Source organism: Martes martes (genome assembly GCF_963455335.1).
Source record: "Martes martes genome assembly, contig: scaffold_298, whole genome shotgun sequence".
Lineage (NCBI taxonomy): Eukaryota > Metazoa > Chordata > Mammalia > Carnivora > Mustelidae > Martes > Martes martes.
In genome coordinates, this window is record NW_027666624.1 from 843 (window position 1) to 62,729 (window position 61,887).

The 61,887-nt window shown below is 38.9% G+C and overlaps 2 protein-coding genes and 1 pseudogene across 3 annotated transcripts; 1 reads left to right on the top strand and 2 right to left on the bottom strand.

Annotated features, from left to right (window-relative positions):
• Nucleotides 1–28,713: 28,713 nt before the first annotated feature.
• MS4A2 (membrane spanning 4-domains A2) lies at nt 28,714–35,301 on the bottom strand (the record flags this gene model as incomplete). The annotated part of the gene is made up of 7 exons (XM_080831430.1): nt 28,714–29,181; nt 30,064–30,162; nt 30,521–30,676; nt 31,226–31,282; nt 33,436–33,570; nt 34,108–34,231; nt 35,240–35,301. 7 exons carry the CDS (start codon nt 35,299–35,301, stop codon nt 29,083–29,085), a joined length of 732 nt encoding a protein of 243 aa, XP_080687556.1. The 3' UTR covers nt 28,714–29,082.
• A 9,510-nt stretch (nt 35,302–44,811) lies between these two features.
• On the top strand, nt 44,812–45,253 carry LOC308337888 (large ribosomal subunit protein eL32-like; annotated as a pseudogene). Its single transcript has one exon. The product of its transcript is annotated as a large ribosomal subunit protein eL32-like (transcript).
• A 5,863-nt stretch (nt 45,254–51,116) lies between these two features.
• Nucleotides 51,117–57,180, bottom strand: MS4A3 (membrane spanning 4-domains A3; the record flags this gene model as incomplete). The annotated part of the gene is made up of 5 exons (XM_080831429.1): nt 51,117–51,236; nt 52,468–52,626; nt 53,941–53,997; nt 56,251–56,385; nt 57,034–57,180. 5 exons carry the CDS (start codon nt 57,178–57,180, stop codon nt 51,117–51,119), a joined length of 618 nt encoding a protein of 205 aa, XP_080687555.1.
• Between the last annotated feature and the right edge of the window lie 4,707 nt (nt 57,181–61,887).

Genomic DNA, 61,887 nt, shown 5'->3' on the forward strand with positions numbered 1-61,887 from the left:
GGTTAAGCAAGTCTGAATGCCTCAGGGCAGTCCGTCAGGAAAGGAAGACCATGGGTGGGATGGACCCATGGGCATGGCAAAAGGTGTCACCCATGGGTAGAATTTCTTCTCTTCCACCTTTTAATTGTAAGCAAGAAGAAACGAGGCTTTACCTTCACTGCTTTGGAAATCTCTTCAGTTTGTTATCCAAGTTTACCATTTACTAGTTATGCTTTCCACATAACTGTCAGAGAACATTCTGTTAGGCTTCTGCTGCTGCACCACAGGACATTCTCTCCAGTTTCCACTAATGTGTTCCTCACTTCTTTCTGAGCCACACTGACAGTCTTTATTTCGAAAAACAAACATTTGAGGTATTTTAGGCTTTCTCTATACTGTTCCTCAAAATTTTGTTCCTCAAAGTTTTGTTATTGAAAATTTTTCTCCTCAAAATTTTCCGCAAACTTGCTTCATCCTACTGCCTAATTCCAAAGCCACTCCTGTATGCTAGGTTTTTGCTTACAAATCCTAGATATACTTACAGTAATAATATTGTATTGTTCCCCCATTTCCAGTACCAAAATACATAATTTTGCATTGTGGCCTGACAAATTGGATTATATTATTCTTAATGGCTTATTTTATAGAGTTTACAGATTATTCTTTGGCCTTTTTTTTTTTTTTTTACAGATTTCTATATTGTTTCGCTGGAAAACACCTTCTGAAAGTATTTACGAAGAAGTGTTCCCTCAAACTTCAATCCATCAAGAACTTCAACATAAGAAAGAAACAACTTCACGTTATCCTGCAGATACAAGCAAACAAACATGAGGCTGCACTTTTGTATTCTGGAACCACAGTGATAGCAAGAAGCTCATACTGGGACCACTGAGGCATAAATACACACATGTGGGGCTACAACTGTGTGGGTCAGAGCCATAAAGATAGCAAATGGCATTTATAATAATAAGAATTTGGTTGTCACCACCTTTTTTTGTTGTTGTTAGCCTGTTGTTAGCCTGTTGTCACAGGCTAGGTTTACACACTGTTAAAAAACTTAACCTAGAAATATTGATGGCTTCACACATCAGAAGTTCATTTACTTCCTATTTTACATGTTCATTATTAGTTGGCTATTTACTTTAGGCCCACACTAATATGGATTGTACCAAATAGAATAATATCTCAAAAGGTCTTTTTTTTTTAGTTTTGCCAAGGTAGGGAAAGAAAAAGTTAGAAATCAGACCCTTGACAATTAGATACTTTGGTCTGGAAGAAACATGTGTCACTTTTTGCCACAGCCCATTAAACAGTCATCTTCCCAGCACTGTATGGGAGACAGGAAATGTTAGGGTGATGTAAAGTTCCGAAGTTTAATGTTTGATGAAAACAATGAAGGAAACGTAGAGTTTCCTGAACTAATTGTGAAAATACTTTGCATGTTTGGTCCCTCACTTTTACACTCTGTGGCTTTGGGTCTGTATCTTCCATGACTAAACATCAGTTTCTTTATCTTTCAAATGGTCTAGCTTGAGCTGACTCAGTTTAGACTGGGATATCCATCAAAGAAAACAGTAAATATAGTCAAAAATACTTTTGACTGTATGAAACACTATAGATGATAGTATTTCATTAATATAGTGTTAGGTTAATTAATTATACTGCATCACTCTAAGTACATTAAGCTTTTTTGATGGTATTTTACATAAATAAGCTCATATATAAAAGCTTGTGTTGTTTAATTGGCCCGCTGACAAAGTGTTACCCCATTCCTCCTGAATAAAAGAACCAAAAGTTTTCAAAGTCCAGTAAAATTAATATTATGTCTCATGAGATCAAACAATTCCATTTCTGTTCTACACAATACAATAGCCACTAGACACATATGGCAATTTAAGTTTAAACTGTTTAAAATTAAAAAAAAAAAATCTTAAGTCTATTTTCTTAGTTTTAGTAACCATTTTCCAAGTGCTCAATGGTAATTTGTGGCTGGTCCAAAATATTTGAGGAGAAAGATGGAGAAAACTAAGAAGAAAAATGGACAAATATACTATTATATTTGGAGACCTCGACACTTCTTCTACAGAAACTAATATATCAACCTGGCAGAGAAGCAGTAAGGGTATGGGTGACCTGAGCAGCAGCATCAATCAGGTTGATCTAACTGACAGTTACAGACTTTTCCATCCAACAACAGCACATTTCTCTCAAAATTACAAGGAATATTTACCAGCTGGTTACTTCATGTGTTGAAACACAACTCAACAAATTTAAAAGAATATAAATCATACCATGATCCCAGATAATAACAGAATTGTGGTAAGTGAAAATTCAAAATATTTGGAAATTAAACAACATACTTCTAAATAGTCCACAGGGTCACAGAATAGTTTTTAAAATAAAATATTTAAAAATATTTATTTATATATATTTATTTATATATTATATATATAATATATTAATATTATATATTTATATATTATTAAATATAAATATTTAAAAATATTTAAAATAAAATATTTTTATTTTATTTAATTTAAAATTTAAAATTAATTTTAATTAATTAAGTAAAATTAATTAATATAATTTAATTTAAAATTAATTATTTTAATTTTTAATTTTATTTAAAATAAAATAAAATAGCTTTTAAAATGTGTAAAAATTGTGAGGTTTCTTTTGGAAAAAAAAAGAAAAAAAGGGTAAAAAGGAAAAAAAAAGGGGGTAAAGAAAAAAAAGGGGGTAAGCCTGGTGGTGGGTATTAAGGAGGGGATGTATTGCATAGAGCACAGGGTGTGGTTCATAAACAGTGAATCTTGGAACAGTGAAAAAAAATAAAATGAAATTACTTAAAATTTGTGGGGTTTCTTTTACCCTTTTTAAGCACTTCTTGTGATTTTTTTTTCCAAAGCCAGATGTAACATATAGTATCTGTATAATATCTGTTTCTATCTGTAGCCATCTATAGCAGAATGGCTACAGATAGAAACTTTCATGGAAGTATATAAACATGGTGCTATGGACTGGGTGTCTGTGTCCTCCCCATCTCAAATTCATATGTTGAAACTCTAATCCCCAACGTGATGGTTTTGGGAATTGGGGGCCTTAGTGAGGGAATGAGGTAAAAAGGGGGGATCTGTCATGATGGAATTAGTACCTTATAAGAAAAGACACAATGGAGCTTGCTTCCTTTCTTTGCTCTCTACTATTTGAACATACAATCAGAAAATGGCTATCTGGAAGCCAGGAAAAAACCTGACCATGCTGGTACCCTGATCTCAGACATCCAGCCTCCAGTACTGTGAGAAATAAATGCGTTTAAGCTACCCAGTCTATACTATTTTGTTATAGCAGCTCAACTAAGACACATGAGTTAGTAGATGTACATATATTTTTTTGCTCTGTTAGCTGAGACAACCTAAAAGAAATGACATCCCAATAGCAACAAGCACACCTAGAGCCCAGATCTGGATTTCTGATACCATTATCCACTAAAAAGAAACAGGGCTGGTTGATGAAATGGCTGATTCCAAGACTGGAGCAGGAACCACATAAGATGACCCTGAGAATATGGTAGTGCCATAAAACAAGGAAGTGCTTAAAATGAGACACAGTGGTGGCGTACACCAAAGGGACACAGGAGCCACTGTGATGAAAACAGAAATAACTTGAGCAATAAAATAAAGTAGCATTTGATTATAACCCAAAGTATATGTATGTATTCATGAATTCATACAAATGGATCATTGAATGCACAAGGAAGTGGGAAAAAATGGACAAAACACCAGTGCAGAATATCTAATAACTTATGTAGTTACTGCACATCCAAAGCAGTAGGTCATAACTCTTGACTCCTTGACTCTGGGCTGCACACAGTGGCTGTAAGTATCCTTCCAAAGAGTACAGAATAAAATTCAGGAAAAAGCTAACTTTAGGTGGAAAAAACTGAAAAACTGTGCTCAGGTGATTAAAGTCAACATCAACAGTGTGAGTCATGTTGATCATATGTACCCTTGATTGGATATAAGAATGATATTTTGCTTCTGATTTTTTCCTCCCCAAAACTCAAAACTCTAGTCTAATCCTGAGAAAAATACCAGACAAACTCCAGTTAAGGGACATTCTACAAAATACTTGACCAGTATTCCACAGAACTCTCAAGGCTATTGAAAACGAAGTCTCATGAATAGTCACAGCCAAGAGGAGCCTAAGGAAACATGAGAGCTGATAAATGTGGTGTCCTGGGTGGGATCTTAGAACAGGAAAAGGGCACTGGCTAAAAACTAAAGAAATCTGAATAATAATAATGCTTAAGGTAGTGATAGTGTATCATTAATTTAATGATAATGTATCAATATGGTTCATTCTATATTAATATAAGAAGTCAACTGATTTGGGAGGTATGGGAACTCTCTTTACTATCTTCTCGATTTTTTTTTTTTAATAAATCTAAAGCTGTTGGAACCAGAAAAGACCTCAAATAGCCAGAGGAATGTTGAAAAAGAAAGCCAAAGTTGGTGGCATCACAATTCCAGACTTCAAGCTCTATTACAAAGCTCTCATCATCAAGACAGGATGGTAATGGCACAAAAGCAGACACATAGATCAATGGAACAGAATAGAAAGCCCAGAAATAGACCCTCAACTCTATGGTCAACTAATCTTTGACAAAGCAGGGAAGAATGTCCAATGGAAAAAAGACAGTCTCTTCAACAAATGGTGTTGGGAAAATTGGACAGCCACATGCATAAAAATGAAACTGGACCATTTCCTTACACCAAACATGAAAATAGGCTCAAAATGGATGAAGGACCTCAATGTGAGAAAGGAATCCATCAAAACCCTTGAGGAGAACACAGGCAGCAACCTCTTCGACCTCAGCCACAGCAGCTTCTTCCTAGAAACATCGCCAAAGGCAAGGGAAGCAAGGGCAAAAATGAACTATTGGGACTTCATCAAGATCAAAAGCTTTTGCACAGCAAAGGAAACAGTTAACAAAACCAAAAGACAACTGACAGAATGGGAGAAGATATTTGCAAACGACATATCAGATAAAGGGCTAGTATCCAAAATCTATGAAGAACTCAACACCCAAAGAACAAATAATCCAATCAAGAAATGGGCAGAGGACATGAACAGATATTTCTGCAAAGAAGACATCTAGATGGCCAACAGACACATGAAAAAGTGCTCCACATCACTTGGCATCAGGGAAACACAAATCAGAACCAAAATGAGATACCACCTCACACCAGTCAGAAAGGCTAAAATTAACAAGTCAGGAAATGACAGATGCTGGTGAGGATGCAGAGAAAGAAGAACCTCCTACACTATTGGTGGGAATGCAAGCTGGTGCAACCACTCTGGAAAATAGCATGGAGGTTCCTCAAAAAGTTGAAAATAGAGCTACCCTATGACCCAGAAATCACACTACTGGGTATTTACCCTAAAGATACAAATGTAGTGATCCGAGGGGGCACATGCACCCGAATGTTTATAGCAGCAATGTCCACAATAGTCAAACTATGGAAAGAACCTAGATGTCCATCAACAGATGAATGGATAAAGAAGATGTGGTATATAATACAATGGAATACTATGCAGCCATCAAAAGAAACGAAATTTTGCCATTTGCAACGACGTGGATGGAACTAGAGGGTATTATGCTTAGCAAAATAAGTCAACCGGAGAAAGACAACTATCATATGATCTCCCTGATATGAGGAAGTGGAGAGGCAACATGGGGACTTTGGGGGGTAAGAAAGGAAAAAATGAAACAAGATGGGATCAGGAGGGAGACAAACCACAAGAGACTCTTAATATCACAAAACAAACTGAGGTTTGCCGGGGGGAGGAAGGTAGGGAGAGGGTGGTTGGGTTATGGACATTGGGGAGGGTATGTGCTATGGTGAGTGCTGTGAAGTATATAAACCCGGCGATTCACAGACCTGTACCCCTGGGGCTAATAATAGATTATATGTTAATAAAAAAATAAAAAATTATAAATAAAAAATAAAAAAAATCTAAAGCTGTTATAAAATAAATAGCATTAAAATTATTACAATGTGATACAACAACATCAAAATGATTAAAATGAAAATCACATTTGTCGAGGTGAAAACATTCAATGACTGGACTTCAGGCAATGCTAGAAGGCATATATGTGTTATATGCATTTTGGATATGACCTAGAAATTCTACTACTATGTCTATACACAATGGAATTTTACACATGCCTATACCAAAGTATATAGATACATTTTTCATGCACAGCACTATTCATCCCAAAGAGAAGCATCCCAAATATTCATAAATACTTAAATAGATAATAGATTGTTCTACAAATCTTACAATACACTATCTTGCAGCAGTAGAAGTAAAGAAATTTTGTCACTGGCAATAGCATGAATGAAGTTCACAAACATGTTAGAAGAAAGGAGCCATATCCTCGATACATACTCAGTTATATGTATTGCAAGATTCCATTTTATAAAATTCAAAGACAGATAAAACCCATATTAGTGGGAAAAGTCAAGATTGCCCTTATCCTGGGGAATCTTAGTGAATGAAAGAGGCATTCACAGTCTTCCAAAACTTTGGTAATGTTTACTCATTGATACAAGTGCTGGTTACATGAGGATGTTTACTTTCTATCCACCTAAACATTGGGGACGCCAGCCTAGCTCAATTGGTAGAGCATGTGACTCTTGATCTCTGGGTTGTAAGTTTGGGGCCTATGTTAGGTGTAGAGATTATTTAAAAATAAAAATTTTAAAAAATTGACCAGCTGTTACAATGATCTATTCCCTTTTCTGTATGTGTGGTATAGTTCCATTAAAAGTTATCATGAGAAATGATACTGTGCATCCCTGCCATATGATTGATTATGGGATGATGTGGGAGGATAGGATTCAAAAACCACAATCAGCATCAATAGAGGGAAAAATATATTTTATTTGGTTTTGTAATAACTATGTTCCCGTGCACAAATGTGACTGCTTTCTGGCAGGCAGGTTATTATTGACCTAGTGATACTCAATGAATAATTTTTCTAAAAGCAGGAACTATTCTGTTAAAACTCCAGGTCCTCATAAATATGTTCATAAGGGGCCATTACTGAGGGCACCTTGTCATTTTTTGGCTGAATAACCACCACCTGTGGAGATTGAGAAAAATATATAGTATTATTCACATACTCTTCCAGCTAGAGGGATTCAATTCATCCTGGGGACCCCTAATTCTTTTCTGTATCCTGGGACCTGAGAGTTCAATATCCCTTTTTCAGGGCCTTATACCCCCACTAGATAAAAATCAATATCCAGCAAGATCTATGAGGCTCGCAGAAACATCTGCCGTAGGTCCATCTCTGTGCTCTGTTGTCTCTTACAATTTCAGGAAGAAGTCACATACACAACAATCTTTCCTGCACTCTGCTTCTTTATCGTTCTCATTGGTTCAGAGAGAAGAGACACAATGAGAGGAACAGGAACACAGACTCAGCATCACATGACAAACGTGAACACTGCCTCAGGTCCGAACGCTTACCTGTGTGACAAAGCAGGTCACCTTGCACCCAAACACAGAGAGAGAGATAGCGATGCTGACTTCCAGCAAGGAGAGGACTAGTAGCCCAATCTCAAGTGCCCTCTAAAAAGAAGCCGTTTCCACGAGGGGAGAGAAGAGGAAAAAGAAAAGGAATATAATTAATAGATGGAAACTTCCCTTGGCCCTGGATTCTCTGATTCTAATCTGACTCACTCTCCGTTAAAGGATCAGGGACGTTCTGTCCCATAACAAACCCAAAGAAGAAAAATTGAAAAGAAAATCCTAAAATGGCTGAGAGGAGTCTGCTCTAGACCTTCATAAATGCAGGACCAATTTAGATTAAATCAGATGTGTTTCCTTAGTTTTCTTGGCTTAGAAATTCTCTCTGTTGCCCGCTTCAAGTTATTTTCCTTATAATAACTCCCTGTGTGAATTTGTACTTTTTTCTCATCTAAAGAGCAGAGAACCTCCACATCTATGAAAGTGATATCGTTGTTCTTTCCTTACACCACATACACCCCCGAGGCTCTGAGCATCTTGGTTTGGAGGCCCTGACTCTCCCCGCCCCAGCCGCATATGACAGAGAGCTTCCTGAGCCAACTCTGAACTCGAATCTGGAGGCTTTAAAAAAAGATCCTCATGATCAATCTTCTAACATGACTGTGTTCAATGAAGAATGCGAGAAAAAATCCTTGTAGGTCCCAGCCAAAAAGGGGCTGAAAATTCTCCCCATGAGATCAAAGTCCAGATCTTACTGCTTGTGGCGATAAGCCGGGATCAACTGAGAGACAGTCATCTCAGACTAATGTATATTTAGATAATAGAAAGATAACTTCAGGGAACCTGGGTGGCTCAGTGGGTTAAAGCCTCTGCCTTCGGCTCAGGTCATGATCCCAGGGTCCTGGGATCGAGCCCCACATCGGGCTCTCTGCTCAGCAGGGAGCCTGCTTCCTCCTCTCTCTCTGCCTGCCTCTCTGCCTACTTGTGATCTCTGTCTGTCAAATAAATAAATAAAATCTTTAAAAAAAAATAGAAAGATAACTTCAGAAAATAAAACCAGCTCAGAAACACTTACAAGAATAAGACAACTTTTTTCCAATCCATGTACCACAGTCAGTCCTACTGTTGACAAGATTATCCCTACTCCCCCGACCACAGCACTGAGTATGTTCACTCCCAGGCTGCCTTTGATCTGGAAGAGAATAATCAGTGTTGCCTACGTCCTTCTGTTCCATGCTCTTCCTCCCTTTGGGAAACACAAAAACATTCACTTATTTTGAAGGGGTTGAAGACACATTCTCAAATAATTTTCCTAAGTCTAAGAAAGATGGGCTGAAGCATTGGATTCTGTATTCACAAATAAATCGTAGGGATGGAGTATCAGACAATAGGGTTGAAAAAGTAAGTCAAACCTTAGTTTCCTCATGGAAGAATTTGCCATGACCCCCGTAGAGCCCAGATAATTCAGAGAATTGGAAATTATTTCCTTTGTCTTGAGATAGAGCACTTCGGATTCTGCTTGTTGCTTCGGGCCCAGGGAAATACTTACCAGGTTTAATGTCATGTTTCTTCCAGCAGCAATAGACACAGCTCCAGACACGAAGAACTAAAAATGGAAGAATCTACTCAACCTGGTGAGCCTGCACTTGTACTTCCCCCAAACCAAAGTTCAACAGAACCCCAAAACATTTAGGTCACATATTCTGCTCTAAGATGTAAAATCCCAGATCAAGTCATTGGTTTTTGAAAGAGAAGGCTGGAAGAAATATTCCCAGAATTCTACCACTGAGGAAGTTGAGATATTCCAACATACTCACAAATAAGGATCCCCATATAAGATATCCTGAGTCCATGGTTGGGGAATAACACCAATAGGAAAAGTCAGAAGAATGAAAACACAGACCTATAGCAAATATGCACACTTTCATCAAACCAATCAGGATCTGAGCCACCTGAGGAGTGGAAAAAAAAAGATGCTCAGAGTGGGAAGCACACAGGTTTCTAAGAGGATGATTTCGTGGTCTTTACACAAAGCTATTCCCCATCTCCTGGTTTTGAAAAGGGTCCCAGGATGAAACCCCTAGGAGTCCATGACCTTTTCTCAAGTTCAAGGTTGTTTAGAAAGGTTTTATGATAACTTTCTTTTTCCCTTCTCACTAAAGAAATGCATTTTCTTTTCAGATTACAGGACCTCTGATTTTTAAAAAATCCATTTCTTGCCACAGTGAGGTTTACGGAGGTCAGTTTATGACAGAGTTAATCATACCTCAGGAGCCACAAAGGACAACTGTTCTCCTCTCTGGAAACGGCTATCTTCCCAAATACTGTTTGGAGGTCAAGCTCACTTACCCCTAGTATTTGGGGCTCCCCCTTCAGGAAGTTCTTCAGATTGTCTGTTTGGTCTAGTGGGATGATGTTTTTCTGTGGATGATTCAGGTCAAACCATGCAGTTGCTCCTTCTGGTGTATTAACCCAATCTTTAGTGCTGTGAATGTAAATATTTTACAGAGGACAGATTCATTCTTCAACCCCTTTCTTGTAGACATGAAAAATGGCCTTTGGAAGAATGGTGTCATGAGGCAGTTTGGTATGATGGTAAATGAAATTGCCTGAGTTATAATTCCAGTCACACACTGTGTAACCATGGGTATATCTTTGTTACCATTTCCATGCCTTAGTTTTTAAAATTATAAAAACTGAAGTGGGAGGGCCTGGGTGGCTCAGTCTGTTGAGCATCCCCCTCCTGGTTCCAGCTCAAGTCACAATCTCAGGGTCAGGAGATGGAACTCTGTGTCTGACTCCATGCTTAGTGCAGAATCTGCTTGAGATTCTCTCCTTCTGCCCCTCCCCCCACTCTGTCTCTCTTTCTCTACAATAAATAAATAAACTCTTTTAATAAATAACAAAATTACAAAAGGAGGTGCTTGTGGTACTCACCTCCTGTTGCTTGTCATATGCCTGCATGATTTCAACAGCTTTGTACATATAAAACTTGGAACTAAGTGCTTGGTATAATTGAAATATTAATAGATAGCACATCATTATTATTTTTATTGTATTATTATTAAAATTTAATATGATAAATATGCATGAAGAATGCTTACATTTACATCTTCTAGGGAAAAAAATGACTGATGGAAAAAGAACAAATTATTCTAGTGAGTCCTGTAAGAGCCCTGTGTTATGGCTCTGGTTCACAAGAGTATTATCCATTCATTCATTCAGTCAGTCAACAAATATTGATTAAATGTCTACTATGTGCTAGGCCCTGTTATAAGTTTTGTTGCTAGGAATATAGCAATGAACAAAACATGCACAACTCCTGTCAACTGGAAGCCTACAATACAGTAAAAGAAAATAAATTTTTTTTTTTAAAGATTTTATTTATTTATTTGACAGAGAGATCACAAGTAGGCAGAGAGGCAGGCAGAGAGAGAAGGGAGGAAGCAGGCTCCCTGCTGAGCAGAGAGCCTGATGCGGGGCTTGATCCCAGGACGCAGGGATCATGACCTGAGCCGAAGGCAGCGGCTTTAACCCACTGAGCCACCCAGGTGCCCCAAAAGAAAATAAATTTTTAATTTATATCGTGAATTCATAAGTGCATGAGAGTAGAAACTACATAAAGTGAGAACCTTCAGTTTCCTTGAAAGAGAACTTAGTTTTCAAGGGATTCTATCACTTCTTCAATGTCAGTCAGCATTTCTGTGTTTGGACCCAATGAGAATTCAATTTCTCTAGCAAATTTGCCTCTGTTAATATTGTCCTACACCATAAGCATAGTGATGATTTGTTAAAAGCTCTGATGTGCCAGACCAACTCAAAATGGTTTTCAGAGATCTCTTTAATTGTTGTATACTACCCTTGCAAATAGATTTGTTGCATCGACTGCTTTTCTTCTTTACCCTTCCCTGCATTCACACCAGTGCCACATGACAAGCCGCTGCCCTGTTAAAAGATGGAATATATTTCCTTTCCTCCTCAATTTTGATTTCAGCCTTGTGACTCACTTTGGCCAATTGGATATAAGAAAATGCTTTAAAAGCATAGGCTCTTGAGCTCATGTCATGGCTGAGAAAACACAGCCGGGCCACCTTGGTTGAGGATACAAGATACCAGAAATGAGAAAAGTAGTAGCATTCACCCCAGCTTAAGTCATACCTAACCAGATAGCAATTATTGACCCTCATACGTGTGAGTGATCCCAGGGAATTTCAGAAGGGCCATGCACACCCATGTGCAGACTTGTCAGCCTGTGCATGTTTATTGCTTTAAGCCATTAAGTTTCAGGGGGTTGTTTGTTATGCATCATTACTGTGGCAAAAAGTCACTGACACACTCTTGTTCATTCTGCCTGATATGTCTGCTTTGGTTGTAATGTGACCTATAATAAGTCTGGTTTGTCTATATTTCCTAGTTTCTGTCTCATTCTTTATTCCTTTTTCTTTAAAGATTTTTTATTTTTATTTATTTGACACAGAAAGAGAGATCACAAGTAAGCACAGAGGCAAGCAGAGAGGGGGAAGCAGGCTCCCTGCTGAGCAGAGAGTCCGATGCAAGGCTCGATCCCAGGACCCTGAGATCAGGACCTGAGCCAAAGGCAGAGGCTTAACCCACTGAGCGACCCAGATGCCCCTCATTCTTTATTCCTAAAGGGAAAACAAGTGGTCATTCTTGCATATTTGCCCACACAGAGATAATTACAAATGGACTCAAACAGTAACAACACTACTTCTGTCTGGGAAAAACAACACTGACAGAACTATGACAACCATCTGTTCTGTGATCAGGATCCAGGTCTAAGCAAAACATCCTGAAGATAAAACCTAAACTTGTGACCTTAGCTTACATTGGGTCTCAGATCATTTTTGTGTGTGTTTAAGACACATATATATGGGACAATGTCAAAACATGTTTGTATATAATTTCATGTGTCTCAAGAAAGAGTAATATTTCTTTTCCTTTCTTTTTTTTTTAAGTACACTCCAACCCCAGCATGGATTGCCACAGGGCTTGAACTCACTACCTTGAAATCAAGACCTGATCTTAGATCAAGAGTCAGATGCTTAACTGAGTGAGTTCCCCAGGCACCCTGAAAGAATAATATTTCTATCATAAGACAGGAAACATAGGATGGACCAGAAAATTTTCCTTACATGATCAAGTTCCATAATTTCCCTCTCAAATCAGGTCAAGAATGAAACCAAGGTGCGTTGAGCCGCTTTCTCTGAGTGAATATACACAACAGGGCCATTTCCAGGAAAAGAGGTCTGTATCAGATACCTTTGGCCAGCCACTTCTTCCCTCTCCTTTCCTTCAATTTCTTTGGTTCACATTCCATATATTCTGGAAGTTAGTTAATGTCTTCCCATTGAAATAAATGTTGAAGGGGGCACAATTCCACAGCTTGAACATTTACTCCCACACAGATGAGAACCCATCCTTCAAAAGTAAGCTAACTCATCCCAAATTTCATTCTCACCTCAGCCTTTACTAGACACATTTGATCCATGTTCCTACACGTCACCCACCAATAGCTCAACCCAGAACTCTTCCTAGAAGCTGAGAATAGCAAATGAAATCTTCCTACCTTTGCATCCCTTTAGAACTGCACCAAATGGGAGGTGAGAGCTCCTTCTCACCATCATTCCTTAAAACCATGTTCACCAAAGAGTCTGACCTGATCTGAAGAGTAGTGGGACAATCAGTTTCAGCTCTGTGTAGTCACCATGACTTCCTGTGGGTCATCCTACCCTGCATACCACAGGGCAGCTGCAAGTGAAACTTCAGTGAGTAAACTACCGCTCGCATGAGATAGGGAAACCAAGGACCCAATAACAGAAACTTGCTTTTAGATCTTGGTTGCACTTCCAGGCTGTTCTCGTAAGTACGGTATTTAAGGCTTTTCATATCAAAACCTCAGTTACATGAGGATAAGTCATTCTCACTTTTATCCCAAAGACCAAACAGCAGCTAAGAATAAATTTGAATTCCTACAAGTTAATATTTTATTAACAAACATCATGACAAAAATCACTAACCACTACAACTGAGTATACTGAAAATAGTTAGTGGGGTGGTGGTGTGGCTCAGGAGGTTAAGCGTCCTCCTCTTGATCTCAGCCCAGGTATTGATCTCAAGGTCATGAGTTTAAGCCCTGCATTGGGCTCCACGCTGGGCATGGAGCCTACAAAAAAAAAAAAAAAAAGATATTAACCAATGATTTTGCTAGCCCTTTTCTCTTGGTTACATTGGAGAGCTCTTAAACCACTACCTTTATTGATTATGATTATAATTTTGCTTGAAATGTAACTACTTAATTTTTTATAGCAGAGAACCAATTGCTTCAGAAGATCTAGAGAGAGAAATCAGATCCAAACGTATGTTTTTTATTTTTTTTTACTGAACCCACTTATTTTCTGCAAAATATAACATTAAATAAAAATATAATTTTTCCCACATTGATTTTCAATGCTCTGCTCTCTACATTTTTCACTGGTTTTGGAAGTCTGTGGAAGGGAGAGCATTTTGTTAAGATATGGGCAGACAAAAGGAGAGTTATCCTTAATCAAGTTCACTAATATATTATGATTGTGCTTTAAAAATATATCATATTTACTTTAACTTCTTCAAAGAGTATTTTCCACCCACTGTCATAATTGTGTGGCTTTTATTCATTCAGTTCCATTATCTTACCATATTTAGCTATGTGAATACAAACATTTCCTTTCTTGCATGTTGATAAAATCTACAGTTCCTGCAATATTTTTTAGAAGAAACCCAACTCAGAACAGTCTGGTGCACGTCTCTTTGTATACTGGGAAATAATTTGCAAGGTCTATGTCTTAAATTGTGCACACCTCCTACTATAGGATATTGTTAAATTATTCTCTAAAGTCATATTTCAAATTATCTTACCCTAAGAAATGGTGACAAATGTTGTTAGTAGTGCATCATATCTTGTCCAGGTCTTTGTTTTATAAGATACTAAAAACCAGTAGTATACAAGAGATCAGTTTGTACCCATTTAATGGGCTTAAAATGGTCGTAAGCATTTTTTCATATGTTTATTGCTATTTCTATCAGGTCTTATAGGAATAGAATGTTGGTGTCTTCTATTCTTTGGTTGGTTGGTTTGAATTTGTTGTACTGATTTTAAAATCTTCTTTAAGTAATTCTGTGCTGCGTTAGTCTGTTTGGACCACCCTATATAACAGAGGACCACACACTGAGTTGCTTATGCACAACAGAAATTTATTTCTCCAGTTTGGGAGCCTTGGAAATCTAGGATCAGGGTGTAGGCAGATTTGGTGTCTGGCGGGGCCCCACTTCCTGGTTCATAGACAGCCAGCCCTCAGATGGCCCAAGGAGGTAAGGTGGCCCTCTGGGGTCTCTTTCATAAAAGGCACTCACTTTATTCACGTGGATTCTGCCATTATGATCTAATCACCTCCTACCGACAGACCAAATCTCCAAATACCATCACATTGCAGATTAGATTTTCAACTTATTTATGAATTTTGAGGGGACATAAACATTTAATCTACAGCATGCATTAATCTTGTCAGTCAAATCTGAACATCCTATGCACATATACTGGAATTGAAGCACTAAGTAAGTAGATGGTTGATTGTGGGAGCCATGTTTCTTGCTGTTGAAATGAGAGATCATAGACAAGCAAGGGGAGAAGTCTAGAATGATCCATATGACAACCTATTAGAGATGGAGAAATCAGTATGAGCTCATATTTCAGTTAACATAGATACATGTGTTTACAGGGGTCAACATGCACACATATTTCCTTGCTCTTTCCATTGAGAGAACCTTAAAAAAAAAACCCAGTAACAACAAGCACACTTAACTCGCAGATCTTTGCTTCAAATATTGTTCTCCAATAAAAGAAACCAAACCTTGGGTAAGGGGCAGATTTTAGGTCTTGGGTAAGAAATACACAAGATAAGTCTGAAGTGTATTTTCATGCCAAAAAAAAAAAAAAATGAAAGCCAGTGGTATTTTACTTAGTTTTTGTTTTGAATTTGAGGAGACCATTGAGGAGATTACATATAGATAGATAGGTTAGATAGATAAATTATAGATTACATATATAATTATATATGACTACTATATTTGTATAATTATATTTTATTTAAATATTATATTATATATTATATCTATATAAAATTATTGACAGAGTGTGTATTTCCTTTTGAGCTCATAAAATTTGATTATAAATGTTTGTTCTGTAAAATTGGCAATGAACACAAGGGAAAGAGATATACTCTCCACTTTTATTAACTCTGATAATATCCATCCATACTTTGGTTTTACTCTAGGATATAATTAAGAAAGATCTAAAACAAAGACATAAAGAAGAGGCAGAGAAGAAATGCACTATTCTCAGTATCTGCCCATTTCAATGGGAAAACACAAACTTCTAGAATAAGTGGCATCTCAGCCAGGAAAACAGGAGTGAAAATGGAAAGACGGAGTGGAATAAAGCTATCAGAGTCTACTTCTAGGCGACAGAGTTGAGTAATTATCTACTGTACTAGAAGTCTGGACACATCACAGCTGTATATCAGAGAGCACCATGGCCTAAAACAAAGATAAGGGAAAACCCACAGGAGCTCCTGCTAAAGATTTTTTGACCCAGATGTTCAGATTGTGACGAACACAGAGCAGTTTCAAAACTCAAGAAGGCTCCCTAGGTATGATACCAGCAGCATTGGAAAGGGCCCTGTTAGGCATAGCTTATTGCCAGGTCTTTATTCTTTGGCTGCCTCCAAACAAAGAGAATCTTTAAGCTAGAGAAATGTCATTTTCTAACTCAGATTTTTAGGAAGATGTTTTAAGTAAAAAACTTAAGAATACCTTTTGTATGTCACCTAGATTTTGGTTTATATTGGGGACTATGAGCTCTCATTTTCTGGACTGACTTCTCCTCTATTCCACTTTAAAATTTCATGTAATCAAAACTTGCAGATGAAATATCTTCTCTTTTCTCTTAAGCTCTTCCTTACCTAGATCACATCCAATTACATAAGCGTAAGTAGCATTTAGGCGCACGTGGCTTCTACTGTTTTATTCCCAACTCTAGACACCTACTCCAGGATGCAGACTCTACTCTGAAATGCTTACTCATCATTTTACACTCGTATCTGAAACCCTAAATGCCCAGTGAGAATCTCAGTTCCAAAAGTAGTCATTAGCCATATTTAAAATGTATGATTCAGAGGCATTTAATCCATTCACAGTGTTGTCCAGCCATTACCTCTGCCCGTTCCAGAAACTCTTCATCACCCCAAATGGAAACCCTGTATCCATTGCTCCCCTACCCGCTGTCCCTGGAAACCACTAATATGCTTTCTGCATGTAAAGGTGTGTCTATTTTAGAAGTTTCCTATAAATGGAATCACATAATATGTGACCTTAAGAACTACAAACAAATATTCAAACAAATACTTGTATACACATGTTCATAACAGTACTATTCACAATAGCCAACAGGTGGAAACAACCCAAGTATGGTGCATCTTTCTCTTTCTCTAATTTAAATAAATAAATAAATAAATAAATAAATGTGTATTTGTTTTTTTAAAACAGCATTTAGTACCTTAAAAAGAACCATGCAGATGGAAAATAAAGGTCATCAGCTTGGAGGTAATATTTGCAAGCACTATAAATTGCACAAGGTTATGTTTATAAAAAAATATTTTAAAAAGTTGCGCAAGGTTAGCATATGCTGCAGACTGAATGTTTGTATGCACTCAAAGAAAGACAGCTAAATGTCTCAGCCTCTTGCCCTTTAAGTTGACAGTTCTGGGAGGTGTTTTATACACTTCTTGAAGGTTCTTGGGTAATCAAATCTCAATTACCCAAAATGGTGAATTTAAACATCTTGTTGTGGCTTTCCTTCTTTCCCATCTAGTCTCTGCAGTCCTTCTCATAGCTTTCTAAGCTGACCACCCAATAAACCATCTGCACTCAAATCCTTATCTCACATGCTGCTTTTAGGGGAAGTGAGGAGAACAGCTCTACAAAGTAGACCTTCTTTATTAGATTTTGGAAGTGACTGTCTACACAATCAGATAATCATAAAGATTCCAGATTAGTGGAAATTTTGACCATGATCTCTAACATGCTATAATGTCACTACTGAGACTCCAGCCAGCAGTGGGTAGGAATGAGGCCTATGTAGAAGAGAAAGTTTTGAGTTAAGCAGTTTTAACTCTTTGACCAATATGGGAAGATAATAACAATAAGGATTATCATCTTGGCTGTAACTATATTAGAAACCTTAAAGAAAATGGATAAAATTCTTAGATTAGTTAAATATCAACCGGATGTACACCATGTAGGTCACAAGGCTTCCCGTAAAACACTTATAAACACATATATTCTGCAGACATAAAGCAGACTATGTTGAAAATCAAGAACAAATTTTAAAGTTTGAAGGTAATACAAATGCAGAAGACACTAGATATGCATTTTAATAAGTTTTTTATTGTATTTTCAGAGAACTTAGTAAAAAAACAATGGGATGGTGAGACTTGGGATGGAGATATGGTCATGAAAATGCCCACAAAACTTGAATTCCCCCAATTTCCTGTATCCTGTAAACCAGCAGAAGCTTTCTTATCTCCTAGAGAAAAATCTCTCTCTTGCTTTTGCTGACGAGCTTGGAGAAGTGCAAGCATGATCCACTTTAAAAAGTGTAAATTGGACTGAAAATTAAAACATCTGTTCTTTGAAAGATGTTGATGTAAAATAAAAAGAAAACACCAGGAGTAAAGAGTTTCAAATCATATTTCCAATAAAGGACTTGATTGAAGACTATACAAAGACCTCACAACTCAAAAATTAGAAAACAGGCAATTCAGTTTAAAAAGAGGCAAAAGATTTGAATAAACACTTGACCAAATAAACAAGTGATGGCATGAAAAGAGCTCAAAATACAAGTTAAAATCACAATGAGTCTACTTCACATCTATTAGCATGGTAAAATGAAAAAGACTGACCATACCAAGTGCTGGCATCAAGGTGGGGAAACCATGTCTTTCATATACTACTGGGAGGAATGTAAAATGGTACAATCACTTTGGAAGCTACTTGGCAGTCTCTTAAACGTAAAGCATGTTTCATAGGACTAACCCTCTCCCTTCTAGGTACTTACCTAAGAGAAATTAAAGCTTGTGTCCATATAAAGTCTTGAACATGAAGTTCATAGTAGCTTAATTTGTCAAAGACCAAACCTGGATACAGTCCAAATGCCCATCAATAGGCAAATTGATAAACACATTTTAGTAAATCCATACATTGTGATACTATTCGATACATGCAAAAACATGGATGACCTTCAATATAAGATTTCTAAGTGAAAGAAGCCCAACAAAAAGAGCACATAGTTGTCAAAAGAGATTACGCATCTTAATCTGAAAGGAAGAGAGGCGAGAAAGATAACGTTGTTTTGCAGAAAGGTTCCTCTTTCTGGAATAATCTACTAGGTCACCTTTTCCCACACAGGAAACAGAATTATCTTCAACACCATCACCAGGAACATTTAGAACCAATGTGTAACAAAACCACAAGGAAAGATTTTATAGTTAGTGAGTGAATCTACTCTCCAAGAGGCAAAGGTTGGGCCACACATTATGCATAGTACTATAGACCCACAAACACAGCTGAACATTTCAAGAAAGACTATCTTGAACCTATAGCCTACAGTTCCCACTTCCACACATGCCAAAACCCTCAACGTTTCAAAGTTAGTAATAGAGGGTCATCAGTGGCAACAGACATCTGCTTCCATCCTGGCATTCTGTTCCATCCTAAACTTCCCTGCTCCTGGTAGAAAAGAACATAAATTCATTCATAGAGGAAATGCAATATACATAGAGGTCAACACCAAGCACTTAGTAAAATTATCTTCAATATGCATGTTGGATTTTTTAATGGAAACCAGGGGGGTCCTTCTCATTCCATATCCCACTTTGTGTGAAAGGGGCTAGAAGACTGGGACCAATACTTTCCAGATCCTTTAGCTAATGTTCTAGAAGCAATTTATACTTTGCCAATGATAGGTGCTAGGAGACCTAGCAGAGGAACGAGACATATAAATAAGTTATATACGTTTTTCTACATTGGCAGGAAGAGACATAGACACGTGCTTCAGCAAGCATGAGGGTTAATGGCAACTTACTTTTCCCACTGGTCACTTGCCTCAGTGTTTGAGGGGAGTTGTGTGGCCTCCAGTGGGGGTTTCTGCAACTTCCTATCATGAGCAGCAGCAATCACATCTCGATTTACTGGAAACAGCTGTGACTGATAGGCAATGGCAGTGTCTTCCTGAATCTGGTTCCCCCACAGGGTCCAAAAATTATTTTTTAATTTTTAACCATAGTACAAAAAATATAACATAAAATTTACTACTTTAACCATTTGTAAGTATAGTTTTGGCACTGTTACATATATTCACATGGATGTGCAACAGCAGTTAGAACTATTTCTTGTTGCAAAACTGAAATTCTATTCCCACTGAACAACTCTTCATTTCCTACCCCTAGCCCCTGGCAGCCAACATTCTACCTTCTGTTTCTACGAATTCAACTTCTTTAGAACCTCATTAGTGTAGAATCATACAGCATTTGTCCTTGGTTTATGTTACTTAACATAATGTCCCCAGGGTTCATCCATGTTGTACATTTGACAGGATTTCCTTCTTTTTTAAGGCTTAATAATTTTCCATTATATATATATGATATATATGATATATATATCATATTTTATTTTACTTATTTTATTTTTATTTATTTATTTATTTATTTATTTATATCATATTTTATTTTATTTATATATATTATATATTATATAAATATCATATATATCATATTTTATTTATTCATTTGTCTATTGATGAACATTTGGATTATTTCCTCCTCTTGGATCTTGTGAATAATGCTGCAACAAGTATGGGCTTGCAAATATTTCTTCCAGATCCTGCTTTCAGTGTATACTCAGGAGTGGAATTGCTGGTTCAAACGGTAGTTCTACTTTTTTTTTTTTTTTTGAGTAATGTCCATACTGTTTTCCATAGTGGCTGCACCAGTTTACATTCCCACCAACAATGTAAAAAGGTGACCTTTGTTCCACATCTTTACCAACACTTACTATTTATTTATTTATTTATTTATTTTAATTTTGGAAGTGGCCATCCTTTTTTTTTCATGTAAATTCAATTATCCAACATATAGTACATCATTAGTTTTTGATATAATGTTCAATGATTCATTAGTTGCATGTAACACCCAGTGTTCGTCACATCACATGCCCTCCTTAATGCCCATCACCCAGGTACCCCATCTCCTCTCCCACCTCCCCTCCAGCAACCCGTAGTTTTTTTCCTGGAGTCAAGAGTCTCTCATGGTTTGTCTCTGACCATAATCTACTATAGGTTTTTGCTTTGAGGTTAACAATGAGGTTTACCTAAAACATCCTATAGGTAAAACAGGTCAATAAAGCTGACAGCAACTTAACTTCAATAGCAAAAAAAGCTCCATCCACTTTCTCCCCTTTATATTTTTGATGCCACAATTTCCCTCCTTTAGATGGTTTATTTGTTAATAAATTATAGTGGCTATAGTTATTTTTAATATCATTTTCCTTAACCTTTACACAATTGTTAGTTGTTAACATACTATTCTGTTACAAAATCAAGAGATTCCAAAACTGATGGCATAATGACCCTTATCAATGTGTGTTGTATACTTTCATGTCCTTAACTAACTTCTTATTCCAGCCTGGATGTCTGCTTTCAGCAATTCTTGCTAGGCAGACCTAGTGGTGATGAACTCCCTCAGCTTTTGTTTTTCTGGAAAATAATCTGTATTTCAACTTCATGTCTGCGTATCTGAAAGATGACTTTGCTGCATACAGTATTCTTGGCAGGCAAGTTTTTTCTTCCACTTCAGGGGACCAGTTGAAACAGTGTCTCCTACTTCTCCACCATCTTGCCCCCCTCTCCTCCTTTCAAAACTTTGAATATGTCATTCCACTCTCTCTTGGTCTGTAGGGTTTCTGCTGAGGAATCTGTTATTAGCCTAACGGTGGTTTCTTTGTAGTGTGGGCTTCCTGCTGGAGTCCTAAGAGCAGTCAGCAGGAACTAAGTCCCTTTCACGCCCTTTGATACTCTTATCTGTCTCTTTCTTGATCTCCTCCATACTCAGGGTGGTACAGGAAAGAAACAGTTTTCTCCAGCAGTGACCCGCACAGCTGTAATAGCTGGGAACTCACTCATTGTTCTCGCTTTTCCAAGAGACAGAGTGAGAGAGAGAGAGAGAGAGAGAGAATGCCACCAACTACTTCAGCCCCATGCTCTGCCTCCTCAAGGCAGGGGCGTCACTGGAAGCTCCTCTTTACCTCTCCAGTGTATCAAAAATTAGCATTTGTCTCAGTTTGGTTTTGCACAAACAGAGTGCTAGTATCTCTCCTCAGTGAGGCTGGACTTCTATTGAGTGTCTCTTGCCTATGAACGCCCAGATGAGCCCTCTCTTGGTTTTCCCCTACTGAGGCCAAGGGACATTGTGGTCAGTTAGCAAGCAGCCCCTACCCAGATCTGTCTGCCTGACACCAGATGCACAGGTCAGCAAGACTCCTCCTGGGTCCCTCGGTGTACGGTCTGAACCCCACAGCTCCTGCTTGTGCTCAGGGACAAATGCAGGATTATTTGCTTAAAAGGCGTAAATCAGGGGATCAGGGGACCTGGGTGGCTCAGTGGGTTAAGCCTCCAACTCTTGATCTCAGCTCAGGTCTTGATCTCACAGTTGTGAGTTTGGGCCCCACACTGGGTTCCTTGCTGGGCATGGCGCTTACATACATGTATATATGCCTATATACATAAATGGGACAAAGAGGGGTGACGTCTTATGCTTTATCATGCCGATGTCACTCCAATGCTCCAAGTTTTCCACATGACGAACAAATGACCAGTCACTTGGAAGATGACAGGACTCATTAATTCCACACCCCTCATAACCAAAAGAGGTAGTAGAGCCAAATGGAAACAACATAAATATTAAATGCAGCTGGCTTTAGCTTAAATTCCAGCTCTGGTATCTACTGGCTAAGTGACCTTGGGTGAATTGTTTTTATTCTTGTTGTATAAAGAAACTTACAGATTTCAAAGAGAGAAATTCCTTATCTCAAAGTTTGTTTTATGGATTAAAATGAACTAAGACAAGGTAGGCTTCCAGCAGAAGACCTTCCACTAGAGACCTAGTGGAAATTCAATTAACTTTAACTTTATTCTCTTTCTTATTCTCCCACAAGAGTTTGAATTCCAGCTCAGCTTTTTAAAATTTAATGGTCAGTTTCCTGTGGTACCTTCCCTGTTCCTCTGTGTTCTAACAGTATCTTCTGTTCACCCAAGTGAATCTTTCTTTCTTTTTCTCTCCTCCTATTTGAATATGAACTTCTTTTTTTTAAAAGATTTTATTTATTTATTTGACAGACAGAAATCACAAGTAGGCAGAGAGGCAGGCAGAGAGAGAGGAAGGGAAGCAGGCTCCCTGCTGAGCAGAGAGCCCGATGTGGGACTCGATTCCAGGACCCTGGGATCATGACCTGAGCCGAAGGCAGAGGCTTTAACCCACTGAGCCACCCAGGTGCCCCAAATATGAACTTCTGAAAGGCAGGATTCACAACATATTTCCCATCTTCTGTTCTGTGGAGGAGTGAAATGTCTGGAATTCCACAGGGGATCAACCCTTATTCTGTTCCACTGCCATATGCATAGAATCCTGTGAGATGAAATATTGGTTCATTTACAAGTGGCAAAAATGTGGCTAGAGGCTGGAAGTGACCGTTGTCTACCCTAGGATACTTGTCTCTGGAAAAGAAAGTACTGAAAACTGTTAACTATGTAGAAAGCCATTCTTTACTTTCTCGCACAGACCAATGGCCAGCTCTCCTGCCTGGCCTAAATCTATCCCAGGGACCAAGACCTCACAGAAGCACAGGTCAGAATCCAACCCAAAAATGTTAACTGGGGCCACCAGAGAATAAGAACAGGAAATGAGCTGTTCCGTCCAGGTACCTCTATGGCACAGCCTAACATTAGAGCCCAGAATCTCCCTTGATTCTCCATCCCTCTGTTCCTTGTGTTTGTTTCACACTGAGGCTCTTGCACTGTATTTTCCTAGCAGTTTGCTCTTAATAGGATGATAGTATGTGTTAAGAATTTCTCATCACCCAAAAGAAATGTTTTTAGACGTTTCCCAAAGCTCATCTGGTAGCTTGTTTCTCTAGGGCCTCTCCCCATCTACTTCTCTACCTGTTTAGGGCAAAGACAGTGCCATCCTCTAATGTGTATTTCATGCATTTCCATTTACCTAGAACTATTCTATGTGAAGGCTGCTAATAATTATCTTCCCTCATCCATTCCAGGGTCCCACACCCACTCTCTGCAGCTAGAAATGACAAGGTCTAGGTGAATTTTGTGAAAGGCTTCTGAGAAGTTGGGACAGTGTCTCTTTTCCTTAATTTCCTTGATTATGCATCAATATTCATGAATACAAAAACAGGTCCCATGCTCCATTCCAGGCACTTGGCACTAGGATCTTTGAAAATACACAATGAATTTGAAATAGTTGTGTTTAATACATCCATTCAAGAAATCAGAAAAATTAACGAAGATAAAATTGCCCAAGATGAGAGAGCTGGCATCTAATATAGCTACTACAATTTGCTTCTGAGTATATTATATTCCCAAGTTCACATTCAAAACAATCCCTGTTCTTCAATGTCATTCACCAAAACCCTGTGCAGGCGTCCCAGAGAGAAGCTGTTTGGGAGACATTAATTGAGCCCACTAATAGCACAGCGAGTAAGGTTTTCCAGGAGAGGAAAATACTCATGAAACACAGCAACTACCAATGGATTTACACACTCTTACATATATAAATTCACTTCAACACTCTACATCAAGCTGAAATGATGAATGCAGTATCCTATTTTATCACTGCTTTTTGTAGGTGGACCCAAACTTCATAGAATAGGAATTATTTGGGAAATTTTATCTCTAAGACAATTTTCAGAAAGAAGCTTTTGGTTAGCTTTTGCAAGAGGAGTTTAGAACGAATATTATCGTTCCAGGTGCCTCGTTAGGCCTACATCAACTCGCATCAAATAATTCGGATCGCTGTTGCTATCCCAGCCACACACTTAATCATTGTGATTACCAAAAGCACAGAATATGGAAACAGAAACATCAGTTGGAAATCCTCCGTTGCATTTTCAAAAAGTTTCTGCTTATTTTTAGACACAGAACCCAAGGTCTACAAAGGGAGAAGATTGTTCCAAGTTCACGTAAAACAGGAAATAAATTAGAGTCAGAACTTACTCGTAAAATGAGATTCATGATCACAGTTTCTTTTACACTTTATCCCACCGTTTCTTGGCAGACAAGTGCTCATACAGCTGTTTTCTGTCTAGAGGGTTATCTATGGATTGCTCCATTTGATAAAACACTGGTCAAAAAGGGGGACTGCATAAATGGTCCTTGGTCCCGGGTGTCACTGAACTGATGCTTTGATTCTCTGTTACTGTTGGTCAGACCCTTCTCCTCATACACAAATACAAACACAGACAAAAAATCAACTTAAAGTATTCCAGTTTATTGCACAAATACTAGTAACTGAGGATGCACCAAGAAGATCACAAGTACACTAACAGTAAATGATCATACACTGTGTCATGGGGTAGAGTAGTTAGGGAGCAAGAAATGGAGGCTGGATGAACAGGTGTGGTATCAGCGCCTCCGTGGAGAAAATGACCTTTAAGTGGAAACTTTTAAAGATAATTAGAAGCAGCAACGTATGAAGAACAGGCCAGCTGTGTGCTCTGTGTCTGCTGAAGTGGGCTCGTGACAAGAGGCTCTCCGGGAAAGACAAAGATTGTGTTGTGTACCCAGGAAAGATATAGTCAACAATTTGGCTAAAATAGGAGTTGAGTCGGGGAAAGAGTGCTACTGTATGGTACTATTGTAAAGATAAACTGGATGCATTTCTAGAGGTCCTGGTAGACCAGCCGTATGAGTTTGGATGGGAATGTATATGTCACAGAAGTGATGTGGTCCAGAATGGGAATACCGCTTAGCAAGCAGCACAGTGAAATGGTGTATTTTTATGCTGCTATCAAATTTTGAGAAACATAATTTTATTTCAGAAAAATGAAAGTAGAGGGGCTCCTAGGTGGCTCAGTCAGTTAAGCATATGCCTTCGGCTCAGGTCATGATCCCAGGGTCCTGGGTGTTGAGCTCTCTGCCAAGCAGGAGCCTGTTTCTCCCTCTCCCTCTGTCTGCCGCTCTCTCTGCGTGTGCTCTCTCTTCTCCCTCTCTGTCCCTATCAAATAAATAAATTTTTAAAAATCTAAAAAAAAAAAAAAAGGGGAAGGAAGGAAGGAAGGGAAAGATAAATGAAAGTAGCATACCATGCAACCATACTACCATGCTTACCATGTGTAAGCATACCAAGTGTGTGGTCATGTGATCACTTCTTTAGTCTGGGGAAGCTAATATCTTCCTGTCACTTTCAAATTTTGGCACTCTAAGTACATAAAACATAATTATTTTTTTTTAAAAGATTTTATTTATTTATTTGACAGAGAGAGATCACAAGCAGACAGAGAGGCAGGCAGGGAGAGAGGAGGAAGCAGGCTCCCCGCTGAGCAGAGAGCCCGATGCGGGGCTCGATCCCAGGACCCCGAGATCATGACCCGAGCCGAAAGCAGAGGCTTTAACCCGCTGAGCCACCCAGGCGCCCCAAAACATAATTATTTTATTAATGACTTGTGAATATTACCACAAGATGATTTTTCAGGACTCATCTGCTTAGCCTAAGATGTGAACTACTTTTTCCTCCTCTTAATAACAAAGACAGCAACAGCAACATAAATATTTTGCTTGCTTTTCTTCATAACTTGCTACTGGCCATTATTTGACAGACAGATCACAAGTAGGCAGAGGCAGGCAGAGAGAGAGGAAGGGAAACATGCTTCCTGATGAGCAGAGAGTCCAATATGGGGCTCGATCCCAGGACCCTGGGATCATGACCTGAGCCGAAGGCAGAGGCTTTAACCCACTGAGCCACTCAGGCGCCCCTGGCCATCTATTTTCTTACTGCTCATATCACATACTCTCTTTTTAAATGCCTCTGCAAATGTTTTATTCACTTATTTACCACCATGCTGTGGTTTGAATTTCTCTGTGACTCTGGCATTCATTCACCACTGCTATTGGCTCTGCCCTATCTTTGTGCCTCACCTGGAGGCAGACTTCTCTCTCACCCATGCTGGGGGCAAGATTTCTCTTGTAGACGTCTCTCTTGCCCAAACCAGCAGATACTGTCTATGATGGTGAGTTATTCTCTCTTTACTGGGCCTCTCTCTACTTTGAGCTGCCTGCTGCCTGCTGTTTCACAGTGCACTTTTCTGACTAATTCTTATAACTTCTACCCTAGATTTGTTTTTCCTTCTTTTTTTCCCCTGTGATTATCCATATTCAAAGGTTAACTTGGCTTCACTTTCATCTCAAAATAATTTTCTCAGAGTGTTAAACGGCTTCATTTAACGATGATCTCTCTCATAATGACACCAAATTTCATCTTTCCCCAAACTCTGTATTGGACAGTCAGACTCACTCCATGGCATTTCTCTTTAGTCTCCTAAAAATGAAAGTCTGAGACTGAGCTTAATTTGGGTCTATGTTCCTTCCTCGTCAATTCATATTTCTGACTTCCTATCAGTTCTTCCGACTTTGGCAGGTGGCCTCCTTTGACCTGAGACCCAATCAAAGAATGTGTTCATCAACTAATTGCTTGTCTAACTTTATCCTTTAATTCAACTCGTTAACAATATCTACCAATTTCTCTTTCACTCCATGTTTTAGGTATGACTGTTTCTCTCCATTCCCACTGACTCCATTTCAGTTCAGGTCTTCATTAATTTATTTTCATTTCACATTCTTCATTAAATGATCTTTCCATTTATGATTTTCCTGTTTTCACCCACCCACCTCACCAGATATTGAGTAACTTAGTGAAACTCCCCACTGCCCACTCATCAATCTGCAAACTTTATTGAACAAATTGTGTCAGTGAATGTGCTGGTGATTCAGGAAATAATACAGATTTTTATGAGACTTTGTGTCTTTGAAAAAATATGATATCATTAAGGGGATGTCAAAATATTTGCATGTGAAAAGTTACATACATGGTAAGGCATGTGTGTGTGTGTGTGTGTGTGTGTGTGTTCCCACAACAGATCCTGGCAGGTAAATTATTTCCAATATCCTGGCAGGTAAATTACTCCTAATATCTTAATTTTACAGGTGACAAAAGCCAGAACAAGCAAAAAAATTAAATAACTTGCCACAGCACACTCTAATAAGCTATAGGCCTGGGATTCCAAAGCATTTTATAAGATTGGTGATCCTTCTGCATTCCATGTTGGCTTGTCCATAGAAGATCACACATAAATAAGCAGGAAGCATCCATTGTTAAGTTGATATGATAAATATTCATCAAAATGATTAATACAAGCATACAGGATTCTATTCAAATCTCTATCTGACTATCCTCCTAATGCTAATTATCTGCTAGGTTGCTCTCCTCATCTCCAAATTCACTTCAGAGTACTCTCTTTCTCCTCGTCTACTCTACCTCTCACCTCACTTCATGGGATACTCTCCCAGAATGTTCATGCATTCACACCGTCAATACACCTTGAGCTCCCATGATGAGGGAAACTGGGAAGCACAAAGTGAAAGAAACAAATGTGGAAAATGTCAAACACTAAATTGGTCTTCAATGTAAGTTTCCTGCATGGGCTTTGCCCTCTAAGTGCTTATAGTGTAGTAGGGAGACATTTATCAAGCACATGTGTAGCTCTTGTGAACTCTGAAAAGGGCTAAGAGCCAAACATGATCAAACTGTCAAAAAGTTTTGTTTTTTTTTAAGATTTTATTTATTTATTTATTAATCAAGAGAGAGAAGGAGTGGGAGAAGGGACAGGGGGAGAGGGAGAGAGAGAATCACAAGCAGACTCCCCACTGAGCGAGAAGCCTGACATGGGACTCAATCTCACAACCCTGGAGATAATGACCTGAGCCAAAATCAAGAGTCTGACCCTTAACTGACTGAGTCACCCAGGTGTTCCAAAACTGTCAAAGTTTGACTCAGCTCTCAACCAGCCTTCCGCTTGTTTAGTGGATGTTACAGGCACACAGAAAATACTTGCTGATTACATGTTGACTTCCCACAAAAGTCCCTGTACAAGACAGCAGTAGGAAACAAGAAAAGTAGGAGCCTATCACATATCCACAAATGGGCGGGGTAGGAGGAAGTTCAGGTGAACAGAAACATCAGACAGAATATTACCATCTGGAGAATAAGTCCTAATGTAAACCTGGCAGACCATAGACAGAACTGAAATTTTGCCGGTAGCCCCTTAAACAAAGATCTTGGCTTATTCTACACCTTTGCCATGAGTCAGAATGTTCTGAAGACACGATTCTTATGAATCAGCGGGAGAAGAGGCCTCCACTTTGTCTTCCAACTCACTGTAAATCGGTGAATATATGTTTAATTCTTCATAAAGACGATCTTCTGCAATCTGATGAGGGAAAAATGATTTAATATCAGTCACCAGGAATTTTCCACCACGAGATGACAATTTTGGGCAACCTAGCTCATCTCTTTTTGCCTTTCTGAGTCTCATACTCTTCCTCATTACACCATAATTATTCCCTCCATCTCCAACAAATCAAGCCAGACTGGCTGGCCAGGTGGGCCCAGAAGAAATTAATGTCTGTCAATAACAAGTTGGCAAGGCTATTATGCATCTGAATTTGGGTATATTTGCTGTCTTATTTATCTTTGGAGGAAAGCAATCAAAAAAGGCCACCAGACTTGAGTGCTTCAGGCAAGTGGACAGACGGAGAGAGTGTGTATCATCTGAAGATTTGGGTAAGTGTATGCCCATCAAACATTAGTGATTCTTTTTCATACATCAGAGGTATAATGGATGGGTAAGGCAAGTGAAAATGCAGCTGGTAGCTATGAATAAGGAAGGAAAGAAAACTGAGGCTTCAGAGCATGTAGGAAGATGAAAGCCAAGAAAAAGGAGAGAGCAAAAACAAATACAAGGGAGCTATTCTGGAAGAGAAAATAAGCCCAGATACCTGAATATTTCCCTCATATGCGACCTGCATACTCGCCTCTCATGTTCCACACACTTAGAAGCATATCTGCAGTTTCTAAAATTATGAAGGTTCCACTTTCCTAACCCTCAGGCATGGGGCTATACCATGAGATTTATGCTCTTCCGAGTGGAAAATGTGATTTAAAATAAGAGATCTGGAAATCAAAATACTGAAACATGGACAGAACATTTTCTAAAAGAAATGTTGTAGGAAATCCAAGCCATATTTTTAAGCGATGAAGCTTAAATTCTTCAGCTTGTCATTCGGGATTGAGTAATCAGGCTTCTACCTACCTTGTTGCCTTGGACTACTTCTCCAACCCCATAGATTATGAGGGACACAGCACTGCAAAATCCCAGAACGGTGAGAAACAGGATCATCGCCACAATTTCCTGTTGAACAATAACCAAGACAAGTCGAGTCACAAGATAGGTACCCCGGAAGTGGACTCCTTTATAGCAGACCCTGATTTCATCACCATTTCCTCACAACAGCCCCCCTGCCACGTGATCAGTCCCAGTGAAGTGACACACACATGGGAAAGCCACAAAATGGTTCAATGCAGGTGACTCCAATGTCACAGAATTCAGCAGGAGAGGGGGCAGCAGCCAGCATCTCTGTGCATGAACCCCCAGAACAGCACATTATGGGAGAGATGTTACAGCAAAGGACAATGTTCACGGAAAAGGGAAAGAGGGATCTCACTTAGAGTGGGACCCAGATCTTTGCTCCCCCATAAGTAATACATACAGTGGAAAAACAAGCCATAATGCAGAAGTCCTCTCCGTAAACTTCCTGGCAGTTGTAGATAAAAGCAGAGCTCTTCTTCAGATTGACCGTCAGGATGAAGATTCCTATTCCGGCAGCTATGCTGCTGACAGTGTTGGCCCACAGGGTTCCCCACACCTGATGGTGAAGGACAGCACTTATACCTGAGCCTCCATCTGCCCGAGCATTCAGTAGGCCTGTCTGCATTTTTAGGGCTGGGTTGCCCACAATTAAAACCTTGCATTGGATCAAAATGTAAATTAAAAAAGAAAATCTTGGAAATATACTCATTATTTAATAAGGATCTGTAACCTTCTTCCCAAGACTGTGTTTAGAAAGACCACATGGACACACATCATCTCTCCTCAAACAATCTCCTTAATCAGAAACAGGTCACCTATCTGATCAGATGATTGTACTTACAAGGACAAGGCCCGGTGTGAGGATATTTTTTAATCAAGTGCCAAGGTAATTATACTCTATTGTCTTCTAAAAAAGACAACTGGTATTTTAATGATTATATTTTTAATGATTATATCCAACACAAAATAGATCGGGGGAAAAAAAAAACCTACATATCCACGTTCACTCATGATATGGGAGATGATGACACGTATCCCTCAAGACTCCTAAAATTCCATCTTTCTTGTCTTCTAAAGGATGGATAGAGACAGAATGGCAACTCACCAGACAGGTAGTGTGTTTCTTTTCAGACATAATTGGCAAAAATCCAGAAATAGCAAACTGTACAAAAGGAAAGGGGGGAAAGCCCAGTGAGTCTTAGACATTTATTTCCCCTATAGCCCCATCCTCCAAATATGACGTAAAGTTGTGGGTACTCTATAATAACTTTTTAAAAAAGATTTTATTCATTTATTTGACAGAGAGATAAAGAGAGAGCACAAGTAAGCAGAGCAGCAGGCAGAGGGAGAGAGAGAAGCAGGCTCTCCGCTGAGCAGGGAGCCGGATGCGGGGCTCAATCCCAGGACCCTGGAATCATGACCTGAGCCAAAGGCAGCTGCTTAACCAACTGAGCCCCCCAGGCACCCCATGTAGGTACTCTATAAAGCTATGTATTAATATTCCCCAGAAGCTCATTATATTCTTATTCTTATTTCCTATAGAGTGCTTCTCAATATTAAATGAGCATGTGAATCATGTGATAGCCTTGTTAAAATACAGATTCTGTTTTTTTAATTGAAGTGTACTTGACACACAATGTTACATTAGTTTCAGGTGTATCACATAGTGATTCCACAGCTCCATCTGTTCCGCCATGCTCACCACAAGTGTAGCTACCAACTGTCACCATATAACACTATTAGAACACCACTGACTATATTGCCTGCACTGTGCCTTTTATCATTGTAACTTACTTATTGTATGATGGAAAGGCTGTATCTCGCACTCCTCTCACCCATTTTACCCATCCCCCCTCCAATCTCTTCTCTTTTGGCAACCACCAGCTTGTTCTCTGTATTTATGGGTCTTTTTCAAAAGGCAGACTTTTATTTAATTGGTCCTGGAGGTTTCTTGAGTTTCTTCATTTCTACCAGCCTCCCATGTGATCCTGACCCTGACAATCCATCAGTTACTTTCAGAGTAGCAAGGTCCTGCAGACCTGGTACATGACTATTATGGAATGACTCTAATTTGTTGTAATTATTTGTTTGTATGAGCATCCTGTGTGTTAGAGTGTCAGCTCCTTTGGGCAAGAAACGTGTGTTTGTGACATGTATATCTCAAGTCTGACATATGTCATATAGACATATAGTAATTACAAAATGCACATGGGAGAAGATTCATTGAAAATGTAAATCAACAGCACAAATTCAAAACAATTTCAAAGTTTCAATTTCAAAATTTCATGTACGATGGGTTGAGAGACACCTAATAAGCTAAGCGTACAGAATGAAGGACAGTAGAGAGAAGAGTTAAATAAAATACAGCAGAAGTTCAAGGAGAGTTGTGAACAGGTAGGCGACCTCATACTTCCTAAGTATTTAGCAGAGTGCAAGCGAATGTGATATTTCTTAGAGTTAAAGTATGTCCTTGTGAATGAGATGTTGATACAAAACCCAGATGGATTAATTAAAAATTATTATGCTGAGTGAAGGAAGCCAGAGTGTAGAGAGAATATGCTGTGTAATTCTAGTGTAATTCTGTGTAATTAATTATATAAAATCCTAGAAAATCCAAACTAATCTAAAGTGACAGAAAGCAGATCAGTGATTGCTTAAGGATAGAAAGTCAAGAAACAGAGGGAGGGATTACTAAGGTGCGAGGAAGCTTTTGGAGGTGATGGATATGTTCATTATATTGATGTGTTAATGTTATCACATGTGTACACAGGTGTCAAAATGTATCCCACTGTAGACTTTAAATATGTGCAACTGATTGCATGTCATTTATACATCAATAAAGCCATATATTATTGTGATCTCATTGAATCATCTAGTTTAGAAACAGTACAATGATTAAAGGAGATACAATGAGAAAGCACCTAAATGAGTTGCTAGGACATAGTAGCAGTTCATCAGATGTCTTTGACCTCGTTTGACCTTGTTCTCCTCACCTCCTCAGTCTCTTCCCCCTGCCTTCATGAAGATAACTTGATTGACAAGTAGTATTAGGGATATTTTTCTGGAATTGGATTCTGAAACTTTAGATTCATTTTTTATTAGCTAAATGTCCCTTGGGTAATTCATTTAGATTTTATCAATCTCAGGTTTCTCATCTGACAAAAGTGTGCTAACATGTTTAACCCAAGTGCTTTGCAAACTACAGTATGTTTATACACTCTAAATACTGGAATAAATCGTTGGTTGGACCTGACCTAGACAAGAGAAAAGCTATGTGCAGTGTTATTTCAGAAGCAAATGTAGATATTTACTCACAAACGCAGCTCCCCAGAATGGGTAGCCTGCTTTAAATGATGAAAAAACGTCTTCCTTAAGTTCTGAAATATTGATCACGGAGCAGACAATTGTTCCAAAACAAAGACATATCAGGCCAACCAGAATTTGTGTTACCTGTAAAAAATGCATATGTTTTGTAGACTAAGAAGGATTTCTCCAAGACTCCCTTAACACATTCACATTCCTTATGATTGAAGCCCAAACATGAGAAATTGCTTTGGTGTTTCAGGCAATCCTGAGACAGAATTCAAATGCAGTATTTTCCAGTATCATCAGGTCGCTCTAAGAATGGATTCAGGCATGACCTAATGCAGGCATGGCCAATCATTTTTCATGTACCTTTATTTACATAGTCATGGTAGACATCAATAATTGTTCTTTCCATTGAAGTGTAGACAAAAATTATTAACTGGATATTAATGATATTAATCTACCAGCAACTGACCAGAGTTGGCAGATCCTATTTGCCATTCTTATCCTAGTCTTCATGAAGAAATGCTTCTCTCTATTCAACTGGGCCTAGTGTTACCTCTTCATCTACCAGGTTTCTCAAGCCTCATGAATCCGAGTGGAGAAACCATGTTTATGCGTGCAACTACTCTTTCCTAGAGCCAGTCCTACTCTGGTTAAGGTTGGAAGATGCTTACTTACCCCCAGAAATTCCAGTTCCCTCTTCAAAAATATCAGCCATGTGTGGCATGGTGGGGATGAGGCAGCCTTCTCCAGTAAGGGGTTTTCATGGAGAGATACTTCTGAAAGTTCAATTTCAGGTGCACTGTGACGTTTAAACAGAAATTCAGCTATGAGAAAATTCTCTCTCTCTGTGAAAAGTTCTCAACTGACAGAAAAGGAGGATTTTGATTGTTTATTTTTTCAAAAACAATCTTGCAATTAAAATCTTCATTGAAATGTGTGAGAAGCTGAGGCTCAGGGGGTCCAAGCTGCTGGCCAAGATCACTGTCCAGTCAGTGATGAGATGAACAAAATGGAACAGAAAATGAACTAAGTCCTAATCCAGGGTTACTACACCAAGTTCTTTCCCAGTGATCTATGCTAATGAGTAAAAATAAAAACAGGCACGTTTACCTATGTGTCTCTGTCTTTTTAACACAGAAATGGACCCGAATATATTTTGTCAAAGACACATTCACACTCAACTTCCTGTGCACAAAAGAACGGCTCTGAAGGGTTAGTTCAATCTCTATTCCCGCTTTCATCCTCAGAGGAGGCTAATTGCAAATACTGTCCCTTCTAAAACTTCGGGATATACTTAATATTTTACAGTGATATTCAATCCAATATTGATTCTCAAAGCTCTGTCATCAGCCTCTCCTAAAAACTTTAAAAGGAAAGTCTTAATAACATGTTCGTCTTCGGTATGTAAAGGAAAACGGAATCATGCTCCTCTACCAGCCTCACTCATGAATGCTTCCCTCTAAACAGTGGGACAGGATCCCCTTAGCCTGAGGTTCACAAAGAGTAACCAGTAAGGAGCCCCAGGTCATGTTGAAAAGTTTCCCTTCCTCAGTTGCTGAGGTAAGAAATCTCAACTGATAGTACAAACTCTCCTACCTCAATCCCAGAAAATGAGCCCCTGCTGCGAGAAAACTTATTTCCAGTTCACAAGCTAAGTTTAAACTTCCCTATCACCTAGAGAGAACTACTGGCAAAGTATAGCATATGTTATACTCCATATGTTAATTCAACCAGCTGGGTCTGTGCCTACATCCATGAACTGGCATCTCCCAGTGGGAATAGGAAAAAAAGAGTAGCTTGTACTTACCTGGAGGGCCCTTGTGGGTTTGGGAGAGCAAGACCTGCCCTGCCACTATTTTCTGGCTCCATTTTTTCATTAGCTGAGCTGTCCACTGGTGAAGAACGTTGTTACAATGAGCCTCAGTGGCCTTCCTCCTACAGTGTGCTCCAGATGGACAGTTAGCATGGGTTGGCTCATGACACTGATGACTATCTTTATACTTAAGACATTTGTCAGATAAGTTTCCCAGCTGATTAAGAGCAATAGGGTTTTTCATTTGTTAGAATGAAGAACAAAATTAAGGGACTGAAGAGAGAGTAGTGTGAAATGAGGACATTTGAGAGTCCTGGAGAATGAATCTGCCTGAGACCAGCACCATTTACAGAACCAACCAATGAAAGAGTTTAGTGGAGACTGAGAAGGTGAGAGAGAATTGCAGAACAGAAAGAGATGTTCTTCCCTTCTGGAGCTTTCTCTACTTGGCCATTTCCATGCCAGAACTTTCCCAAATGTACCTCTGAAAAGCCTGTCTTCCCTGTTTAAGGCATAGGTGGCTTTACACATAATCTAAGGCTGACGCATGCTCACAAGTGTGTCTTAGCCTCTGAATCCCGGATTTGCCTCTGAATCCGGTATTTGTTGTCTTTCTTTCTCTTCCTCTCTTTTGGGCATGACTCGTATAGCTCTGTGCAGCAGATGGGCTCTGCGACTGGACGGGAAGAATGCTCTGGGCCACTCCTGATAGGGTATGGGAGCTAAGTGTTCACCCAAAAGACTCTCTGGGCTGCTAAACATTAGACTGACTCTCTGCTATTTTGATTTTTTTGAGGGCAAGGATGCAGCCATGAAGCCTTGAGGGGCATGAACTTGATAAGTATTCCACAAGTATATCTAAGCAGCATTGGACGGAGCAATGTATCTAAATTAGGGTCAGAGCTTAACTGATGTGTTCATCTTAATAGCTAACTAGCTAAAAAAATAAATATGTGGTAAAATGAATCACAGATGTGGGATTCTTTTATTTCAGATTAATTATTGACATAACCCTAAGTGGCTCTTCCTTAAACTGTAAGATATTCCCGATTGCCCCTCTAGTCACCTGTATTGTCTCTCTGGGATGTGATGAAACTTCTCATTCTCCAGGAAACTAAGGTATGTGTGTGAATAGAGGACATTAAAAGATATATGACATACATTTCATGACAAAAATAGATGAAGCCATGCACCATCTTCCCACGGTGTCTTTGGGAATTTGTGGACTGAACCAATGTGTTACTGAAATTAAGGAATAAAACTTCTTTATGTACACATTCATCCAAAAAGGAGTTCAGGCTCTAGGTCAGGCATTGCTCTGTCACTGATGTCACTATGTCACCACCACACAGAGGCAGATACCATGGTATCAGCCCTTGTCCTGAGTTCTCTCAGAGGCTGTAAGAGTAGGTCACAGATAAATGAGTTCATGTTACTAGTATGTCAGATGTTGCTGGAACACACAGGAGGATGAAACAATTCTACCTGTCAAGGCATGTGCAGAATTCAAGGAAAACCTTTCCCTAAGAAAATACCGTGGGAGCCAGGACTTAAAAATCATGCCCTCAGGAATTTTCATCTGCAGAATGAGACCACATCTGCTGGCAAAATCCTAAAGAAATGCCTGTTGGTGGTGTTTTCTGGGAGCATGTAAGAGTGCATTATGTGTGCAGCAAATAATTAGAAGTCAGGCTTAAGGTTTAGACAGGAAACAAATTGTGGACAGTCTTTGGTATTTGGACATGATACTGTTTTTTTGTTTTGTTTTGTTTTTTAAAATTTGTCTTTTTCATTTCTTTTCAGTGTTCCAGAATTCATAGTTTATGTACCACACCCAGTGCTCCATGCAGTACGTGCCCTCTATAATACCCACCACCTGGCTCTCCCAACCTCCCACCCCCCACCCTTCCAAAACCCTCAGATTGTTTTTCAGAGTCCACAGTCTCTCATGTTTTGTCTCCCTGTACAATTTCCCCCAACTCCCTTCTCCTCTCCATCTCCTCATGTCCTCCGTGTTATTTCTTATGCTCCACAAATAAGTGAAACCATATGATAATTGACTCTCTCTGCTTGACTTATTTCACTCAGCAGAATCTCTTCCAGTTCTGTCCATGTTGATACAAAAGTTGGGTATTCATCCTTTCTGATGGAGGCATAATGATATTGTTTTGTGAGAATTTTAATAGAGACTTGCAAAATGCAAACCAGAAACTGAGACCTATCTTCTGGCCCCCCCACTTGCTTCATACCCTGGTTTCACCAGCATGTTCTTCTACCCCTCTGGAGATGCTTACCCAATCCTGTCCCCACATCTGAGTCCTTAGAACATGCAGTGTTGTCGTTCGTGATTGTGAACATTGAAGCATATGCCAATATGACTTTTTTTTTTGGTGGAGGCAAAGATGAGGTTTATCAAGATGAGGTTTAATTATGCCTCCGTCTGAAAGAAAAAGATAATAGAGAGATCATTTCCTGCACGGCAGGGTGTGTGTAACATCCTGGCAGAACATTTGCACATGCTTTCCATGAGCATTTTTTTTTCTCAGTACACACTGGACTTACTCTTCCAAACTCAGAAGAGATGTCCTTTCAGATCCCACCTCAACAATTGTATTCTCCAACTGAATGCTCAATTTACTTAAAATAAATACGCACCAATTTTCATTTTACAAGTGGGAAGATGATATTCCTCATATTTTCTGATACTTCCAAAGGAATCATTACAGCTTTGTTCTCTCTGTCTCTCTCTCTCTCTGTGTCCTTTTGTCTCTCTCTTTAAGAGGCCCAGAAAGGCCGAAATGGACACCAAACACCAAGGTTCCATGGGAAGTTGGGTTATAAAAAGGAAGGAAATAAGAAAACATTGTTCAGAACGCAGAACTGGTGGCTCTAAAAGCGAAAGCCTTTGTCTCTTCATTTACATGACTTAAGAAATGCAAAGAGAAAGATTTACACAGACAACCCAGGTGCTTAAAATCTCTTCAAACCTTTCCTGAAATTGGAGCTGGAGCCGATCCGCCTGCCATTGCTGCTTCTGGGCCACTCAACTGCCAAGGTCCTGTACGTGTCTGTTCTCTATCTGCTCCCACCCCTTCTAGCTCCCAAAATGGCAATTTCACAGGGAAAATTATGTGTATAATATATATGTTCTCTTGTGACCAAAAACTTCTGCTTAGTGTGAGGTTGTGGCAATTTCTCATTGGCTGCAAGCAGTGGTTAGTGCATGGTTGCAGGAACTGGGAGAGATCTTTAGTCTTTTTCTTAAAAGCAGGAGATAAAATTCTTGAGTGAAAATACCCTCCCTCGCTAAGTTCATCATCTTCCTTCTTCCTGCGGCAATGCCCGCTGGGGGAATGGTATGTGTGCAAGAGCGCCCCCTGTAGGGCTCCCTAGTTCCATTTCGATTCACTCGTGAGCGGGGTAGAACACACTCCAGTTACATGCTGAGAAAGAGTATCTGGGAGATAGAGTTTTTGTGGTTTTGCTGGCCTGAACATTTTCTTTTTACACCCCCCGCCCCCGTATTTGATTGAATTCTAGAGAAGTATGGCATTCGAACTGGAAAATATTCTTTTACTCAGAATCATTCACTCTCTTTTCTGCTAGCATCTAGAGTTCATTTTGGCAATTTCAATGTAATTTTACCATTATTTACAAAATTACAAATATTTGTATGTGTCATGTATTTTCTCTCTAGACGTCTTTATAATTTCTCTTAATCCATAAAAGTAAAAATACATGATGTTTAGATTTAATGTAAATTTTATGCATTAATTCTACTGGATAGTCAGTAGCATTTTCAAACTAGAGACCCACCCGTGTACTATGTTCTAAAAAAATTGTCCATGTATTCTTTATGATAACTTCCTCATATAAAAAAAAAACTTATTAGGACCTCTTACTAGGGAGATGGCAGACATCCAAAATTTGTCTCCATTTTCATGTCCTTCTCATACACGGAATATACTCATTCCAGCCCAATGCCCCTAACTCATTCCAGCATCAGCCCAAAGTCTAAATCCTAAGTTTTATCTAAGTATCACCTGCATCAGATATGGGTGAGACAGTTCATCCAGAGGGGAATGCTTGTATAGATGCCTCAAATTCGTCTTTAACCATTAACCAAAATTGTGACTATTTATGTAACCCTTTGTCTGGTTGGGGTTTGATTTTAAACATTTCACTCCATTTATTATTGTTCCATGAAAATAGGGACAAAATGATTCCACAAGTTGCAATTTTATCTCTGAATTTTTAACAGAAGGACAAAGCACGTGGTAGAAACTCAATATTGAAGGAGTGAATGAATGAATGGATGAAACATTCATTAGGGAGGGAGGGGAACATTTCACCCTTTACTCTTAGTTCTTTGGGCTGGTCTAATAATTAAAGTGAATTATGGGAGAAAAATTAATTTTGTTATCTACTATGTGGAATCCACACAAACACATGAGATTCCAAAGGCAAATAAAACTGGGCATGTATGTCAACCTAAACTAAGGAGAAGGGGTAAGTGTCTGGGACTTCAAAGGGAAGGGAAGCAATTCACAGGAAGATGATAGAGAGAAAATGTTTGGTAAGCAGGTATTTGTTGGGACATGCAGAAACAATGGAGCATAGGAATTTTAACAGACTTTGCTAGGTCTCTCCCCGCCTCCTGCACCTGGTTCACATCATACTGTAGTTTTTTATTATGGTAGCTCTCCTTCCAGAGGATGTTCTCTATTGAAATTCTTTTAGGCAGTTAGCAGAAAGGTCAAAGTTTCTTCTGGGTCTTTTGGGCCTTGGTTTTTTTCAGCTCAAAACCATCTGCATACCAAAATGGCACATCATGGCCCAATACCCTCTGGACCCCTATAATTCCCACTATTCTAAACCCAATAGTGAACTGCTGCCCTGACCCCAGCCTACCCAAAATAAAACCCAGGCTTAACTAAAGGAATTTTGCAAGACACAGTGGAGAAAAGATGAGCAGAAGTACTTTCCAACCTATAGAAAAATCATTTAAAATTTTTGAGTTTTGGGGTGCTTGGTTAAGTATCTGCCCTTGGTTCAGGTCATGATCCCAGGACCCTGGGATCAACCCCCTTGTTGGGAGCCTGCTTCTCCCTCTCACCCCTGCTCATGCTCTCTCTCTCTCTCTCAAATAAATAAAATCTTTTCCTGAGCTGAGGTTTTATTATTGCAAAGCTGTGCTACTTTCTCGATCACAGGGCTTCTGTGGCATGACAGGAGGAAAGCCTGAGTCAGGCAGAGCCTAACTAAGGACCATATAAATGATCTTACAGCAAGTCAAAGATGGAATGTGACTTCTTGCAAGAGAATAATTCCCCCATATCCTTTATTTTCCCTCAAAGTTATAAAGAATGAGGGAAAGGAAAGGAAAGAGGAAAGGGAATGGAAAGGAAGGAAGAGGAAAAAAGAAAAAAGTCAACCAGGATAACTATGGAACCCAGGATGTAATGCAGATTGTGAAAAATGAATTAAACCTTATTAGAAACACATGGAAACCTCACTGGAAGAGGAGGGAATTAAATGAAGCTGACCTAAGTAGCTGACAAACAGCTTCTCTGACTGGAGACCACAGACGAAAGATAAAGGGAGCTGTACATCAGTGCTGTACTCGTGTTGGTAAATTTAGTATTACACAATACCGGTGAGCGATTCTGAAACTACTTTACAAGTATGCTAACGTTAAACAAACACACAAATAAATGTTGGATAATCATTGCCAGATTTCCTACATGTTATAAACAAGGTTTATATATAAACAGGTTATTAACAAGCAGGGCAGGGCTGCTGCTAGAATGAGCCCTGTGGGGCTCGATTTGAGTAGAAGAGATGAGAATGAACTCATGTATCCTTTAACATATGTGCAGATAACAGGTACAGCAATAAATATAAACGTGTGCACACGGATTAGTGTTTTATGTATATTTCTTCACTTTGTCTACTGAGGGGGTCTAAAACAGTGACTTTCGTAGCAATAAGCATAGCTAACCCATATTAGGTTTTTTAAAATATAATTTCCCTCCAAAAAGAAACCAGGTCTCCCTATAGAAATGGAAATTCTATGTCGGCAACAGGGAAATGAACCTGGAGTATCTTCTGGTTCTGGAAAACAGCAAAGTGCTAAAAAAGAAAGGGAACATTGGGAGCATGTCAAAACTACACAGAAGTCAGCTCAGCTCTCAACAGCAAAAACTGGAACAATTGGGCCAATTTAAAAAATATGTGTCATAACCCAAAGAGTAATATAAATATGCATGAGTCCAGATGGATATAAGTAAATGATTTTATTTCTTTTAATGAAGAAAGAAATGAGAGAAAAGGGACAAATATCCTTTGCAGAATTCAAATATAAGTGAAGAAGAAATGAGGGATATAGAAAATCACCTTTTGAATGACACAGAAGTAATTGCTGCAAGAAAATTCTATATGTGAATGATAAAATTAGTGAGTGAAACTTTAAGGAGAAATAGGATATTTACATGGCCTCAAAATGTCTTTTTTAAAATATTTATTACAATGGTGGTTTTAACAAATGCCTGCTTTTGTTTTAATAGTCCTTTCCCCAGGAGGTGGAGCTCATTTCTCTTCCCCTTGAATGTAAACTAGACATTAATTCACTTCTAATGAATGGAGGATGGAAGAGAAAAAATAGCAACTTTTCAGTGAAGACATCTAAAAGATGTTGGGGAGGAAAAATTTTATTCTTCCCTTCAAAACTTCCTTCAGCTGGTCCAAGAATTAAATTGGCATGAGACAGATTAACCGGAGAAAATCAAATTTAATTTCATGTGTATGAGAGTTCCACATATATGAGAGGCACAAAACAAAAAAGGTAAAATGAAGTCTATAAGCCATCCTGAGTTAGGGAATATGAAGGGATCTGGGCCTTCAAAGATGGGGAGGGAAAATCACAGGTCAATAAGAAGAAAGGTACATGTTTGGTAACTGGATGTTTGTCCTGCCACACAGATGGGTCACTCATATAAAATTTATCTTTGGTGGAGTACCTGGGTAGCTCAGTTGGTTGACCGTGTGACTCTTGATTTCAGCTCTGGTCATCATCTCAGGGTCATAAGATGGAGCCCCATGTCAGGCTCCACACTCAGTGGGGAGTCTGCTTGAGATTCCCTCTTTCCATCTCTTTCTGTCCTTCCCCCTGCTTGTGCATCCTCTCTCTCTCTTTTTCAAATAAATAGATAAATCTTTTTAAAAAATTTTGTCTCTGGCAATAACTCTTATTCTGGGAAAGATCTCCAATTTAGATTCCCCTAGGTGGTTAAGGGAGGGAAAAGTTTCTCTTGAGCCCACAGAGTCTTGATTGCCGTCAGCTCAAAACAGTCTACAAATTAGAGAGGCACATCTCAGGGAGACTTTAACCAAGTAATCACGGTTTCTACCTTAACCAAGTAATCATGGTTTACTACACCAATGACACCATGTTGATATCATGAGTATACTGGGTGTCCTTACATGACGTGATGCGAAAGGTACTTCAACTGTATGAAAGTCTTCCTCCAAAACCATAAATCTATTTGAATCATGGCATAATATTATCACACTGAGAAGACATTCTACAAAATACCAGAACAGTGCTTTTCAAAAATGTCAAAGACATGAAAAACAAGGATAGTCTGAGAAAGTGTCTCAGATGAGAAAAGACTAGGGATATATATTGATCTTTAAAAAAGAAAGAAATTTGCCCCCATTTGTAGATGTAAATATAATAAAAGATGAGCAAGATCTTGAAAGGAAAAATCCTATAAAGAGAACAACTAAAAACCATAAAACATCAGTGAAAGAAATTGAAGATGACACCAATAAATACAAATATATTCCATGTTCATGGATTAGAAGAATTGATACTGTTAAATGTCCATACTACCCAAAAATAATTGTGTTGTGCAACTAAAACAATGTGTTATTTTTGTAACAACAACAAAGTCTCTGAAATAGGAGGCTCTGGGTGGGTGCATGAATGTATGTGAACTTCAGTATGGCAAATAAGAAGATATTCAACCAAAATATTCTAGAATTATTAGCTTTCCAAAAGGAGAATGATGATAATGATGGTGATGATGATGATGATGTCACTATAGAAAAAGTAAATTATGGATACGTTAAAAATCTTAATATAAAAAGAAAACCTCCAAGGACTTGAGGTAAAGAAGGGTTTCTTGTCCAAAACACAAAATGCATAAATCATGATGAAAAGTGAGTAAATAAAACTACAACAATTCAGGGTAGAAGCAAAACAAGAGGTAACAGAAACACCAAAATAAAACAAAACAAAATCAGAATGGGAGAAGATATTTGCAACAAATGTTTAACAATAAAAACAGAATGTATGTATTCATGAAACTTCTAATTCCAGATATGGGTTAAATTTCAGATGTGGGTAGGTTAGGGTTTGATTTCTGTTTTCTGAAATTCTCTTACAGTGCCTTCAGCTAAGTACTGAGGTTGGTTTTCGCTATGGCCACTACAGCTACTAATTCTAGCTGTAGCTTAGTTCACAAATATGATGAAAGGGAAGGTCATATTTTACATTCATAAAAAAGCCTCTAACTTAATGTTGATGGTTCCACACATGAATCAAGCCCTGGTTAAGGGACATTTCATGGACTGATACAATCAGGAATGGAAGTGTTCTTATGGGTTCAGATTTACTGTGGTGAGCCCTGCAGTCTCCACCAAAATCTCAAGGTTTCCATCAAGCCAGGGATAGCTAAAATGGCTGCCAGATAGGCAATCCCAATGTCCACTATAGGATGTCAATATGTTTTGATCAAAATTTGTTAGTAGATATCTTTGGAAAAATACAAAAAAAAATGATTTGTTTAATTATAACATATTAGAGGAGAAAAGTAGAAATAATGAAAAATAATAATACAAATGTTACTATAAATCACTTTTTTTCTGGAGAAGTCTATAGGCACATACCATTTGCTTTGTGTACCGTATCAGACTCCTAATCAACCTCTTCTTCATGAACTCCTTGCAATACACTCTACATTGCAACCAAAAGGATATCTCTAAATTTCAAGCAAGTGTATGCCCTGTCCATATTTTCCCAGTGGTGTGCTGTAAATTTCAACAACTGGCTTTCCAGAGTTGGAGGGTGGGAGTGGGAACGTGACTTGTGGCTTACCAGTCTCTGAGGTATAAATACTACCACCACAGCCAATTTCAAGCCACCCTGAAAATTTAAAATCAGTTCTCACAAGTCTATATAACCCAGCTCCACACCACTACATACAATTTTCAATTGCTTCTGAAGACTCATAGAGTTGTCTGTCTTATGATCTCCTGTGATGTGTGTACTTTCCCTCTCTCTCTAAAGTTTTATCTTGCCATCTGCCCCTCACACATCATAGATACACTAAACTCTTTTGTTAGTTCCCTGAATATCCCCAATTCTCCCCAGCTTAAAGACTTTTGCATGCATCCCCCTTTGTCATGCCAACCCTAGTCATCTTAAAGAGCTCAGTTTAGAAGTCTTCTAAGAGGTCCCCTCTCTTCCTGGGTGCTGCCTGCGGAGGTGGCAGCCATCTGTTACTGGGCATCATGGCTGCCCTCAGACCTTTGGTGAAGCCCAAGATCATTAAAAAGAGGACCAAGAAGTTCATCCAGCACCAGTCAGACCGATATGTCAAAATTAAGCGCAACTGGTGGAAGCCGAGAGGCATTAACAATAGAGTGCGCAGAAGATTCAGGGCCAGATCTTGATGCCCAACATTGGTTACGGGAGCAACAAGAAGACAAAGCACATGTTGCCCAGTGACATCAGGAAGTTCCTAGTGCACAACGTCAAGGAGCTTGAAGTGCTGCTGATGTGCAACAAATCTCACTGTGCAGAGATTGCTCACAGCATCTCCTCCAAGAACCACAAAGCTATTGTGGAAAGAGCGGCCCAGCTGGCAACCAGTCACCAATCCCAATGCCAGACTACCACATACTGGGTCACAAATCAGGACTCAACCGATACCAAAAGACTGAGATTATTCCCTGCATATTCTCAGATCACAATGCTTTGAAACTGGAGCTCAATCACAAGGAAAAGTTTGGAAGGAACTCAAACACCTGGAAGCTAAAGACCACCTTGCTTGAGAATGCTTGGATCAACCAGGAGATCAAAGAAGAACTTAAACAATTCATGGAAACCAATGAGAATAAAGACACTTTGGTCCAAAACCTATGGGATACAGCAAAGGTGGTCCTAAGGGGGAAATACATAGCCATCCAAGCCTCCCTCAAAAAAATTGAAAAATCCAGAATACACCAGCTGTCTCTACACCTTAAAGAACTGGAGAATCAACAACAAATCAAACCAACTCCACACGTAAGAAGGGAAATAATCAAGATTAGAGCAAAGATCAATGAGGTAGAAACCAGAGATACAGTAGAACATATCAATGAAACTAGAAGCTGGTTTTTTGAAAGAATCAATAAGATCAATAAACCATTGGCCACACTAATCCAAAAGAAAAGAGAGAAAGCCCAAATTAATAAAATTATGAATGAAAAGGGGGAGATCACAACTAACACCAAGGAAGTAGAAACAATCATCAGAAGTTATAATCAACAGTTATACGCCAATAAGCTAAGCAAGCTAGATGAAATGGATGCATTCCTGGAAAACTATAAACTCCCAAAAATGAACCAGGAAGAAATTGACAACCTGAATAGACTGATATCTAGTAACGAGATTGAAGCAGAGATCAAAAACCTCCCAAAAAACAAGAGCCCAGGACCTGACAGATTCCCTGGGGAATTCTACCAACCTTTCAAAGAAGAAATAACACCTATTCTCCTGAAGCTGTTTCAAAAAATTGAAGCAGAAGAAAAACTTCCAGACTCTTTTTATGAAGCCGGTGTTACCCTGATGCCTAAACCAGGCAAAGACCACACCAAAAAGGAGAATTTCAGACCAATATCCCTGATGAATATGGATGCTAAGATTCTCAACAAGATCCTAGCAAACAGGATCCAACAGCACACTAAAAAGATTATCCACCATGACCAGGTGAGATTCATCCCTGGGTTACGAGGATGGTTCAACATTCACAAATCAATCAATGTGATAGAACAAATCAATAAAAGAAGAGAGAAGAACCACATGGTCCTTTCAATTGATGCAGAAAAAGCATTTGAGAAAATCCAGCATCCGTTCCTGATTAAAACGCTTCAAAGTATTGGGATAGAGGGAACATTCCTGAACTTCATCAAATCTATCTATGAAAGACCCACAGCAAATATCATCCTCAATGGGAAAAAGCTCGCAGCCTTCCCGTTGAGATCAGGAACATGACAAGGATGCCCACTCTCACCACTCTTTTTCAACATAGTATTAGAAGCCCTAGCAACAGCAATCAGACAACAAAGAGAAAAGGTATCCAAATTGGCAATGAAGAAGTCAAACTCTCTCTCTTCGCAGATGACATGATTCTTTATATGGAAAACCCAAAAGACTCCACCCCCAAACTACTAGAACTCATGCAGCAATTCAGTAACGTGGCAGGATACAAAGGCAATGTACAGAAATCAGTGGCTTTCTTATACACTAACAATGAAAATACAGAAAGGGTAATTAGAGAATTGATTCCATTGACTATAGCACCAAGAACCATAAGATACCTGGAAATAAACCTAACCAAAGAGGTAAAGGATCTGTACTCGAGGAACTACAGAACACTCATGAAAGAAATTGAAGAAGACACAAAAAGATAGAAGACCATTCCATGCTCTTGGATCAGAAGAATAAACATTGTCAAAATGTCTATACTGCCTAGAGCAATCTATGCTTTTAATGCTATTCCGATCAAAATTCCACTGGTATTTTTCAAAGAGCTGGAGCAAACAATCCTAAAATTTGTATGGAATCAGAAGAGACCCCGAATTGCTAAGGAAATGTTGAAAAACAAAAATAAAACTGTCAGCATCACATTACCTGATTTCAAGCTTTACGACAAAGTTGTGATCACCAAGACAGCATAGTACTGGCAGAAAAACAGACACATAGACCAGTGGAACAGAGTAGAGAGCCCAGATATGGACCCTCAACTCTATGGTCAAATAATCTTCAACAAAGCAGGAAAAAATATACAGTGGAAAAAAGACAGTCTCTTTAATAAATGGTGCTGGGAAAATTGGACAGCTATATGTAGAAGAATGAAACTCAACCATTCTCTTACACCATACACAAAGATAAACTTGAAATGGATAAAAGAACTCAACGTGAGACAGGAATCCATCAGAATCCTAGAGGAGAACATAGGCAGTAACCTCTACGATATCAGCCACAGTAAATTCTTTCAAAATATGTCTCCAAAGGCAAAGGAAACAAAAGTGAAAATGAACTTTTGGGACTTCATCAAGATCAAAAGCTTCTGCACAGCAAAGGAAACAGTCAACAAAGCAGAGAAGCAACCCACAGAATGGGAGAAGATATTTGCAAATGACAGTACAGACAAAGGGCTGATATCCAGGATCTATAAAGAACTTCTCAAACTCAACACACACAAAACAGATAATCATGTCAAAAAATGGGCAGAAGACATGAACAGACACTTCTCCAATGAAGACATACAAATGGCTAACAGACACATGAAAAAATGTTCATCATCACGAGCCATTAGGGAGATTCAAATTAAAACCACATTGAGATACCACCTTACACCAGTTAGAATGGCCAAAATTAGCAAGACAGGAAACAACGTGTGTTGGAGAGGATGTGGAGAAAGGGGAACCCTCTTACACTGTTGGTGGGAATGCAAGTTGGTGCAGGCACTTTGGAGAACAGTGTGGAGATTCCTCAAGAAATTAAAAATAGAGCTTTCCTATGACCCTGCCATTCCAATACTGGGTCTTTACTCCAAAGATACAGATGTAGTAAAAAGAAGGGCCATCTGTACCCCAATGTTTATAGCAGCAATGGCCACGGACGCCAAACTGTGGAAAGAACCAAGATGCCCTTCAACAGACGAATGGATAGGGAAGATGTGGTCCATATACACTATGGAGTATTGTGCCTCCATCAGAAAGGATGAATACCCAACTTTTGTAGCAACATGGACAGGATTGGAAGAGATTATGCTGAGTGAAATAAGTCAAGCAGAGAGACTCAATTATCATATGGTTTCACTTATTTGTGGAGCATAACAAATAACATGGAGGACATGGGGAGATGGAGAGGAGAAGGGAGTTGAGGGACATTGGAAGGGGAGGTGAACCATGAGAGACTATGGACTCTGAAAAACAACCTGAGGGTTTTGAAGGGGCAGGGGGTGGGAGGTTGGGGGAGCCAGGTGGTGGGTATTAAGGAGGGCACGTATTGCATGGAGCACTGGGTGTGGTGCAAAAACAATGAATACTGTTATGCCGAAAAGAAATTAAAAAAAAAAAAAACTGTTTAACAGAAAAAAAAAAGAAGTCTTCTAAGAAAAAAATGTTATCCCCTCTTGCCTGAGTTAGAAACTCTTCCTACATCTTCCCAGATTCCTATACTCTACCTATCATAGCCCTTATCACTCCATGTTGTAATCACACATTTCCATAGGTCTATATCTCTTACTATGAGCAACTTGAGAGCAAAAACTATCCGTCATTCTCTATTATACATTAAACTTCTACCACAGCACATGCACATAGTTGACACTCTCTAGATATTGTTGAATGGATTAAAAAACAGATTAGAATATATATATATATATACACATACATATATATGTATATATGTAAAATGAGTGTGTATGTGTGTGCATGCTCTGGACTGGCAACGATTAGTAGAGAAGAGTGTGAAAGAATTTTTGCATATATGGTAAACAAGGAGCTAAGAGTAGCCTATGGGTATGAACTTACAGACACTATGAATGACATAGTTTAGTATCAAGAGAAGGGAATTCATTTATAAATGTGAAACATAAGCACTTCAGCAGTAGATAAATCAGGAATCACATATATCAGAAGGAGGTTTAACATCAAAATGCCACCTGGAAAAGATAACCATTAATATCCCTAGGGGATGGGAGGAGCCACAACAGAAGTGAGGGTTTCTGCCATCTTCCCTGCACATCTGACCACCATCCCACCTCAACCTTAGCAGCTGCAGCAGCACCAATAACAACACCAGCATTATTTAGTACTTGTAGGTCTATTTTGTCTCATAACAACTGATAAGGTCATTGATATTTTTTTTAAGATTTTATTTTATTTATGTATGTATTTATTTAGAGAGAGAGAGAGCAAGCAGTGGGAGGGGCAAAGGGAAAGGGAGTGAAAGAACCTCAAGCAGACTCTGAGCTGAGCATGGAGCCCAATATGGGATTCGATCCCAGGACCCTGAGATCTTGACCTGAGCTGAAATCAAGAGTAGGTTTCTTAACCGAATGAGCCACCCTGGTACCTGGGGGTCATTGATATTATCACATGTCTTTTATAGATGAGGAGAAACAGATCAGGGAGATTAAGTAAGTTGCTCAAATTCACACAGGTAATAAGTGACAGTTATCAAAATTCAAAGCCAGATCTGTGAGATTCCAAAGCCTTATTTTTTACTTCTCTGTTTTGCAGTTTTTCACCATCCTTTGAAGAACAAATGTTGATACTGCTCTCGAAATCCCCAGTCTACATCATCCTTTATGTATCAGGGCATATTGGAATCTCAGCAGCTGACTGAAATAAAATCTCTGAGGCTTGGCCCTCCCCACCTCAAATGTAGTAAGAATGTATCTTGAAGATAATGATGGATTTTTATTTGAGTTTTTACAATGCTGATGTCAGCGAAAGTCAGGAAGTGTTTTTCTGCAATGAAAAAAAAATATGACTCATTTTCTTTTTCAGTGGGTGGTTGGGAGTTGGGTTTAGAGAAAACACATAAAACGGGAATTTTTCTACTTGCCTTCTTTAAACGTTACTAGGCAGTGGAATAGGTAGGTAAGAAGAAAGACACTGATTTTGTGAACAGTTTTGGAGCAGTGATCACAAAACCAAGTTACAAAACCAAGAATGTCTAAAGAAGTATATTTTTCCTTCCATATCCAAACATACTAATGGGGTTTATAATTGGAACAGAAGAAAACTGAGTCAAATATTCAAGCTTCTCATGATTGGTGCCCTAAAAGAGCATGATTGCGTTTTGCAGGCTCCCATCCTCCCAAGTTCTTGGATGAAGCTCTGACTCACTGGAGATTTAAGCTTGAATTTCCTTGCTCTCAGACTTATTTTCATCAGGAGGCATTCCTGCTTATACAGAATTGGAAGGAGTGGAAATCACCTGGAAAATAAAATATCAATGTCCAAGAATAGGATCATCACCTCCCTCTCCTTCCAACCCTTCCTTAATCATCATGATCATCGCCAATAACACATGATTGCTGATTATTACTGTGCTGAAGTTTTATGTACATGATCCTCACAACAAACATCAGAGGAGCATGAAATGTTTTCATCTTATACTTGAGTTACTTAAAATCTGGAAAGAATTCATAATTTTTTCCTGGCTATACAACTAAAAACTGATAAGTTATGAGTAAATAATTAAACTTAATTATATCTGAATAAAAATGTACTAAATGTTATTATAATATGTATTATTTTGTACTAATTGTATTATTATTGATATTTTAATTTATTGATTATTATACTAATTATATTACTATAACATGATACTATGATTTTATACATGTATTGAATATTATAATAAGTACACTGTTTCTTCATTTTTCCAGCCTTTATTCCATCCCACATATTCACACCATCTCTAACTCCAGGAACCCCACAAATCGTTACTGCATAATTGTGTCTTTCCAATTCTGGGACTCAGTGAGAACCTCAAACCCTAGCAGTCCATGTGAATTATTAGCTATGGAAACAAACCCACCTCAGTCGAATTACATGTGCTTTCTACACACCACATGGCTGAGACAGAGATGCTTAGGCACAATTCCAGCAAGGTAAGGATCAGCATTAGGGACATCAGGCCCTAGGGGATATGATGTCTCATATCAAACCCAGCACAAACATTCAGAGGGAAAAAAGTGTCATCAGGAAACCAAATATAACATCTCCTGCCCTTAAAACAAAGTGAACCACAGTTAGGTTTAAGACACAGACATACACTAACACTCTACAAAAGACAATTTGCCAACCTAAAAACATGGAAATACTTTCCCTAGAGAGAGATACATCGCATTTATCAACACCCGTGAGGTAGTCATGGGTAAAGAAACTGTAGAAGCGAAATGCTGATACTCTCACTAACATCTACTGATTTGAATCATAGCAAACTAGGCAGACAAGTAGGCAGTTAAGGAAAATAGACAAAAATGACCCCTCCACCATTTCATTAATGGAGTTTCACTAGCAGTTTTATGCATTTACACCATCGCTAGCAACCAAACACTAAATGGAAATACTAAACACAAAATCACTAGACTAGCAATTCCCCTAATATTACTGAGGCAGCTTGAAGAAGCAAATATAAAATTGCTCCAGAAGGAAAATACTATGAAATCCACAGGAATAAAAAATCAGACCAATATAAATATAAACTTATATAATTAAAAATACAACTTGGGAAAAAATGATGCACAAACTTCTATGCCAGCACACAGGAGTTAGTCAGTAAAAATAGATCATAAAATAGGTCATCATGGAGAAAATAGGTAAATTTGAAGGAAAATCTTAATTCTAATTGGACCTCAGAAGGAGAATTTCTAACACAAACAATAAAGTCATTTGAAAATGTTCTTAAGGAACTTCCCTCTAAAAGAAAGACAACCGCCAAAATTCAGAAGTCAGTCTTGATTTGAAAATCCCAAACTACACAGAACACTGCAAATCTCCCAAGTCAGTTTTATTAAGGAAGATGTGAAATAATTTTTTTTTCAATTTAACTGCTCTGGAGAGTGTAATAGTAGTAGTAATCAATATTAATAGTATAACACAATGTGCATGGTCTCAACAGTTCATCAGATATTAACTTGTTTAATTCTTACACCAACTCTGTAAGAACGATACTATTATCATCCTCTTTTGAAAGATGAGCAAATTGAGGCACAGAAAGATTGTCTAATGTGACCTTCATTACAGAGCTAATACGTGGCCAAGCCCAGATTCAAATCAAGGTTACATGATACCTGATACATTATTCTTCTGTACATTTTGGGTTGTTTGAAATATTTTATAATTAAACATAATTTTGGAAAACATACATTTGAAAAGATGCCCACGTAAATGCATAAGTCCTGTGACTGTGAAGATTCACAGTTCTTGAAAGACTGCTTATTAACTGCTAAATTCACTGAGAGAAAAACAAACCCAACTAGAGCCACAGTAGCGCTGGCAATATTCATTCCAAAAGTGTTTTGCACCTAAAAAAAAGAATAGGAATTTTCATTTAATATAGGAAGCACATCCTTCCTTCTTTTGGTGGTGGTTCATTTAAATAAATATCAATTTAAGGTTCTTTACACACCCAGAATCATCTTAGATGCTGGGCACACATCTCAGAACAAAGATCCATACCCTCATGGAGCTTACATTCTAGCAGCAAAGACAAAGAAAACAATTAAGCATACAAATTGGTAAACTATGTGGTATTTTTGAAAGGGAATAAATATTACAGCTAATGGAGCAGAGAGAGGAGGACCTGGACATCCGGAAAGAAGCGGAAGTGGTGGTGTTAATAGGAATGCGGCCTAGGAAGACACAGTGAGGAGCCCGATACAGGACTGGATCCTGGAACTCCAGGATCATGACCCAAGCCAAAGGCAGTTGCTTAACCAACTAAGCCACCCAGGTGCTCAGAAGTCTTCAGTAATCTCAAGGAGAATGGTTATGGAGTTGGGATAGAGAAGAAAATAAAGCCTTTTGGAATGAGTTTAATTGAAACTGTGTATATTTTTTCTATTTAGAGCAGTAACTGGATGCTTATAGGCTGATTAAAAAGATCTAGCAGAAAGACATTTGGAGTGGTGCACTTGGATGGAAAAAAAAAAAAAGAACCGAATCTAGTATTCAAGGAGGGATACCCACTTTGAAGAAAATCATAGAGAGGTCACCTGCTGTAAGAGGTTAGAATGAGAAGAGAAATGGTACAGATCTGGTCCACAAAGTGGATATTAGAGTGGGGGTCTGAACGTTCTTCTCCAATGGCTTGCGTTTCTCGGAATAGGAAGCAAGGTCATCAACAGAGAATAAAGGTGAGAGAAAAGGGATTGGTGTTCGAGGTGGCCATCCAGGTAGGGGGCAGAGAATGAGCTAGAGAAGCTGTGTAGCTGGGCAGGTGATTTAGAGAGAACATATAATAGGGGCATAGTAAGTGTTTAATCAATCACTGAAGGAATAGAACTTTTTGCTTTCAGTTGTGGAATCAGTGGTAGAAAGTTGACGCTCTAAGTAATTAGAATTCGTCAAGTTTCACAACACACAAAAATCAAGAAGCCTTTTTCTGAGCTTCAGATTCATCAACTATTAAAGGTAACTATCCCAATAATCACTCGAATCTCTATGACTTTCTGATAATTTACCATCTGAGTGTCTTAAGAAAAGAGAATTAATTTTCTTGTTTATTACATGAGACTCAGTGTCTCAGTTGGATTCACCAACCTCTACTCTCCTGCTATTAATAGATAATTTATTTCAAGTCCTATGATCATAGGAAGACAAGAAGAACTGCCACTTACCAGCACTCTTGTGGGTTTTCTCCCAGATGCAACAGATAAGGATCCTGAAACAATGAACTGCTTGAACACAGGAAACAAAGCAGATTAGAGAACACTAAATCTCAACTATTTTTTCTTAGTACTCTTTGGATTAGTAGCTATTTAGCAATGGTTGTACAAAGATTCTTTTTTAAATTAACATTCTACCACATGGAATTATACTTGATGTTGTACATTTTATAGCAATGAAATTTTAAATTCATTAAAGTTTTGAGCAAATATATGTTATCATTATGTTTTATGTCTGGCTTTTTATAGATTACATGAGTGTGCATACTTTAAAAATATAATAAATACATATGTTTAATGTAACATAATTTATATTTATAGTAAATGTAGATAACATTTATTTATATGCACATTCATATGTAACATTATTCTCACGTTCTTACCCAGGCTTCAGATAAGGGCTTGATTCATTGGATTAGATGTTCTTTTTTTTTTTAAAGATTTTATTTATTTATTTGACAGAGAAAGAGATCACAAGTAAGCAGAGAGGCAGGCAGAGAGAGGAGGAAGCGGGCTCCCCGCTGAGCAGAGAGCCCGATGCGGGGCTCGATCCCAGGACCCTGGGATCATGACCTGAGCCAAAGACAGGCCTTAAACCACTGAGCCACCCAGGCACCCCTGGATTAGATATTCTTAAAGAACTGCAAATCTGTCTATATTGAAATGTCCACTAATTTTTTAAATGTTTATTTTTGATAAGCTATTGTTTTCATGACTCTAATTTGATAAATTGAATTCTCTACAAGTTCATGGTTTTCTTAAAACTTCATTCTGTTTTATATCTCATAAATCTTACAACCCTTTATCAAACCACTCCCAGGGTTTGAAGGCAAACTTGCCAAAATCATGGAGAGCTAATGCTTGCTACATAAATTTAATTCTTGAATTCTGACTGAACATGAAGGAACGGGTTTTGAATTCCACTTCAAATAAGAAAGTGGTTATCACAAGAAACTCCAGGCTCACTAGAGCCTCATGGTCAAGAGCATATGCTCTGTGTCTTGATGCCATCTTAACTTGTATTCATTCTGTATCCTGAGGCAAACTGTCACACCCCTCTTTGCCGCTGGTGATACAGAACCAGAGAAAAGCTTCTGGCAATGGGAATCCAACAGTCCGATTTGAATCTTAGTCTTGAGGATGCCTTAAAAGAGTGAAGTCTAGTTCCCTGACCACTTTTTTTCAACAAACTGACCTCAGCTTTCTGAGAAAAGAATATTCTTTTCCAGTTGAATAATTGAAACTCTCCATTATTCTCTTCTCTACAATATGGAAATTTCCCATTTAGATAGGATTCATGATGCAGAGAAAATGTGTACTCCTGATTTTCTGGAAAAAAGTCCAGATTCTAACTAGGTCATCTAAATGATCATATTAACTACCTAAACATTTCAGAAACGTTAAATCCAAATTACATGTGTTGGACTGTATCCAGAAACTGAAAATAATCTTTTGTCAGAACATGAGATCTGATTTGGGTCAAGAAATTTTGGCCAGATGATGAGCAATTTTGTTTTACAGGACATCTGAAGGTCAATGATTTTGAAAAAAAAAAAAAAGTATGAATAAATCAGAACCCAAAATTTGCTATAAATTTTTTCTTCTTCATTTGCCAATTACACATTTTATTTACTATTTTCAGCTACCCCTTCCCATCTTTGATATGTCATGGTAGCACTTTTGTTTGAGACCAAACACATATAAATTCTCAAAGTTCTAACACCAGAATCTACAAACAAAACAAGCCCTACCTAATTAACAAATACTTCCTACTAATCACCTTGAAAAAAAATAAACCATCAGGTAGGTGATAGTCAAATAACAAAACTAAATAAATAAATTTTAAGATCACCTAGGACCAAAGCCTATTTTATTGATTACATTTTGACCTAGATAGGGGAAATCAATCTTCTGATTTCCAGACTGTGATCAGCAGGCAAATCTCTTATGTCTCAATGTCTCTTGGCTACACAAGACAATTCACCAATACTCAGTTTTCATTTGATTTTCTTAGTATCCATAATACCTGGATTTAATAAATGAATACATTAACTTCATGTTTGGGACTTAAGTTGTACTCAGAAAATATGATTTCTCTTAATCAGAAAGGCACTTTGTTTTTAAAACATGTGTAAAGATTACAAATCAAACCCATAGCAGGCAATCTTCAAATCACCTAAGAATGACACTATAATAATCCAACACATTTCTAGCAGTGATATCTATGCAGTGATCTCTGGTCAAGGAAATACGAATACTCACAAATATAGGGCCCCACAGTGGATAGGCTGTGTAGAAGATAAAGAAAAACAGACTGAAGAAATGGAATATGTTTCTTAAGGAACCTAGAAAAACACCTAGAACCAGAATAATTGCTCCACTCAGGATCTGGACGGCCTGTAAGAAGCAGGGGGAAAAAGGCATAATGGTCATATACTAATGTACATGGAGAAGAGACCATTTTAATTTCCTTCAGAAAGCAGGTATCATTGCTTGAAATGATTATAAAGTCAACTAATTTAACTGGGATAAGGCTTACGGTCAGAAGTTTTCATCCCGTGCTATCGCCACCGATCCCAGGGGCAGCCCTTCATTTCCACCTCTCCCCCTGCTCCTGTTTATTCTCACAAACCCCTTCCACAAAGTGGCAAAAGAGTAGAGGCAACATGGCGGACCTCATAGATAAGGTCATTCATCTTCCTAGCATACTTTAGGGCCATAATATGATGGGGAAGGCACCCAGACATTAAACAACAGTTCATTAAGCCTTTCCTCAACCCAATTTTTAAATTTAAGATATGGAGTATGAGTTCATAAGAACTCAGCCTCCTGATGTGCTGCTCAGATTGGAGTCCATTCTCCAATGTTGATAGGATGTTTCCTACTCCCCAAGTCTAAAGTAGGTCCTGGTCTTTTCTTTAAAAAGTGCATTATTGACTCAGTGATGAATAACTTAAATTCCTCCTGATGGAAATAAACAAGGTTTTCCATATGATATGTATTTTCTTCCATCTGAAACCTTTTTTTAAACTAAGGTTGACATACCCCAAAGGCTTGTAGTTTCTCCTTCAGGTGATTGTGCAATTCATCAATGGGCTGGTAGACAGAGTTATTTATCACCTCTGGTTCCGCCTGGCTCCCACCTGCTGAGGCTATCCCAGGTTCTTCATTACCAACTCCTTGGGAGGCCATCTGGGGTTATTGATGGCTGTCACAAAAAAGAAGTCCAAAGGATTGACATTTTCCCCTTTACTGTTAGCTAAAAATTTTTGAGCGCAACAGAAATGTTTGATTTAAAATGACTTCAAATGGCGCAACAATTTACATCGTTGAGTTTCATTTTGTCTTGGAGTAGTAATCATTAGACTATTGCAGTAAGTCTGGGTGTCTCATTTAACCTTCAAACAGTGAAGAGTGATTCCCTTCTCTCTTTTATATACAGGTATACATTATTACATAGGCCCCTCTCTCTGCAAATCTGTCCTAGACAACCAGACAGATGGCTTCACTGAGTGGTGAACTCTTAGGTGAGGTAGCTGCCTTTGGTCATATTCCTATAACAACAATAGGTATAATTTATTTAATTTATTGAGTACTAACTGCTACATGCCAAACGTGGTCTAGCTCCTGCGAACGTGTGAACATATTTAATGCTCCTGACAGTCTATGTTGGAATATTATTCCCACTTTAAAGATGAGAAAATGGAGGCATAGAGAGGTTAAACCACATACCCAAACTTACACCTTTCATAAATGAATTCAGCTCTACTAGAGACATTCTACTTTAAGGTCCAACATTTTTTAAAAATCATTATGCTGCATAGTACTATAGGGGAAGACAGCCTTCGGGCAGCCATATAGCTGTGGATAGTTTACTCACCATGGAAGAGCCAAGTCGAAGTCTGAATTTGGCCATTTACTAGTTGAGTGATCTAGGAATGGGAACCTCAGTGTTCACATATGTAAATGGAAATAATTTTAATTTCATATTAACTTTATAAGGGGCAACTTTGATAAGGTATGAAGTCCCTAACCTAACAAACAGTTGCTAAATGTTGACTTTAACTTACACTCTGCCTTTTGTCAAAAGGACTTAAAATTTTATATATAAAGATCACCAAACAACCACCACAATCATTGCAACTGAAAAATACATTATCACTAAAATATACACAGTATGTTCAATCTTGGACAGTATAACTTCATAGTATAAAAACTGATAGGGGTGCCTGGGTGGCTCAGTGGGTTAAAGCCTCTGCCTTCAGCTCAGGTCATGATCCCAGAGTCCTGGGATCAAGCCCTGCATCCGGCTCTCTGCTCAGAGAGGAGTCTGTTTCTCCCTCTCCCCTCTGCCTGCCGCTCTCCCTGCTTGTGCTGTCTTTCTCTTTTTCAAAAAATAAATAAAATCTTTAAAAATAATAAAATAAAATTTCTCCATTGGGAAAAGTGTATGTGTGTACATATTTAAAGAATTTATTTTTTTAAGTGATCTCTACACCCAGAGTAGGGCTCGAACTCACAACCCAAAGATGAAGAGTCACATGCTCCACTGACTGAGTCAACCAGACACCCTGGGAAATATGCATATATTTTAGATAAGATATCTACTGCTTTAAAATGTATGTAATGTGGGGAGCAGCGCTCCTTCATGATCAGAAGCTGCTTGCCTGTTACTCCAGCTTCATGCCTCCCCCTCCCTATCTCATAGCTCCATACAGCCATGGTTTCTTTCTTTTAATTCCCCAAGCATCAAGCTCTCAAAAGTCTCAAACCCTCCTTCTCAGTATTATTCCTCCCTTCTTGAACACATTGTCCCTCAGGGTCCACCTAGATAATGTCTGGTCTTTTTCCAGACTGACCCTTTGCCCACATCCACACTTTTCATGCAGGAAGCCCTCTTCAGTCCTGCCCAAGTCTGGAGGAAGCTCCCTGTTATTAAGAATGTCTTCTGCTTCCCTTTTTATACTACTTACCCTTCTAAGCCTCCAGTGACTGGAAGCTCAGCTGTATCTGCTATCTTCCCAACATAAGAAGTCAGTGCCTATGTCTGTGTCTGTCACACGCTGGACACTCAGGGAATACATGCTTAACAAATAAATAAATTTTTGGTCCAACTCAATGGAGCCATGCTGTACCAAAAATCTGTTTTCAAGGATTGGAGCCTCTCCTACGGAAAAACTCGAGTACTTCTAGAGGGGGGGAAATCGAGTCTAACCACATCATTTAATTTGATTTTTTTGAATAATTATAATTACCAGGGAGAATTTTCAGCCTTTAGGCAAAATAAATTATGTTGAATAATTTGCTCAATTTAGCTTTTTTTTTTTTTTTTTTAATGAGAGAAGTGTAGATTTCCTGAGAACCCCAGTTAAGTTCACCCAACTGGCTTTTACTCTGTGTCAGGCATTGTTCTAAGTGTTTTACTCATTCAACCCATTTATCCTTCACATATCCACATGAATAAGCACTACTCTTGTGATCCTTTCCATTTTACAGGCAGGGAAGAGTTATGTCACTTCCCAAAAAACACACAGCCAACAACTGAGGAGATAGGAATCAGAACCTGTTAATCCGGCTCTAGGGTGTCATTATGATGCCTCCGAGCTTATGCAGAAACCCACTTGCTAAATCCCAGGCTTCAAGTGTGTCCAGACCATCCCATTCCTAGAGCTGGCAGCCAAACTTAGAGGCAGCCCCTTGGATTTAATACATCTCAGGGGTGTGTGTGTGCATGCCTGTGTGTGTGCGTGCACATGGGTATGCATGTCAATGCCCGTGTCTTCCCAAAGAAATAACTATATAATTATATCTAACATTTTGGCACCAAGGAGCAATCAAATTCTAAAGGGAAGCCATGCTCTTAGCTGAAATTCCAAATCTCTACATAGCAACCATACAGGAAACTCTGCAGACACCCTCATGGCCCACTGGGGGGCACCCGAGCAGATAATTAAAAAGGAGGCTTTCTCTGAAGAGGGAATCTATAGGGTTTACCTTGGAGACTTCAGGCCTTGGAAGACGTCTTTCCTCTGAAGCCAAGTAGGAGACACTCGATAATGATGGCTAGAGTGTCTTTTCTGGAAAACCGCAGTCTCTTCTGACTCTGACTTAACGTACCTTTGCCTTGTGCAACAGTGTAGAGGAGTCAGTGAAAACGTGCTGGCTGGAGAGCGTGCTAAGACCACTCTGAGTTCTCTGTGCTTCCTGAAGGCTTACCGTTGATTAGGAAACTGACAGCAGGACTAACTGTCTTCTGGCTTTGAGACATTGCCCAATGCATTGTTGGAACAAGAAATAAGCAGGACATACAGGGAGATGGGTGGGAAAGCACTGAGGGATGGGCATCAAAGAATTATGTCGAAAAACAAAGAACAAAGTCAGTAAGAGCAGTGTCTAGATGAGGGAGAGTGGTCCCATGCCTCACATTCAGGTCTTACAGGCTTCGAAAGGCTAGTTAAGTTGCCAACATTATAGGTACAAAAAGTATACAAACTGTAGTTTAAATACATTGAATGATCGCCGTGGAGGGGTCATCACTCTAAATGTTTTACATGCATTGATCCACCTCCTCCTATGCTAACTCCAGACCAAGGAACAACTGTTAGCCCAATCTCATAGAAAAGAAGACTATCGCAGGGAAATGTTAACCAGCTTTCCTAACATCAGCCTGTACCTGGCCAGGCTGTGTGCAAACTTCTGGCTCTGGGTACCGTGAGGTGAGAGCGGTGCCTGTTACCCCCAGTGCGATTTTAATAACACCTCCCTTCATTTTCAGAGGTGTCCCAGCTTAGAAGATGAATTATTGTGAAAATTAATAAAAAGAAAACTGGTTTAAAATGGTGTTTGGAAAGGGGCACCTGGGTGGCTCCATTGGTCAAGCCTCTGCCTTCAGCTCGGGTCATGATCTCAGGGTCCTGGGATGGAGCCCCAGTTCAGGCTCCCTGCTCAGTGGGAATCCTGCTTCTCCCTGTCCCTCTTCTTTTTATCCCTGCTTGTGCTCACTCTCTCATGCTCTCTCCCTCAAATAAAGAAACAAACAAACAAATCTTTAAAATAAAATGGTGTTGGGAGGTCAAAGCAGGGAGCTCTCACACCCTACCACTTCTCAGGGATTGTAGATCCCACAAGAAGAGACCTACCTTCTCAAGCTACTTTGCCTACTTTACTACCCAGTGGGAGGAAGAAAGGTGCATCCCTAACAGCAGCCCAGCCAACGAGAGACAGTCACAACTCAGCCAATGAGGAGGCCCTATATTTGGAACTCCCTCTTTAGTCCAATGGACTTCGTGTTTATGGCAGCTCTCCCCAGCTCCCCCCACCTTCCTCTATAAAAGAGCAGTCCTCCCTCTGTTGGTCTGACTTGGCTGTGCTTTGTTGTAGTTTGCTTTTCTCAAGTTGTAATTCTCTACCATTCCCAAATAAACCCCTTTCTGCTAGTAAAATGACTGGCAGTTTCATTTTTAAGCTTACCATGACATAATCATCCTCAATAGATAAGCGTCCTTAAGTAGGTGATGGAACCATCAGAGCCAAGAGACAGTAAGGAAATAAGTAACATGAAGATTCGCACTGCCGTCTTTAGGACAGTCACAGGGCAGGGCTGGTGAGGAAAGGCTGGAAAGGGAAGTCTGTGAGGAAGAGGAGAATGTTCCTAACAAATTGGGAGAGGTTCTAGTTCTAGAAACTGGAGGAGAAGTGGGAACTTGGTCACAGAAAAGAGAAAGAGAGGGACGGAGATGATGACCCAAGGAGAGCTCTGGGAGACTGTGAGCTTGGGCACTGGATAGAAAGTGAGCAAAGGTCCCACAACCAGTAACAATATGCAGGAGCTCTGTGACCATGGCTGGCACCTGAGCCTGGGACAGATGCTGGGGAGCAAGGGTTGACAGAGAAATTCTA